This window comes from Macrotis lagotis, chromosome 2 (genome assembly GCF_037893015.1).
Source record: "Macrotis lagotis isolate mMagLag1 chromosome 2, bilby.v1.9.chrom.fasta, whole genome shotgun sequence".
Taxonomy (NCBI): domain Eukaryota; kingdom Metazoa; phylum Chordata; class Mammalia; order Peramelemorphia; family Peramelidae; genus Macrotis; species Macrotis lagotis.
In genome coordinates, this window is record NC_133659.1 from 207,871,541 (window position 1) to 207,943,629 (window position 72,089).

Here is a 72,089-nt window from a genome sequence, read left to right on the forward strand (position 1 = left end):
GGAAGTCAGGAGATGGAGTTGAGGAGGAGGAGAGCTCTGGGCATAGAAGAATAGCCACTGAAAACACTCTGAGAGAAGATTTATTCCTATCCTTTAAGCCACTTATCTACTAAGGAATGGCTTTTGGTCTCACATCTTTCTGTTGCCTATATAGCTTGACTATGAGACCTTTAAACATTTGATAAACAGTTTGTCTTTCAAAGTCCATTGTGTCTTTTCTTCTCAGTCTAGTTTTGTTAATTTTGTTAGTGCAATAACTTTCTATTTCATGAAATCAAAACTGTCTGTTTTAACTTTTATAATCATCTCTAACTATGAAAAAATGTTTTTTATCTAATTCTTTAAGTTTATTGTACAGGGTTAAAGAGTTCTGTTATTTCTTATTCTTATTTGTCTGTTTCATTTATCTGTAGTTCTATTTTTTAAATAGTACCAAAGAGTTTTGATGATTACTACTTTATAATATAGTTTTATATAATAGAAGTTTTAAGTATGGAAGTACATTCCTTCTTTGATTAATTTTTAATTCCTGACATTTTTACCTATAGTTCTACCATCAACAAAAAAAAATGATATGTTTAAATTCCATTTTTTAAACATTCTCTTTTGCCATTTCCCCCCTTAGCTCAGTAATACTTATTGGAATGGAGCCATAGAATCTGAAAGAAAACAAATAGGATTCCTTGAAATCAGACTATGAGTAAGGATTGAACTGAAATGGACATCTCAGCAACAATGCTCTCTCCCTTAGGTATGCTCCCACTGAGAGACAAGACACTGTTAAGGACATCGCAGTACTTCACAGTCTGGAAATTGTTTTGTGGGCAGGTAAATTTCTGCAAGCCAACAGAGACAAATATGGAACAAGATTTCCAATTTAGTTTTTTACATGTCAGAAAGTAAAAAGAAATATATATATAATTAAAAGAAATAGCAAGATGTACATAATAGATTTGTAATTCATATGTAATTTTTTATCATACTGTACTATAGAAATGCTTGTTTTATTCCATAAATTAAAAATAAAATAATTTTTTTTAAAAAAGAAAGTATATGTGGTTATATTACTTTGCATTCTTAGATAACATTTATTACTATCTTTCATTCTATGCGGTTTTCTAAAGATGAGTATCTGGGGAGGGGAATTTAAGGGGACTGGAGTCTGGACCTAAGGTTTTCATTAGCATAGAGAATTCATGGTATAAAAACTCCCTCTAGAGATTCCAGTCAACATGTATTTAGTATACAAATTTCACTCCTTGTCCTATTCTCTTCTGCTTAGTCACTCTAGGATGATTTATTGAATCATTTTTTTATGATTTCACAAATGAATACATTTCTATTTTCCCAAACCAAACTAATAAGGAGAAAGTTTTCTTTTTCTTTTCAACCTAAAGTTTTCTAAGTAATCAAAAAGATACAAAGACAAAGCACTGAAGCATCATAGAAAACATAAGCACTGTTTTACATGAACATTAAACATGTAAAGATAAAACTTTCATAAATACATCAGGAAGAGTAACTAAGTTCAAATCTCAATAATAATTTATAATTTTGAAGTCCAATTCTTTGCCATCTCTTCTTTGCATATTGAAATAACTCAAATGCTTTTGCAACTGGAACATTTAAAGTGAAAAACTTCCTTTTAGTCAGGTTAAAGGGGAAAGAAAGACCCATCAAGGCTTTAAAGAGACTAATGGAAGGAAGATCCCTCAAAGAATATCTTCATTATTTTCTTTTATTTGAAACTTCAGCACCACTCAAAGAAAAGGACTTAGGTGAAATTCAATATAGGTGTATGTATGTAAACAGGACATTCAGTCTTCTTTGAGAGTGACTGATCTGTGCTTTGTAGAAACCTGGGGGTATTTAATGGTAGAGGTGACATTAGAAGAGTGATGGATTCATGGCTTAGCAATGAAATACAGACATTAGAAAAAGCCAGAGCCACACTAATAGATATACTGTAGTGTTTGCTCTTTTCTAGTCAATCTAAGCCAATATATAAAAATTGCTTACTATGAGTTTAGGCACTGGAGATTAAAAAGGTTTAAATGAAAAATAATTTGTTTTCAAGGAGTTTACGTTCTTCTAGGAATAGCATGAGTGAAATAATTGTTTCTTTCATATGTAAATAGGTAATTATTGAATTTGGACCAAAGTTTTTCCCCTTTTCTATTCCTCATTCAGAAATCAATCATTGTGAGAAATCTCTGACAAAGACTTAGCAAGGCTAAGTTCTAATCAAAGACAGTAAAGAAATTCTAAGTTTAGATGAATGGATGAATTCCTTTTCGTTGTTTACTCAGACAGGTCTAGGAAAATATGGATTCACCCTTTTGTCAGGCAGGTGATATGGAAATTGAAGTCTCTGAAAAAAATTAGGGGGCTCAGTGTCATATACCTCATGACCCTCATTGGAATAAGACCTCCTCTCATTATAATAATCATTATTCCATTACTTAATAATCAATCAGAGTTGATTAAGCTAGCTCTTTAAGGTATGCAAAGCACTTCACATGTTATGTCATTTGATCCTCTTAACAACACAATGTGATGAGTGCTATTATCTGCTAAGGAAACTGAGACTGAGAGAGGTTAAGTAATTTGCCCAGAGTTGCGCAGACATGTAAATATATGAGGCTGGATTTGAACTGTCTTCTTTATTTTAAATCTAGCATTCTATTGACTGTACCACCCATCTGCTAATATAAACAGATAAGTATATATGTGATAAATTACTGTGGGAGAGAATACTACTAACTAAAGCAATCAATCTAGACTTCTGAGAGAGGGAGAGATATGAGCTAAGCCTTGAAACAAGCTGTTTTTGTTCAGTCATTTCTGACTCTTTGTGACACCATTTGGGATTTTTCTTAAAAAAGATACTGGAGTGGTTTACCATTTTCTCCAATTCATTTTACAAATAAGGAACTGATGAAGAAAGCTAGGGATTCCCAAAGGCATAGGGGTTCTTAATGTATTGATTAGAGAAATGACTTTTTAAAAAAGGAATTCCTTATGATAAAGATTGACAAATCACTCTCTGAACTTATTTCCTTTTTTTAGAATGATATTACAGATATTAATCATTGCTTTGGCAACAGAATAGAGGGAAACTCAGAGTTAGATTATTATCTAATCTTAACTATACCTTAACTATACCTAAGATGCTGATTATCAATGCTAATTTCAAACAAACCATTAGTCTGGGTGTTTGCAATACTAATAATTGTTTTCCCCTGCCCATCTTCTCTCTTATTTAAGTATGAATAATCAATGACATGGTCAGGAGAAATCAGGCTAGAAGAGAATATCATGGCGAACTTATTCAAATATCAAGTTAACCACTCTCAGTCTCCCGCCTGATCCAATTTTATGAAAGCTCAAGATAATTTCCAATTTGCTGAGGACACTATGAAAATTTTAAAACAAAAAAAAGTTGAATTCATTTAGGTCTTTAAAGTAGATGCCAAGGAATATTTTAGAAGACAGATTGGGGACATTCTGAAATCACACAACAGTAAACTTCATTTCTAGAGTTGAAATAGAACTTAATGAAACTTTCTCATTTTACAGATGAGGAAACTGAGATCTGGAGGGATGAAGTGTTTTCCCAAAGGTTGGCAGAACCAAGGATTGGAACCCAGAGCTTCCACCTCCCAATCAGGTGTCTCTTTATCATATACCATATCACTCCCAAAAGTCTGGGAGCTACTTCTTTAAAGGAATTTCCATAAAAGTACAATCCCTAATTTGTTGGGCCTAGATTAGAAGTCTTTGGTTTGCTATGACCATAAGAATTGTATTGTTGTGGAACAGAGCCAAGATGGTGGCATGAAGGCAGCATTTCTCGGGAACTCCTTCCCCAGGGAACTCCAAAAGCCATCAAATTATGACTCTAGCCCAAATTTAGAGGGGCAGAACCCATAGAAAGACTGAGCGATACATTTTCCCAGTCCAAGATAACTTAGAAGTTCCACAGGAAAGTTGTGTCTCATCAGTACGGGGTGTTGGGAAAAGCCCCAATCCCAGCACAGCCCAGGAACAGCTTGAAGGGGTGGGGAGAAAATTTGGCTAGACCAGAATGAATGCGGAATGAAGAGCACTGACAGAACCTGCAGTAAGAATCAGGAGAAACCAGCCTACACCTCCAGAGCACAGCCCAAAGACGGTAAAGAGACCAGGAAAGAAGGCAAAAATATCTCTGCTCTCCCTGGGGGCAGGACTCTACTGTTTGTCCACACTCAGATCCAGGTTGCAGTTTGGACTTCCATACTAAGATAGACCAGCAGGGCTCCTCCTTACAGCTCCAGGGAAGAGGGTAGCGTTGGAGTCATCTTCATATCAAAGCACAGGCAAGAGAGCATAAGACCTTGAAGGAATAAAGGTCTCAGTGGGGTGTCCCCTCCCCCCCCAAAAAAAGCCCCAAAGCCTTGGAAGTGCTGTAAATTAGTCTTGGGCAGAAGAAATGAGTAAACAACAGAAAAAGAAGAATCTGATCATAAAGAATTACTTTAGTCCCATGGAAGATCAAAACATATACTCAGATGATGACAAAATCAAAGCTTCCATATCCAAAACTTCCAAGAGAAATAGAAAATGGGCTCAGACTATGGATGAGCTCAAAAAAAAACTTTGAAAAGCAATTAAGGGAGGTGAGGAAAAATTGGGAGGAGAAATGAGAGTGATGTAGAAAAATCATGAAAACCAAATCAACAGCTTGGTGAAAGAAATATTAAAAAATACTGAAGAAAATAATATGTTAAAAACCAGTTTAGGTCAAATGGAAAAAAGCAAAACAAAAGGCAAATGGGGAGAAGAGTGCCTTAAAAAGCAGAATTGGCCAGCTGGAAAAGGAGATAAAAAGCTCTCTGAAGAAAATAATTCCTTCAAATGCAGAATGAAACTAAAGGAAGCTGATGACTTTGCAAGAAATCAGGAAGAAATAAAAAGCCAAAATTTAGAAGAAAATATGAAATATCTCATTGGAAAAACATCCAACCTCGAAAACAGATCCAGAAGAAATAATTTAAAAATTATTGGGCTACCTGAAAGCCACGACCAGAAAAAGAACCTAGACTTCATTTTTCAAGAAATAATACAGCAAAATTTCCCTGAGATCCTAGAAGCAGCGGGTAAAATAGAAATTGAGGGAATTTACCAGTCACCTCCTGAAAGAGATCCCAAAAGAAAAACTTCTAGCAATACTGTAGCCAAATTCCAAAATTCCCAAATCAAAGAGAAAATTCTAAAAGCTGCCAGAAACAAACAATTCAACTACTGAGGCTCCATAGTTAGGATTACACAGGATCTGGCAGCATCTACATTAAGGGCTCATAGGGATTGGACTATGATATTACAGAAGGCAAAAAAATCTTGGTATACAACTGAGAATCAACTACCCAGGAAAACTGAATATCCTCTTTCAAGGGAAAAGATGGACTTCCAATGAAATAGGGGACTTTCAAACTTTCCTATTGAAACAACCAGAGCTGAACAGAAAGTTTGATCTCCAAGTACAGGACTCTGGTGAACCATAGAGGGGGTGGATGAGAAGGACTAACTATGAGGAACTTAATGACATTGAACTGTTTTTATTCCTGCATGGGAAGAAGACATTGATAACTCATATGAACCTTCTCATTTCTAAGAGCTGTTAGAAGGAGCATATATAGACAGGACATGGGAAGGAGCAGAATATAATGGTATAATATAGTAAAAAGATGGAGTCAATGGGTGATAAAGGAAAGTACTGGGAGGAAGGAAAAGGAGATGAAGAAGCTAATAAATTTCACATAAGAGTCAAGAAAAATCTTTTTCAATGGAGTGGAAAGGGGGAAGGCAAGGGGGGGGAATGAGTGAGCCTTCATTCTCATCAGAAATAGCTCAGAGAGGAAATAACATACACACTTAACAGGGTATAGAAATCTATCTTACCCTAGAAAAAAATGAGAAGAAAGGGATGGGATAAGGGGGAATGGGGGAGGGAAGGGGGGGGAATAGGCAATAGAAGAGAGGGAAGATTGTGGGAGAGGGTACTCAGATACAACACACTTTTGGATAGGGCTAGGATGAAAGGAGAGAGAGAGAGAATAGAATAAATGAGAGTAGGGAGGAATAAAGTGGAGGGAAATACAACCAGTAATAGCAACTGTGGAAAAAATATTGAAGACTTCTCTGGTGGACTTATGATAGAGAAAGGAACTCACCCCAGAGATAGAGCCATTGGAATCTGAACACAGTCTGAAGTACATATTTTTCTCTCTCACTATTCTTGAGATTTCTCATCTTCTTGGGGGAAGGGGGGTTTATGTTTACTCTTATAGGAAAATTATTGTAATCATGTAAAATGAATCATGAACAAAGGTCTAGAAATGCAAAATAAATAAAAGAAAGAAAGAAAAAGAAAAGGGGACAGCAGAGATTGTCTGAAAGAACTGAGATCCTATGGTAAAGGGCCTCAACTCATATCTTGGCTGTCACTTAGCAGTAGGGTAGCTTTTGTCAAAAGACCTTGCTCCTCTGGATTTCAATTTTCTTGTCTAAAAAGAAAGTTAGACCTGATCAACTAGATTAATTTTTTTAGATTAATTTTTAAGAGCAAAATCTTTGATCTTTACATTGTGCCCCTTCAAAGTCAGCATTTCCTGACATCAAATATTCCCATTAAAATAATATCTGGGTTAAAAAAAAGAATTGTATTGTTTTATATGGAGATAATACCTAAGGAAAGTGTCTGAAATATGCTTCCAGTAACTTTTTAATTCAGAAGAGATTTACAATTTTTGTGCAACACAAAGTAACCTAAAGGGTAGTAGAATGATGGTCAACGGCTATCATTAAACCTAGACCCTGATCCCCTCCCCTCCAACTGTAAGGGTGATTGAGGGGGAAGCAGAACTGGACTGAGTTACATTGGGCTACAGAGGAGTTTACCTGGGTCTCAGTCAAACCAGGAACTGCCAGGGTGGAAGAAGGAAGTTTAACTTTCAGCTTTAATTAATCCTTCTTGTCAATTAGGTGCTATACTGTTTTTCTTCCACAAAAAGCCTATTAGTGTTTTCAGAATCCTAGGGCAAAGCCTTAGTTGACCTATTCTAGCTATGCTATGAATCTCTCATGGTAGAGGAGAGGTTCTCAGTACTACATATGTCTCTAGGCTAGCTTACTTGTCTGGTACAATCACCTTCCTAAGGAGACTCTAGACTTTGTCTTTGCATAGCTGGACCAGAAATAGTTTAATTTAAAGTCAGAGTTGGTGTTTCCTTTGCTGTAGAGACAATTCCTCAGCTTGGGCTACTTGCACTGTTGCCATGGTTACAGATTTTTCTGCCATTGATCTAAAGAGAGAGAGAGAAAGAGAAGTGGGGGTGACTGGCCTTAAGTTCCCACTCTCCTACATGAGGAAGATACAGAACAGAGAAATAAGACAGCTGTAGTCTGCTATACCCAGAAAAACTAAAGTAATTAACAACCCCCGCCTATGGAAGAGTTTGAAGAAATTAAAGAGAATTTGCCCTGTAAAAAAACATTCAAAGGGAATATAAACAAATTAAGACACCTTTCAGTATTAGTCCTTAGTTCCTTGAAGCTCAAGGCAATCCAGGTGACTGCAGGGAAGAATCATGCTTTAATTAAAATCTGCAGAGAGGACCCTGCAGATCAGGTTTCTGTAACATTAAAGGAAGAAGAAATTACAATGCTGCATTCTCTCTTCACCTTTAATTACTTTTTCCACTGAAAGACAAACAGAAACAGAGAGACAAACAGACAGAGAAATTAATTTTTTTTTTAGGTTTTTGCAAGGCAAATGGGGTTAAGTAGCTTGCCCAAGGCCACACAGCTAGGTAATTATTAAGTGTCTGAGACTGGATTTGAACCCAGGTACTCCTGACTCCAAGGCTGGTGCTTTATCTACTATGCCACCTAGCCGCCCCAGACAGAGAAATTAATTAGACATATCTGCGTGGGAAGGGAGAGGGGTTGGTGGAGAAATGGTTTCTTTTATAGTTAATATAATCCAAGGAGATTCCTGTTTGTATTTTATGCACACATGTAGGAAGAAAACTGTAATTAGCCTTTAGGGTCAATCAATTACTATGTCATAGATTCCAAAAGAAAAAAATACAACCTCAGTTTTAGATCATGAGAGGAAAGTAGAAAATAATTTTTAGTTAAAACTCTACCTCTGGTGAGAACTATTCCCCTTTCCATTATATTCTATGAAATGTAAAGTTTTGGTTTCTAGTGAGCTTTGATATAAGAATATTCTCTATAAAAAGAGATTACATTTTTTCCATTTGTAAACCCTAGGAAGTTCCTTTAGGTACATAGAGGTTAAGAGACTTCCCTGTGGTCACATAAAAAATAGATATTACAGACCATATTTGAATTCATGTTTTCCTACTTCTAGGTCTAGTGCACAATTTCTTTAAAATCATGCTGCCTCTTCAATTATATAGCATCTTTCCTAATGCAAAGAGCATCCTATTAATAAGACATGTTTTGAGCTCATTTTCCAATAGGGAGCATTGTTTGTACTCAGCCATCCAAATTCTTTTATCTGATTGGTTTGATTATGCATTTGCATTTATAAGGCATCTGGCTAGGAATAGGTGTGCAGTCTGTATATGTGGCACAATTATACTCTGTGTGAGGCTAACCTATCCCTGTTGGGTTTCCATCCTGGGGGGAAAATGACAGTTACCTTCCACCTATGATTTCTTGACTTTATTACAGCACTAATTATGTTAATAGCCCTTGAATGAATTGTTTGAAGAGTTTCAATAGTGGAGGCATGGACCAAAAAATGTCTCTGTTGGGGGTAGAGTGAGAGAGAAGAAAGGAGGTGTCTCCTAGTCTCATAATGCCAGAAGAGATTATATGTAGTCAAACTCCCTTATTTTACAGAGGAAGAAAAACATGAGACCTAAAGAAACTAAGTAAATTTGCCCAAAGTCACATAGTTAATTTGCAGTAGGCCTGGGATGAGAACCTAGATGACTTTTTCCAGATTTATTCACTCAGTCCTACACGTTTTCTACTTTATCTATAGAACTGTGAAACTGTTAGAAATGAAAACTTTCTTCTTTTTTAATTCTTTGCAAACTGTTCTATATTTGATATCATGCCTCAGAATCTTATAAGACTATTGCTTGTGCATTCTGGGATGTGGGTTTCAATCTGTGCCATATTTTAGAAAAATAACAAGTTTTAGGAACAGTGTTTAAAAATGACCTCTGAAGAGAAAGTTCGACAAAGCAATTGATCTTGGCTTCTGTCTTCAACAAAATGCTTGTAAAGTAGAGAAACAACTATAAGACGCTTTAGAGATCTCTCATTTTACAGAACAGGAAACTGAGATAGAGCAACTTGCCCCATGTCACATAGATCTTCTGACATCTGTTGAGTATGAAGAAAGTTGCTTTAGTAAACCATAACAAGGTCCTTCCTTGTATTTCCCTTTTGGCATTCCTCCCATTGGTCTTTTGTCAGCACCTTTTCTGAGCAGATTTAAGGTTTGAATATAAATATCTGGCAGATACCAGCTGGCTACCTTGTGGTTGTGTTTAGACTTGGCCTTTCTTTTTGTCCTTCCTTACTTTTAACCCTACCACAAATTGTCCACTACCCTCTGTGTACAGGATATCTGGAACCATCCTGGGTTGGATTAATGGTCAAAGATGCCATCCTAACATCTTTTCAGGACAATCTGGTACTCTTTCATTTTGAAATGAAATGTTATATCGGGCATTTCCCACTTTAGTTCTCTCCTTACACTTAAAGCAGGTGATCCCTGGAATATTAAGCAATCAATAAATGATTGTTGAATTGAATTGATGGAGCAAGAACTTAAGGTTAGCCAGTTTCCACACAGAATCACTTACTGGTTTCTAAGCAGAAGGGATCCTGATCTCTCATATCCTCAGCCAAATGAAGAATTTTTAAAAAAGTTATAACAATCATGTTCTAAAAGGCAAAATATTAAAATGAAATTAACTTCTGGGCAATGCCAGATCTCTTTGATTAAAATTTTTTTTAAATTAAAAAATAACCTTTATTACATCTTCCCTCCTTTCTCCCAATTCCCCAGTTATCTAAAGTCCAGCAGATGCAATATCAGCTTTCTTTTTAAAAATATTTTAAATTTAAAAATAATCTTTACTACATCTCTACCCCCTCCCCTTTCTCCCAACTCTTCCAGTCTTAAGTTCATTAGATACAGTTATCAGCTCTCTTCTGTTGAAAATATTTTCCAATGGAAGACATTGCTACTGGAGCAATGATCAAGATGCAATATTCCATTTTAATGCTATTATCCTCATTTTTAATCCCAGAGCTATCAATAATTTTTTTTATTCTCCTGTCACTAAGCCTTGGTTAATATTTACCTATGCTTCTTAAGCATAGCCCAGATACATAACATCTGAGATAACCTCGTTTTTTACCTTGGATATCTGCCATCTTTCAGTCACTGAGAGATTTAGGGGAAGGGTAAATAGGGGAGCAGGGAAATCTGTGTTCCTTGAAATGTTGTTCCAGGCTCCTCTATTGAACTGCAGAAAAAATAATAAAGACCACACTTTAAAAATAATACTGAAAAAGAAAGAAAATGTAAGCTCCTTGAAGGCAGGTTCTGTTTTCATTTTTTATCATTGTATCCACAAGTGTAATGGGCTCTTAATAAATAATTGTTGAATTAACAAGTATGGTCTAGGGGGTGGCTAGGTGGCTAGGTGGCGTAGTGGTTAAAGCATCAGCCCTGGAGTCAGGAGTACCTGGGTTCAAATCCTGTCTCAGACACTTAATAATTACCTAGCTGTGTGGCCTTGGGCAAGCCACTTAACCCCGTTTGCCTTACAAAAAAAAAAAAACAAACCTAAAAAAAAACAAGTATGGTCTACCTTCTGACTGAACTAATGCAAAAAAAGCTTTCAAGTCACAACTAAGTGGAGTTTGATTTCAGTTTCCCTTTGGTGGCAATAAAATCTCTGTCAAACCTCTAGCCTAGATTTGTCCCCAAAGTTGGCCTCCTATAGGGGTTTTTATTGTGAATCTTGATAATTTGGTGTTTTGATGAAAAATATATTTAAACCAAGATGCCAGTTACATGCTAGGACATAGATATTGAATTTTCCAGGTATTGACCTCAAGGGGGCATTTTCTTTCTATTACAAAAATTGCTTATATTCTGCTCCTGTTTCACATTGGTTTATTTTTTCTTTTGTTGTAGCCCAGGAGAATATCACTAGAGGACATGAAAAATCTGGAAAAAAATTTAAATTGTTTCATTATGATTAAAACACACAGAAGGAATTCATACCTCCTGGAATCTCAAAAACATTTTGATTTCCAAAGCCTGGTTTAGGCCAAAGTTGTAATTAGGTCAACCCTGTTTAGGATCAAGTGGACATATTCCAAATTAGCTCTGATTTTCTGTTCCTTCTTGTTCCTCCTCATAATAGTAATAATTCATATTTCTGTAACACTTTTAAAAAGATGACTAGAAATATCCCTATGAGATAGATAGCACAGGTGTTTCAATGGATTGAATACTAGACTTATAACCAAGAATATCTGAGTTCAAATTTGACCTCAGATAAATACTAGCTGACTTTAAGGAAGTTATGTAATCTACCTCAATTTGCTCATTTATAAAATTGGAACTATAATAAGAGTACCTACCTCCTAGCATTGTAAGGATCAAGTGAGCTATTTATAAAGGACTTTGCAAACTTTAAAGTACTATTTATCTACTATTATCTATGTTTTACAGATTAGGAAAATACTAGAGAGGTTAAGGGATCTATCTGTCCATGATTACTCTGATTCAAAGTATCCCAAGAATCTTTATCTTCCTTATAGAATAGAACTGCTTCAGAAGTTACAGCTTCTTCAGAACTCGTTAGGCAAAAACTGTCTATTGACACTATTGATGCCTCCTTTCATGCAACAAAATCACCTTTTTTAGTAATACATTATTGATTGAAGGGAGATAAGTGGACCTATTTGAGGACATATAAGTTGACAGCAGCTTACTACTTGGTCCACCTGCCAAAAGACTGTTAATGTTCCTTATTGGGTTGTACAGGATAACAAACTTCAAAGAAAACAATCATTCCATTCTGCCAGCATTGCAGACAGTACTGCAGTCTAGGTTGTTCATCTTCCTCTGTGTGCATGCTCTAGTCTCCCAGATACATTCTTAGGATGTTTTGGGAATAGTTCAAATTGATGATGTGAACTCTATGGCAATTTCAACACTGACCCCTATATTTACTACCTTCTGGACTTCTGAATCACAGAATAGCTCCTATCCAAGATAGGCTATAAAATAGTGGAAGTCTAATTTTTAGTGAAAATAATATCTAGTCCCCATTCAAGTACATGTATAGTTGATGTACATGATAAATTTATGAATAATAGTGGTCCCCTTAGGAGTCTGTATGCATTTATTTTTGTTTTTTGCAAGGCAATGGGGTTAAATGATTTGCCCAAGATCACACAGCTAGGTAATTATTAAGTGTCCGAGGTTGGATTTGAACCCAGGTCCTCCTGACTCTATCCACAACTCTTAACTTTTTAATGTTATTAGGTATAAGTTATCTCTAAATAACTATCTTTTTTTATCATACAGTTTTTTTAGGTTTTTTTCTTTTTTTAAAGTATAAATTTATTTTTTTATTCTCATTTTGTACAAATGTTTTCTTCACATTAATAAAATATTCTTGTTTACAAGTAAACAAAATACCCCTCCTTCCCCATGAATATAGATAGACTTGCTTGGGTGAAAAAAAGTAAAGGGGAGAGAAAAAAATTAAAATAAAAAAAAATAATAGTAATAATTGTAGGTATGGCCAGGTGGAGCAATGGACGAAGCACCAGCCCCAGAGCCACAAGCACCTGAATCCATATCCAGCCTCGTAAACCCAACAATCACCCAGCCATGTGACATGCAAGCCACCCAATCCCCACTGCCCTGCAAAAAACAAAAAAAAAAAAAAAAGAAAAAAAGACCCCAAATAAAATAAAATAGTAATAATAGTAGGGGTGGCTGGGTAGCAGACAGAGCATTGGCCCTTGAGCCAGGAGCACCTGGGTCCGAATCCGGCCCCAGACACCCAAAGATCACCCTGCTATGTGTCCCCAGGCAGGCCATCCAGCCCCACTTGCCCTGCACCCTCCCCCAAATAATAATAACAAAAAATGTGCTTGAGTCTTTGTTCCAACACCAACAACTCTGTCATGGGTGGATCTCATTCTGTATGATAAGTCCATCACAAAAGTTACTTCCATATTTTTCCAACGTTGCCATTGCTGATCACAACTCCCTCCTTTCTTATTTCTCCACTACCAAGTACTCTATTTTCTCTCTCCTTTCACTCTGACTCTGCTGTAGGATCATTGACTGGCTCAGCATACAGATCCCTGGTCCTGGGGCCAAGAAGCCCTGAGCCCCCATACCACCCCTTTAGCCCAGCATCCACCTGGCCTCATGATCCTTGGGCAGGCCTTCCAATCCCAGCCCCTTGCAAGAAGAAATAAAATGTGTTATATCTGACCAGTCTCCCCCCATGGTCCATCCTCTCCTCCTTTATTCACATCCCCACCTCTTCCCCCTGCTCCCCCCTCCTTCTTACTCCAGATGTCTATACCCCATTGAGTATATATGCTGTTTCCTCTCCTAGCCATCTCTGATGAGAGCAAAGGTTCCCTCATTCCCCCTTGCCTCCCCACTTTCATATCATTGCAATAGCTCATTGTAATAAAAAAAAATCTTATGTGAAATATCTTGGACTATTCCCCCTCTCCTTTTTCTTTCTCCCATTCCATTTCCCCTTTTTTCTATTGACTCCATTTTTACACCATATTTTATCTTCGAATTCAGCTTTCTCCTGTGCTTCAACTATAAAAGCTCCCTCTACCTGCTCTATTAACTGAGAAGGTTCATATGACTATTATCAGTGTCATTTTTCTATGCAGGAATACATACAGTTCATCTTCATTAAGTCCCTCATATTTCCCCCCTCTCCTCCAATCTCCGTGCTTCACCTGAGTCCTGTATCTGAAGATCAAACCTTCTGTTCAGCTCTGGCCATTCCAAAAGGAACCTTTGAAATTCCCCTGGTTCATTGAAAGTCCATCTTTTTCCCTGGAAGAGGACATTCAGCCTTGCTGGGTAGTTCATTCTTGGCTGCATTCTAAGCTCTCTTGCCTTTCGGTATATTGTATTCCAAGCCCTACGAGCTTCCAATGTAGCTGCTGCTAAGTCCTGTGTGATCCTGACTGCAGCTCCACGATATTTGAACTGTGTCCTTCTGGCTGCTTGTAATATTTTCTCTTTCACTTGGGAGTTCTGGAACTTGGCTATAATATTCCTAGGGGTTGGTTTTTTGGGATCTCTTTCTCAGGGGGATCAGTGGATTCTCTCCATTTCTATTTTGCCCTCTGCTTCTAGAATATCAGGGCAATTTTCCTGTAGTAATTCTTTGAAAATGATGTCAAGGCTCTTTTCCTGATCATGATTTTCAGGTATTCCAATAATTTTTAAATTATCTTTCCTAAGTCTGTTTTCCATATCAGTTGTTTTTTCAATGAGATATTTCACATTTTCTTCTAATTTTTCATTTTTTTGGTTTTGAAGTATTGATTCCTGATTTCTGGCAAATTCATCAATCTCCCTGAATTCTATTCTTTGTCTGAAGGATTTGTTCTCCTCAGAGAGTTTTCTTATCTCTTTTTCCATCTGGCCAATTTTGCTTTTTAAAGCATTCTTCTCCTCAATAACTTTTTGAACTGTTTTATCCATTTGACCTAAGCTGGTTTTTAGCATGCTATTTTCTTCAGCATTTTTTTGGATTTCCTTGACTAAGCTGCTGACTTCATTTTCATGTTTTTCCTGCATCTTCTTTCTTTTTCCAGTTTTTCTTTCAACTCCCTCATTTGATTTTCAAAGTCTTTTTTGAGCTCTATCATAGCCTGAGCCCAATTTCCATTTTTCTTGGAGTCTTTAGATGCAGGAGCTTGTGCTTCCTAATCTTCAGACTGAGTATTTTGATCCTTCTTGGGCTCATTTGCAAAATATTTCTCAATAGTCTTCTTTTTGTTTCTCTGATTGCTCATTTTCCCAGCCTGGGCCTGGTTTGAGGGTGCTTCCTGAGCTTTTGGGGCACTCCCACAAGGGTCTCAGTGTGTGAGGCTCTGTCCTCCCTCCTGGTCTGTGAATGACCATAAGCACCTCCCTCTGCCATGGGGCTGAGGTGGGGGGGGGGCTCTGCTGTTCTATGGGGGGGCCTAGACTTCGATCAGGATCTGAATGTGGTCAGAGCCCCAGAGTCCTGTTCCAGGGGCAGAGGACAGAGCTCTGCAGTCTCTCTTCACTCCCCTCCCTCAGCTCAATGGGCTCATGCCCTGGGGGCTCTTGCTTACCGGCTCTGCCTGCTTCTGTTTCAGGCTCTGGGCTGCACAAAGACCAAGCTGCTCCCTGTGTGCCCCGAGGGCTGGGCTCCATGTGCTCTCTCTGGCAGAGGTCCCCCGCTGTTCCCTTACTTTGTGCCCGGTGCTCCTCGGGGTGTAGCTCAGGAGACTCCCCCACTGCTGTGAGCCATGGCTCTCAGCGCCCTGGGGCTGCCTCTGGGAGGCTGAATTTCTTTGGCTCTGGTGGGCCACCCCTCTGGCGGGCAGCCCCTCTGACCCCAGGGAGCAGACCCTTTCTGCTCTTTTCCAGGTTACCTTGAGTAGGAGAACTGCCTCACTGGGTCCCTTTGTGGGTTCTGTCTCTCAAAAGTTTAGTTAGAGTCCTTAGCTGATGAGTTTTATCAGAGAGCTCCTAAGACTGGATCCCTTCTTGTCGCCATCTTGGCTCTGCCCCCCAATAAATATCTTTAAATGAATAAATCAACCATCCATTTTTCAAAATTTTTTTGAGACTAGGTTCTCTCTATTTTGCCTAGAGTGGAAGTAGAGGGGCCATTCATAGACCTGATTCCACTGCTGATTTCGCATAGAAGCTTTCACCTGTTGTGTTTCTGACTTGGATTGTTTCACCACCCAGATAGTGTCCTCTATCTCCTGGAGGTTTGTCTTGTAATAGATGCTAAGTTTAGTGCAGAGAACAGATCAGCTTTAGTCCTATTGTAGCTCAGAACTCCAGAACTCAACCAATCTACCACTTCCAGTCTCATCACCATGCCTGGTTCATCTATATATCTGGAAGAGACTTAATGGGTCCTGTGTAAACAAACACAGAATGCAAAAAAAATCATTTATATTTCGCTTTAGTATACACTGTAATTTTTAAAAGGCAAGTATAGTTTCCTAATTTTGTTAAGATTAATATTTAGATTAATTACATTTCTAATGATGGATGGTGAAACAGCCAGGAAGCATACTGAGTCATAGTGCAGAGTCCTGCATTAAAATTATGTCATAAATCATCCACAAAGCGGATTATTCACTTTGAAATGAGAAAAGGATGATTGTGTGGTGTTTGGGAAGCCAAAGAATCAATCTGAAGATACCTAATTTTTGAGACAGTTGATAGTTCAATAGATAGAGAACTGGGTCTAGAATCAGGAAGGCCTGAGTCTCAATCCAGTCTCAGATACTTCCTAGTTGTATGATCCTGAGATAGTCATTTAACTTCTGGTTGCATGACAAAAGGGTTCATTGGAAAATGAAATGGCAAGCCTCTCTGGTATCTTTGCCAAAAAAACCCCATGGCCATTTCTCTCCATGAGGTCATGAAGAGTCAAACAATTAACTGAACAACAATGTCTTCTTTTTAAAATGACAAAATATGAGAAATATTTATCAGATAGGGGCAACTCAAGGCCTAGGGGCACAGAGTGTCTTTGAGAGTTCTTGTCCAATATACTCTACAATCAATGTGCTTCTATTTGGTAGGGTTCATATATACATAGAAGACACCTAGAAAATGCTTATTGAATAATTCCCAGAAATGACAATATATACCGAGAAGTATATTTCTTAACATCCAGAAAAATGTTCTATGAAGTGTGCATTGTCTATTCTTATTATCTTTCATAGAGGAGAGGATCAGATATAATTTTCAGGGCACAAAATACCACTGATAATATCAGAGATTAGCATTTTTTATAGGATTGATTAAATGGTCTTTATATTTCTTATCGGAAAGATGCTGGCGGAAGTGCTATCTTGCCTTTATAAATACACACACATATAGAGTAAATTCAGCTTTATTAGCTGCTGAGCCCTCAGCATATAATAAAAGAATCATTTTCTTTTCATGATGTGCTTTAAAAAACTCCTTTGATGAGACCTTTGATTCTATTTCCATTTCTTTTCATTAAGAAGTCAAACCACTTTCCAGACATCAACTCCAAACCATGTTGACTATAACTCTGGTCATCATACCCATAGGGATCAGAATGAATCCTTGTAACTACCAATATGTGAGATTTCAAAATATCTTGTCTGGAACCAGTCAGGTTTCTCATTTCCAGCCATCAGCTCCAAACCATGTCATTGTATCCATAGTCTTTCTCCCATCTCCATCCTTTCTTTTATATATTGTTTTTCCTCATTCGAATGTGAGATCTTTGACAGGGACTGTTTTGCTTGTTTGTATTTTAATCTCATATGTTTAACACAGTGATTGGCCCATAGCACTTAGGTATCTGTTTATTAATTTAACTACCATCTCTGCTTGTGGTGACAATTTCATTGTTTCTAATGTTTTTTTACTCCATTTTTAATTTTTTCCACTATAGGGACCATAAAAGTGATATACATAATAATCATGATCCAATTTAAAATTTTCTTTATAATATCCACCCCCCCATCCCACCCTCACTCCCAGTCCCCTAAATTAAAGTGACTTAAAATGGAGACATACAGTACTCTAGCAAAGATGGGTTTGTCTTAATACAATAATCAACCACTACTGCTTCAATTCATTTGAATAAATAAATAATCCTTGGAGTATGTCAGACAGAACATGTGAACATATTCTTTAAGATGTTTTTGCTTTTTCATTTCTCAGGCTTAAAATTATTTGCCTGAACTCAGTAAAGTATTACATATCTGTGTACATATCTGTACTTGATACCCATCTATACTATATATATTTACATATACACTTGTTTATGGGAGACATGTATACATAAACACAAGGAATATAGGCAATAACTATAAAGGGAATAGCTGTGAATATTATAAGTATAAATTTGTAGGATGCAAATGCTTATATAATAACACATGGTCACATAACATTTGAAAGACAAACACAGATACAGAGCTCTATTCTTGATGAATCTTGGCATTCCTGGAAATCATATCCAAGTAATATCCTTTTCTCTCCATCCACACTTTGAACAGCCTTTCTGCATTCTAATTGTTCACTTTAAGTGGGGCAGTAATCAGTTTAGTGTATGTATTACCACATATTTGGTCAAGCAGGTTCAAATACTGTTCTGTCATTAGGATTCACTCAGAGTAATTGTTTTTTTCTCCATATCAAGGCTTTAGCAGATAGGAAGAAAAGAATATAGCAAATGGGTAGAAACATAGAAGAAATTTCTTAGAGAAGGTTCAGATGCTGGTCTGGAGGTCTCCATTGAGAAGAGTTCTCTGGGTCTCCGTGGTCTCATTCAGTCGGGACTTGTCTTGCTTGCTGTCACTCCTTTCCCCATCATCTGTACCACTTGCCTTAACCAGGCAGAGGACATTCTGAAAGCTCTTCTTGAAGTTGTCAGACAAAAAAGCATATAGAATGGGATTGGCACAGCTATTGGCATATGTAAGTACCACCACAAAGTCAAACATACCCTTGAGGACTGGGGTGGGCATGATGGCAACAGAGACTGAAGAAACATTAAATATGTAGAAGGGGAGCCAGCAGAAGATAAAGACAGCTACTACTATGGATACCATGCGGGTGACCTTCTTCTCTGACTTTTTCCTCTTAGAAGAACCTACTCGGATTCCAGAAGACTTGACCTTGATAATTATAAATAGATAGCAAAGGCAAATGATTGTGAGGGGAACTAGGAATCCTAAGATGAAGGTGTAGATGATGAACCCTGTGTACCATGCCCCAGATTCACCTGGCCAATTGATGGTACAGCTGCTTCTCCCACCTTGATTGTTCCTGATACCAGCATAAATCATGATTGGCAAGATGACCAGAAGGGAGAGTCCCCATACAGCCACATTAATCATCTTTGCTGTCTGGGGTCTCCTCCACTTGGCTGATTTAATAGGATGGACCACAGCTAGGTAACGATCAATGCTCATGACAGTCAAGCAGAAAATGCTGGTGAATTGGTTGATGCCATCCACAGTCATAACCACACGGCATATGGCCTTGCCAAAGGGCCAATGGACTAAGGCAACTTGCATAGCCAGGAAGGGCAGACCCAGCATGAAGAGTTCATCAGCAATGGCCAGGTTCAGAATGTAGATGTTGGTGATGGTCTTCATCTTGGCATAACGGAGGATAACATAAATGACCAGTGTGTTACCACACAACCCAACAATACAGACCAAAAAGTAGATGAAGGTGAGAATGGCATTGCTAGTCTGGTCATAGGGTGACTCTGTTTTGTTTGAGTTATTTGCAGATGCCATTGACCCATTAGAGTCAAAGAGAGGGAGTGACCAAATTCGACTTCCATTGGGTAGCTCAAACTCCAGATCCATGGCACTTTATAGCAATGGAATGCCCCTAATCAGTTCAAAGAACTTGAAGTGAACCAGTTTTCACCTTAGAGGATCCTGGAGGCAAAAGACAAATCGTGGCATCTGAAAAGAAAAAGGGAAACTGAGCCTTCAGCTAATGACTATATATTTCAGACACAGTGGATAAATTGCTGGTCATGGCATCAACTTAATAATAATAGCTAATATTTCTGAGGCATTCACAATATGGTAGGTCCTGTGTTAATTGCTTTACAAATTTATTTTCATTGGATCCTCACAATTATCCCCATTTTTAAATGAAGAAACTGAGGCAAATAGATTAATTTACTTGCTTAAGGTCATACAACTATTAGTATTTGAGGTTGGATTTAAATTCAGGTCTTCTTGACTTCAGACCTAGGTACTCTTTCCACTCTACCTGTCCCCTCCTTTAGAGTGATGAAGTAATAATGAAGTAGAAAGGGGCAGTTAGGTGGCACCATGGATAGAGCACCAACTCTGGAGTCAGGAAGACTTGAGTTCAAATCTGTCCTCAGACAAAAGTGCTAGCTGTGTGACCTTGGACAAGTTACTCTTAACCCCATTGCCTTAAATACATTTTTTTTAAAAAAATGAAATGGAAATCATAAGACATGAATCTCTTGCCTTCATGCTGAAGATAGTGTGATATGGTCTAGAGCTCTGAGATCTGGACTTGAATTGTGCCTATAACCATGGACAAGTCATAGTCCACAGAGTAATATAATAGATTGAGTCTCTCCTCAATGAAAAAGAGTAATAGGAGCTATTACTAATGAGAAGTGGAGCAGCTAAGAGGCTCAATGAATAGGGGACATCTTCCAGAGTTAAAGTGTGGCTTCGGGGCAGCTAGGTGGCAGTGGATAAAGCACCGGCCCTGGAGTCAGGAGTACCTGGGTTCAAATCTGGTCCTAGACACTTAATAATTACCTAGCTATGTGGCCTTGGGCAAGCCACTTAACCCCATTTGCCTTGGAAAAAACCTAAAAAGAATAAATAAATAAAATAAAGTGTGGCCTCAGATACTTCCTAGTTGGATGATCCTGGGCAAGTCACTTAATCCTGTTTGTCTTACTTTTCACATCTGTCAAATGAACTGGAGAAGGAAATGGTGAACCAATCAAGTATTTTTGCCCAGAAAAATCCCAAATGGGGTCACATGAAAAATAAAATGATTGAACAACAAGAGATGCAATCAGTCAAAAATTAAAACCAGTGGGCTGACAAATTAGGTATTTGAGCACAGATTCTGATTGGGATTAAATAACTTTTTTTTTAGGGTTTTTTTTTTTTGCAAGGCAAATGGGGTTAAGTGGCTTGCTCGAGGCCACACACATAGGTAATTATTAAGTGTCTGAGACCAGATTTGAACCCAGGTACTCCTGACTCCAGGGCTGGTGATCTATCCACTGCGCCACCTAGCTGCCCTAGTTTTAAATAACTTTTGATGTGAGTTGCTTTCATGCCTAGAAGACTTGTCGTAAGTGAAATTTCACCTGGTGAGCGGTTTTTCTAAGACTTGAGCTTTTAGGAAATGATAAAATCTATTCATGAATAAAAAGGAAAGTTTAGATAGGGAAATAGGATTGAAAAGAATCTAGAAACCAATGACCTGAATTCTCTTTTCCCCTTTACAACAACTTTACTGCACACCTTCTCTACACATTCATTGCCACAGCAATGACAGTGTGAATTTCCAGTGTGCCTTTTTTGCAAAATGCTTATAAGAGTCTTAATTTTTTCAAAGTTGTATCAAATTCAGAAGAGGATGTAGAACTGTTTTTTAGGCAAAAGAAATTAGAAGGAAATGGTTTTTTTTGTTTCTCTGGGTTATTGCACTTTAGTATTAGTTTTTATTCCCCTCTCTATTCTCAAACAACCAATATTCTCTACAGGCTCCAACTTATTTTTCAGAGTATGTACATAAATGGTTCCATTTTAATGTCTTAATGAGACAACTGTGGCAGTGGTTAAGAGCAATGGGAAGGTCTGAGGTGCACACTCCTCTCTCAGCTATGGTATAGCTCATAAAGAAATTAATTGTATGAGATCCTTAGTCATTTCTTTCTGGAATGATCTGAAAAAACACTGGAGAAAGGCTGCAGTGGTAAGGGAGGGGTTAGAATTGTTTCTGATATCTAGGGGTGAGGGAGCAGAGGGATGGGAAATCCAATTCTTGAATCCCTCATAGAAGAAATGAGCTTGCATTGGGCTATATTAATCTTTTTCAAGAAGGGTTCGATGTCTTCTCTCTCATTTACCTCCCACAATATCCAGCATGGATCTGGACATGAGGTAAATGACTGAATCAATTCTTATTTTTTTAAGTTGAATTGAAATTAAATATGAAAGATTTTTTTTTGTGTGTAAGGTTTTTTTAGGCACAAGAATTGTTGACCGGTAGCTCCCTCTAGGTTCTGCGGCAAGAATTGTACGGAGGGTAAAGGGATTGTGTTCTGACCATTCTACCTCCAACCGCCCCACCCTGGCAGCGTCAAAGTAAATCAATTCTCTTTCTAGGTGCAAGAGAGACTGCATGGGAGGTGGGAAAAGAAAATGGAGATGAAAAGCTAAGGAACCTTTAGAGTTGCTTTCCCTAGAAAGTGTCGAAAATGTAGGACTAGTACAGATTAGAAGAGGGCGAAGGGGAGGAGGGGTTGGGAAGAGTTTAATTAAGATGAGCCTCGTCCTTTCTTCCTTCTCTTCACCCTTGGGTTGCTTCGAAATTGTCTAGCCCCAGTTACTTTCCTGAGGAGTGCAGGGGTGTTAAGGAGAGGAAGAGAAAGAATGAAGGAGGAATTTTATCTTACGTGTGCACTCAAACTCCCTAAGAAGGGTGGTGAGAAACTAAGACAAGCCGAGCCAAAAAGGAGGCAAAGGAGTTGTGCGATTCGGGCAAAAACTACGTGAGGATATGAGATATGGCCAGGGGAGAAGGATATAACATGCACGAATCCCCCTTTTGATTTCTGCTTCTCCCCCCCCCCCCCCCCCCCCCCACATCTCCGTTCCTTCCAGTTTCCAGAATCTCCAAACTAGACAGGGATGGCCCCGATCAGGGGTCTGAATAACTGCAAGGGATCCAGTGTGTGTGTGTGTGTGTGTGTGTGTGTGTGTGTGTGTCTATGTGTGTGTTTCTGTGTGTGTGTGTGTCTCTGTATGTCTGTGGGTTCCCATAGGGTTGGAGCTCAGATTACCTTCCTTGCCTCTGCTGCACCTAAGCTACTCGAGCCCAGGGGCGACTCGGAGAGAAGTTTTCACCTGTAGCATATCCCACAGGAATACTTATCTGGAGGAGGTCACGGGGGTTAGTGTGGGGGTCGGGGGAGGAGGTCTTCTCTGGTGTAAACACTCTCCTCATACCGAGGCAACTTGGCCACACGTAGCTGCAGCACACGGACTCAAGCCCCGCGTCTCACACCGGAACCCACGACCAAACAAATATACGCCCCAGAGCATTAAACAGAAGCCCCTATAAAGACAAATTGACACACATCACCCCCCACACACACACACACAAGCAAATGCAGAGCAACACATTCAGACACTCCGATGCACTCAAACAACCACAGATCGAGCACAACAAATGGACGCACACAGACATACAAACGTATGTCAACCAACAGCCCAGATACAGCATTCTCCTCCCACCCCCGAACCTGCATACACACAGATACAAACCGTATGTCAAGCAACACACTGAGACACTCTTCCACAACCACAGATCCTGCGCGCACACAGAGATATACAAAGGTATGTGAGGCAACATCGTGTCCAAACACTTTAAAGCGCTCCCACAACTACGACTCGGCACACACACGCACTCGCGCAAACACACTTTGCTGGGTTTTCACCTTCGCGTGGCCAGCTCCACTGGTGCAGTCAGTCCTCTTGCCCCGCTCCTCCGGTCCCTTCTTCCTCCTGGCAGGGACCCCGGGAGTTCAGCGGAGCGGAGGATTCCTTCTCTGCGCTGCCGTCTTCTGGCTCCGGGGGCCGCAGCCTACCTGCTCTACCCCCCCTCACATCTCCGGCCAGCCGGTCACCGGCTGCAAGGACTCAGACAGCTGCGATCTGCAGCCCTGCAAACAGATGGGGTGGAGCGAAACCCCGGGAGCTGGTGCTCTCCGTGTCAGTGTGCGCTCTTCGGTCTGTGCGCCTGTCTCTCCATCGCTTTCTCTCACCCACCCCCTCCCCACATTTCTCCTCCCTCTCCCCTAACAGCTGCGTCACACCAGCCTGCGCTCCGCCCACCTCTCCCAGTCCTTAGGGAGAACCTGCAGGGAGAGGGTCAGAGAGGCAGGGAAACCAAGCTAAAGCTGCTCGGGAAGCCCCCCAAACAGCTGGACAGTGTCCGAAAGGGAGGACTTGTATCCTGGAAGGTGAAGAGTCAATATATTTCTGGATTTCCTAATAGCACTTGTCAGGGTACCACTTTAGAGTTTCCCAAGACTAGAAGTAACCTACTTGGTTTGGGGGGGGGAGGTGTTTCCAAATCAATACATTTCTAACTGATTCGGGTTAGGAGAAACAGATCGTGAGGGTTGACCTCATTAGCCAAAAAATGTTGTATTATTTGGTGATGTGCTGTTCTGGGCTACTTGGCTACTTCCATCTTCCTGAATTGCCAAATGTAAGCACTGTGATCGAACCTAAATATGCCTTCTATAAAACGATACAGCTCCTGGATCTTTCCTTTATTCATAATATCAAGATATCGCTACTAAACCACTTCACTCACTTCGGCTTGGGACTATAAAGGAAAAAGAAAGCTGTTCTTAGATGACTTACAAAAAAACTGTTTCCTTATTTTTTTAGTTTCAACTCTTAAATATTTGACTTTCTGTATATTTTCTCTGAACCCTTTTCTTTTATTGGAGAAAAGTCCAGTAGAATGTTGAAAGGTAAGAGATATTTAGCATCTAATTTTTGTGAACTTAAAAAAAGAAAAACCCTGATAATTTCTCCAAGTTCTTGAAGTAAATAGCAAGAAACTCTCCCCTAGAATACCTATAACTGGTGAGGTAGCGAACTGATTCTTTAGAGCAATTTGAAACTATTCCCAAAGGACTATAAAACCGAGTCATACTCTTTGACCTAGCAGTGCCATTATTAGGTCTATATCTAAAAAGAGATAAATAAATGAATGAATGAATAAATAAACAAATGAATGAATGAATGAATGAATAAAGGGAAAAGGCCTGTATATACAGAAATATTTATAGCAGCTATTTTCTGGTTGGCAGGGAATTGGAAATTGGGAAGATGGGAAACTTAAACTGGAAATTGGGGGATGGTTGGACAAATTATGCTATGTGATTTTGATAGAATACAATTGTTCTATAAGAAATGATTGGCAAAATAGTCTCAGAAAACCAAGAAAAACTTATGAGTTGATGCAGAGTAAAATGCACTATGTAACAAAGGAACAACAATATTGTGGGAAGATCAGCTGTGAATGACTTACTGATTCTCAACAATGCAGTGATCTAAGAGGACCCTGAAAGAATTAAGAAAAAAGGACTAACAATATCTGAATACAGATTGAAGCATGCTTTTAAAACTTTCTTTTTTCTTCTTTGCAAAGCAATGGGGTTAAGTGACTTACCCAAGGTCACACAGCTAGGTAATTAATTATTAAGTGTTTGAGTTTAAATTTGAACTCAAGTTCACCCGACTCCAGGACCTGTGCTCTATCCACTGCACCACCTTAACTGCCTCTATTTTATTTTCATATTTTTGAGCTTTTCTTTTCTAGTCTGTATTTTCTTTCACAGCATGACTAAATGGAAAGTTTTGCATATGCATATGTATAACCTATATCAAATTACTTGCTTTCTCAAAGAGACCAGAAGGGAGAGAATTTGGAAAGCAAAGTTGTTTTTTTTTAATGAATGTTAAAAGTTGTTTCTACATGTAATTGGAGAAAAATAAAATTTTAAATAAAAATTTAATAACTTCCATTACACAAAACTTTAAAGCTTGCAAAGCACTTTAAATACATTGTTTCATTTGATCCTCATAACAATCCTATAAATTAAGGACCTCAAGAATGAAGATTAGGGGGTGTCAGACTAGATTTCAACCTATGTCTTCCTAATTACATTGCTTTCATTATAGACTCGATTTACAATCTGTAGCATCCTTGCCTGCTGTGCTATGGTTCAATCTAAATGGAAACTGATTGAATGAGCCCTAAAGATGGTCACTGAGGAGAGATAATGAATTGTCATTATAGTTGCAGAGCAACTAAGTGTCAAATTGGATTGAGCACTGAGCTGCATGCAGGATGACTAAGCACTGTAGAGAATTAAGCATTTAGCTGCAGGTTAAATGCAATCAGCACTGGGCTACAATCATCTTCATGAGTTCAAATTTGACCTCAGACACTTACTAGCTCTATGACCCTGGGCAAGTAACTTACTCCTATTTGCCTCAGTTTCCTCATCTCTAAAATAAACTGAAGAAGAAAATGACTAACCACTCCAGTATCTTTGCCTGAAGAGTCAGGAACAACTAAAAAAATGATTCAACAAAAATGAACTATCAGTCAGAGAAATAGCTATATACATACATATATATGTGTATGTATATATATATATATATATATATATATATATATATATATATCAGATTGATACTTAGATTGGAGAAGGGCAGACTTTGTGTTGTCATTATGAGACTTGATTGGATATTCCAGAACTTTGAGTGTATACCTCAGACCTTCCCATTGCTCTTTACCATTGCCACAGTTGTCTCATTAAGACATTAAAATGGAACCATTTATGTACATATTCTGAAAAATAAGTTGGAGCCTGTAGAGAATATTGGTTGCTTGAGAATATAGAGGAAAAAAATTAATATTAAAGTGGCAATAACCCAGAGAAACAAAAAAAAACATTTCCTTCTAATTTCTTTTGCCTAAAAAACAGTTCTACATCCTCTTCTGAATTTGATACAACTTTGAAAAAAATTAAGACTCTCATAAGCACTTTGCAAAAAGGCACACTAGAAATTCACACTGTCATTCATAGGACAATGCTGTGGCAATGAATGCCTAGAGAAGGTGTGCAGTAAAGTTGTTGTAAAGGGGAAAAGAGAATTCAGGTCATTGGTTTCTAGATTCTTTTCAATCTTATTTCCCTATCTAAACTTTCCTTTTTATTCATGAATAGATTTTATCATTTCCTAAAAGCTCAAGTCTTAGAAAAACTGCTCACCAGGTGAAATTTCACTTACGACAAGTCTTCTAGGCATGAAAGCAACTCACATCAAAAGTTATTTAATCTCAGGGCAGCTAGGTGGCACAGTGGATAGACCACCAGCCCTGGAGTCAGGAGTACCTGGGTTCAAATCCAGCCTCAGACACTTAATAATTACCTAGCTGTGTGGCCTTGGGTAAGCCACTTAACCTCATTGCCTAGCAAAAACCTAAGAAAATGAAATGGAAATCATAAGACATGAATCTCTTGCCTTCATGCTGAAGATAGTGTGATATAGTCTAGAGCTCTGAGATCTGGATTTGAATTGTGCCTATAACCCTGAACAAGTCATAGTCCACAGAGTAATATAATAGATTGAGTCTCTCCTCAATGAAAAAAGAGTAATAGGAGCTATTACTAATGAGAAGTGGAGCAGCTAAGAGGCTCAATGAATAGGGGACATCTTCCAGAGTTAAAGTGTGGCTTCGGGGCAGCTAGGTGGCAGTGGATAAAGCACCGGCCCTGGAGTCAGGAGTACCTGGGTTCAAATCTGGTCTCAGACACTTAATAATTACCTAGCTGTGTGGCCTTGGGCAAGCCACTTAACCCCATTTGCCTTGCAAAAATCCTGAATAAATAAATAAATAAAATAAAGTGTGGCCTCAGATATTTCCTAGTTGGATGATCCTGGGCAAGTCACTTAATTACTATTTGTCTTACTTTTCACATCTGTCAGATGAACTGGAGAAGGAAATGGTGAACCAATCAAGTATTTTTGCCCAGAAAAATCCCAAATGGGGTCACATGAAAAATGACTGAACAACAAGAGATGCGATCAGTCAAAAATCAAAACCAGTGGGCTGACAAATTAGGTATTTGAGCACAGATTCTGATTGGGATTAAATAACTTTTTTTTTAGGGTTTTTTTTTTTTGCAAGGCAAATGGGGTTAAGTGGCTTGCCCAAGGCCACACAGCTAGGTTCTCTGTCCTGCTACTCAGGGTAAATAACCTAGTCAATCAGGCAATCAGTTTGAGGAGAGCTGAAAAAGGGAAAATGTTCCAACTTTTCAAACAGAATCAGTAGCAAGTATTCATTCAGTACTTTTCACTTAAGGAGCTCTGCCCTGGATGTTGGAGATTGTGTAAAGTAAAAAAAAAATGTGATCTTTGTCCTTGAAGTGAAATGTGCTCATAATAACATTCTTATAGAATTTCAGAACAGGGAAGGGACCTAGAAATTGTATTATTATTACTATTATTATAAGTTTTACCTATCAATAGATGGATGGATGATGGATGGATGGATGGACAGATTGTCTCATCTGATCCTTGCAATACCAGTGTGAGATGGAGAATATGGAGATTATTTTTAGAGATTACATTTTACAGATGAAGAAACAGAGGTCTAGAGGTGGAGGATTTGCTCAAAGTCATTCAGTTAATAACTAGCAGAGCTAATCTTTTGATTCCATAGCTTTTTCCATCCTGTCCTGCTACTTTTGAAGTACGAATAAAGCTGATTTGAGAAGGATGACTTTGCACATATCCTAGAGTCCAGTTGTAACTGGTATAAGGATTCTTAGCTTTTTTTGCATGAGTCTCTTGCCATGGGATTCTAGTGAATCCCATGAATGCCTTCTCAGAATAATGCTATTAAATGAATAAAATAGATAAGATTATAAAAGAAGCCAATTCTATTGAAATAAAGCTACCAATTTTTTAAGTTCATGGACAAAAAAAAACTCCTACACTAGAGAGACTACTATCCAAATGACTATTTAGATTGATTTCTAGTATAAGTGGGAGCAAATAAAGTTTAGGGATCTGCCACTGTCCTCTTGATTTCCTTTCCCTATCTGTAGCTTTAGACTTATTTTCAAAAATCTTCAATCATGGTGAAATTAAGGAAGAAGTTAAGTGACTTCACCAAGGACACAGATCTGGGATTTGAACTTTGATCCTCTGACCTAAATCCAGTGTTCAGTGCACTATATGCCACTCTGGTTCTAAATAATTTAGTAAATAACTGCCAAGAGTTGCTTTATTTATCCACTTCCACTTGTTATGACCCTGAAGGCAAAAATGAATAAAACTGATATTATTTTCTGGCCTATTAGAAAAAATATGCCTCTTTATGGAAGACTGGGTAAATGGTTCTCCCTAAAATTGAGTTATTAAGATGAGTGAAGAGGGGTTAGACTTGTTTTATATAGTTCTAGAGAGAAAAACTAGCACAGTACTTGTAGAAATTAGAGTGACTTTGGAGGGAAAAGCTGGCTACAGTCCCCTGTCCACTTTCTCTCTGGCAATTTAATCAGGATTATCCAGTTAGAATAATAGGATTTTTAGCCTGGGGGTAATATAATAGCTCAGAAATCCATATAGTTCCTTTCTTTATTTAATGGAGTTTATGTCCATGGAAGAAAATTGCAATAGCTCAGAGCTCCTGGTTAGGGAAAATTCCTAACATTCAAATAGAGTACTTTCTACCCTAATTTTAATTTTTATTTATCTCTAGTTAATATATTTTCTCTTTACATTTAAGTCCTCCCAAAACTTAGGAACTATGCAATGTTTAGGTAAAATAAGCGAGCTGAGTAAATTATAGCATAGATTACTGAACAGGTATAGGGAGGTGAAATTATTACCATAAGGGAGTAGTTTTCTTTTGGGTATATCACTCAATTCTTTTTTGAGGGGGGAGGGTCTTTTTAATCTTTTTCCAATTATGTGTAAAAACAACTTTTAACATTCATTTTTTAAAAATCTGAGTTACAAATTTGATCCCTCATTCCTCCCCTCATTAAGATGGCCACAAACTTGATATGGGTTCTACAATCATATATTACATATTAGTCTTGTTGCGAAAGAAACACAGACCCCTTCCCTCTCAAAAAAAAAAATCCAATAAGAAATATAAAGTTTTAAAAAAATATGTTTCAATCTGCCTTCAGACCTTATCACTTCTTTCTTTGGAGGTAGATGGCATTTTTCATCCTAAATCCTTTGGAATTGTCTTAGAGTATTGTATTATTGACAATAATTAAGTCATTCAAGGTTGATCATCATACAATATTATTGTTATTATGTACATCATTTCCTGTTCTGCTCTTTTAGTATTACTTTATTTAAATATTTATTTTTAGTTTTTGCAAGGCAATGGGGTTAAGTGGCTTGGCCGAGGCCACATGGCTAGGTAATTATTAAGTGTTTGAGGTCAGATTTGAACTCAGGTACTCCTGATTCCAGGGCCGGTGCTCTATCCACTGTGCAACCTAGCCACCCCTTTGTATCACTTTATATGTCTTGTCAAAAGCATCCTGCTCATCATATCTTTTTAGTACAATAATATTCCATCACAAATTTTATGCCACAATTTGTTCAACTATTTCCCAATTAATGATCATCTCCTTAATTTCCAATTCTTTACCATGAAAAAAATATACTATAAATATTTTGGTACAAATCGGTCCTTGTCCTTTTTTAAAAAAATCTCTTTGAGATATAGATAGATAGAGTAGTGATATTGTTGGATCAAAGGGCATGCTTTTAGGCAGAGTTCCAAATTTCTCTGCAAAATAGTTGAATCAATTTACAATTCTTTAATGTATCAGTTTTCTCACATCTCCAATAGTTATCATTTTCCTTTTCTGTCACATTAGCCAATTTGATAGGTCTGAGGTGGCATCTGAAAATTGTTTTCATTTGCATTTCTCTAAACAATAATGATTTAGAACATTTTCTTATGACTCTAGATAGCTGACAATTGCTACTTCATATCTTTTGACCACTTATCAATTTTGGAACAACTTATATTCTTATAAATTTGATTCAGTTCTCTATATGTTTGAGAAATGAGATCTTTATCAGAAACTAGCTGTAAAATTTTTCACAGTAATTATTACTGTGTATTTCCTGAAGAACTATTTTTCTGTTTATCCTTCTTTCTGCTTTTATTCATCCTGTCCCTCAAAAGTGTTTCTAACCATTGCCTCATCCAAACTGTTCTCCCTTCTAACAAAGTCCTCCTCTTATTCCTTTCTCCTTCTACTTCCCTATAGGGCAAGATATTACCTCTTTGAGCCTAATCAATTTGAGAATAATTGTAAAAAACCCTTTTGTTCCTCTTTTGTGTGAAATAATTTATATGACTCTACCTCTTTTCTTCTTCCTTCTCAGTGATCCCTCACCCCTTATGGCATTTTTTTAGCTATCTTCCCATCATAATCAAGTTGCCCTTGTGCCCTCTGTCTATGGTTACTGCTCCTAATTGCCTTAATAATGATAAAGCTCTCAAAAGTTACAAATATCATCTTCCCATGTAGGAATGTAAACATTTTAACCTTATTGAATCTCTTCTAATTTCAGTTTCAGTAAAATTTCAGCTTTGCTTTTTTATACTTCTCTTGAGTCTTATAAATGAAAATCAAATGTTCTATTCAACTCTGCTCCTTTCATTAGGAATACTTAAAAGACCTCTGTTTCATTGAATATCCATTTTTTCTCCTTAAAGATTATATTTAGTTTTGCTGGGTAGATGATTATTGCTAGTAATCCTAACTCCTTTGCTTTCCAAAATATCATATTCCAATCTTTCCAATCCTTTAATGTAGAAGCTATCAAAACTTGAGTGATTTTGACTGTTTGAATTGTTTCATTCTGAATTCTTTCAATATTTTCTCCTTAACCTCAGAGTTATGGAATTTGGCTATAATATTTCTTGTAGTGTCATTAATTTTGCTTGCTCAATTCTAATTTTTAAGGAATTATTTTCTTCAATAAGCTTTTGTATTTTTTCCCATGTGACCAATTCTACTTTTTTAAGGAGTTACTTTCTTCAGTGAATTTTATCTTTTCCCCCACTTGACCTATTTTGTTGATTAAGATGTTATTTTCTTTAGTATTTTTTGTGTCTTCTTTACCAAGCTGTTGAATCTTTTTTCCTGATTTTCTTGCATCACTCTCATTTCTTTTCCTAATTTTTCCTTTGTCTCTTTTATTTGATTTTTAAAATTCTTTTTTAGTTCTTCCAAGAATTCTTTTTGGGACTTAGAACAATTTTTTTTTGAGGTTTTGGATATCATTATTTTGTCTTTGTTGTCTTCTGAATTTTCTTTTGATTTTCCCCTGTTCCACAGACCATCTTTCTATGGTTGATTCTTTTTGTTGTTGTTGTTTTTGTTTGCTCATTTCCCAGTTTATTTTTTGACTTTTAAAGTCAAGCTCTACTCCCAGGGTACAGCATGCATTGTCACTAATTTTAGACTTTTTCATGCTGCTATTTTTCATGTCAGTTCTGGAGCTTTCTAAGTTGTCAGTTCCTCTAACATGTTACTATTTTTTTTTTAGGTTTTTGCAAGACAAATGGGGTTAAGTGGCTTGCCCAAGGCCACACAACTAGGTAATTATTAAGTGTCTGAGACCGGATTTGAACCCAGGTACTCCTGACTCCAGGGCAGTGCTTTATCTACTGCACCACCTAGCCACCCCTAACATGCTACTATTTAAGAAGATATGTGGTCACAGCTCTCTTGGCCTTTGCTCTGGTTTGTGATTGATCACAAACACTATTTTCTGTCCAGGAACTCTGACCAGGGTCCCCAATCTGCTTTGGCCACAAATTCTAGAATGCCAATACTCCTTCTTGCACTGGGACTGCAACCCAGATTCTCATATGGGCAAATGAAATGGAATCCTGAACCCTCCCATCTCCTTCTGACCAATTGGCCAACCAACTTACTGTGTGGACTGAGAGTTCTAGAAGCCACCACTCTTTCAGTCACTCCTAAATCCTTTTGCTGATTGGCTGGAATGCAGCCTGCACTGGTCTGTATTCCACTCTCACCCTAGAGAGGCAAAATTTTCCAGTCAACCTTCTAAGTAGTTTTGGGTTAGAAAATTCTTACACCAAAAAGTGCAAAAGAAAGTGGCTTAGCCTTACCAGATATAAAATAATATTACAAAGTATCAGTCATCAAGACTATCTGACACTAAGAAACAGAGTGGAATGGATTAGGTGCAAAAGAGACAGTAGGAAACGATTATAGTAATCTGCTGTTGATTAACCCAAGAGTTCAGCTTCTGGGATAAGAACTCTATCTTTGATAAAAACTGTTGGGAAAACTGGAAGTTAGTATGGCAGAAACTTAGATTAGACCAGCATCTTACACCCTAAACCAAGATAAAATCAAAATGGGTACAAGATTTAGGCATAAAAGACAATACTATAAGCAAATTAGGAGATCAAGGAATAGTTTACCTGTCAGATCTATGGAAAGGGAAGCAGTTTATGACTAAGGAAGAGATGGAGAACATCATTAAAAATGAATCAGATAATTTTGATTACATTCAACTAAAAAGCTTTTGCACAAACAAAACCACTGTAACCAAGATCAAAAGAAATGTAGTTAACTGGTAAACAATTTTTACAACGAGTATTTCTGATAAAGGACTCATTTCTAAAATATATAGAGAACTGGATCAAATACATACATACATACATACATATATATATATATATATATATATATATATATATATATATATATATATAAACCAATCCATTCCCCAATTGACAAATGGTCAAAGGATATGAAAAGGCAATTTACAGATGAGGAGATCAAAGCAATCCATAGCCATATGAAAAATTGCTCTAAATCACTAATTATTAGAGAAATGCAAATTAAAACATCTCTGAGGTACCACCTCACACTTCTCAGACTGGCCAATATGACCAGCAGGGACAATGTACAATGCTGGAAGGATGTGGAAAATCTGTTGGTAGAACTGTGAACTCATCCAAACTTTCTGGAGAGTAATCTGAAATTATGCTCAAAGGGCAATTAAAATGTGCATACCCTTTGATCCAACAATACCACTACTGGGTTTATACCCTGAAGATATCATGAGAAAAGGGTAAAAACATCACTTATACAAAAATATTCATAGGAGCTCTCTCTGTGGTAGCAAAGAATTGGAAATTGAGTGAATGTCCAGCAATTGGGGAATGGTTGAACAAATTGTGGTATATGAACATTATGGAACACTATTGTTCTATTAGAAACTAAGAGGGATGGGATTTCAGAGAAGCCTGGAAAGACTTGCATGAACTAATATTGAGTGAAATGAGCAGAACCAGAAGAACATTGTACACCCTAACAAAAACATGGGGGTGGTGACGATCAAACTTAATGGACTTGTTCATTCTGTCAATGCAATAATCAGGGAAAATTTTAGAGTAATTGTAATGGAGAAAACCATCTGTATCTAGAGAAAGAATTAGAGTTTAAACAAAAACTGAAGTCTGTTACCTTCAATTTAAAAAAAAACATGTCTTGGGGCAGCTAGGTTGCACAGTGGATAGAGCACTGGCCCTGGAGTCAGGAGTACCTGAGTTCAAATCCGGCATCAGATACTTAATAATTATCTAGCTATGTGGACTTGGGCAAGCCACTTAACCCCACTGCCTTGCAAAAACCTAAAAAAAATGTCTTTTGTACTATAAAATTATATTTTCTCCTCAAGGATATGATATCTCTCTCAACACATTCAATTTCTTTTTTTTTTTTTGCAAGGCAATGGGGTTAAGTGACTTGCCCGAGGCCACACAGCTTAAGTGTATGAGGTCGGATTTGGACTCAGGTACTCCTGACTCCAGAGCCAGTGCTCTATCCACTGCACCACCTAGCTGCCCCCAATTTCTTTTTTGAAAATTTATTTGTTTATTTAAGGCAATGAGGGCAAGTGACTTGCCTAAGGTCACAAAGTTAGCAAATTATTAAGTGTTTGATGCCACATTCGAACTCAGGTCCTCCTGACTCCAGGGCTGTTACTCTTATCTACTGCACCATCTAGCTGCCCCTCAGCACATTCAATTTTGATCAATGTATAGCATGAAAACAATGTAAAGATTATCAGGGGGCAGCTAGGTGGTGCAGTGGATAGAGCACTGGCTCTGGAGTCAGGAGTACCTGAGTTCAAATCTGGCCTCAGACACTTAATAATTACCTAGCTGTGTGGCCTTGGGCAAGCCACTTAACCCCATTGGCTTGCAAAAACTAAAAAAAAAAAACTAAAAAAAATTATCAGACTGCCTTCTTGTGGGGGGTTGGGGGAGGGACATTACTAAAAATGATAGGTAGAAACTACTATTATATATATATAATTGGACAACAAATCAAATATTGATTTAAAAATTATTATACCCCATCATTTGGTTGGTTCTGCTACTCCAGAATGTGTTTTGAGGCATGATTTTAAAGTTGTTTGGGCAGGAGTTTGGGAGTCCTTAGGTAAGTCTCTGTCTTTACTCTGCCATCTTAACTCTACCTCCTTCCTCAGTTCTCTGGTGACTTCAGCTTGTGTTTTCTCCACCAAGATGATGACCCTTATTCATTGGCTCTCTACTTTCTCAGACAGAACACAGACCTTCTTTCATTTTCTTTTTTCAGTCTCTTCTTTTATCTGTCCTCTATTTTGTCTGATCAGAGATGGGGATGTTATCTCTTGACAGTCTCTCAGCTTTTTAAGTCCTACCCCTTCCACATATCCTCATAGACTGTGTTTATTCCTTTAAGAATTCTCAGGTGACACTTAAGAATACCTACTCATATGAAGATCATACTGATCCCAAACCAACCACAGGGTCTAAAGGGAAATACTTATACCTATTCCACAAATCCCAGTGTGCCAGACATATTCAAATTCCTATTACATTAGATCTAATGGGTTAAAATTAAACAAACCTGCCTAAGATGCAGGCCAATCACCTATCAATAGAATAGTCTCATGAGACAGCTAGGTGGCACAGTGGGTAAAGCACCGGCCCTGGAGTCAGAAGTACCTGGGTTCAAATCTGGTCTCAGACACTTAATAATTACCTAACTGTGTGGCCTCAGGCAAGCCACTTAACCCCATTGCCTAGCAAAAACCTAAAAAAAAAAAGAATAGTCTGCTCATGCCTCAGTAGGTAAGGATTGTCTATCATTCAAAGTGTTTCAAGAAAAAGTTGGAGAATCAGCCACTTAAGAAATCATAACAGGAATTCCTGCAAAGGAAGGGGAAAATGACCTATTTAACTCTTAAATTCTATAATTTTCCCAAAAAAGATGCTTTATTTATATATGGTTGCTTACTGTTCTTCTCCAATTAGTAATTATACAAAAATCCTCCTAGTCCCTGCTCCTTCTTCCTTTTTCTTGGCCTCTGTTTTATTTAAAAGATGATCAATGAAAGGAGGCTGTCACTCAGACCTCTTGTATAGACAACTCTCAGGTCCACAACAGGAACTTGATTTTGTCATTCAATACAGAGTGATAATACATTCAGATTAAACAGACCAGAGGGTGAATGATGGAAAATAATGCCAAATTATGTATTTTATATGTGACCATCTGCCCTGCTGAAGCATTCCTCTTTCCACCTGAAGCAATCCTGGAAATTAGACTTCTATAGCCCATGTCTGGAAAGAGTTAATTCACTCATCTTTGCAATTTTACCCTGGGTCTAAATTGTTATGACTGAGGAATGAGTGAGTATAAACTCACCTAACTCACTATAAGTAACTGGCCTCCAGATCAGGCAGACTTCATATATATATATATATATATATATATATATATATATATATATATATATATATATATATATATCTCCAGCCTGGACCTCTTATTATCCATCTTAACTGCTGTTTGTATCTACCACTCCTCATTTCCCTTCCCTGCTTTCCACATCATCATGCTCTGGAAACAGTAATCAAATCATTGCTTCCAGAAAGAATGTGACAATGAACTGTTCAGTGACTGTCCTCACCATTCCTGTAATTCCTAAGACTAAAAACCCTTCCCTAACCACCATTCCCCTATATATGTTCTCTCCCCTTTATTAAAATATGTCTTTGAAGGTAGGGGACTATTTTCCTTTTGAATTTTATCCCTAGACCCTAGCACAGTGCCTGAGACATAAAAGGCACTTAAGAAATTTTGTTTTCATCTATTCATTCATTGTGATAGAGATAATACTTAGTACAATTGAGATCAGTCATCTGAAAAGGCTACTCCCTCCCAATAGATAAGTTCACTTTGGAGACAAAATTAGAAAAGAAATGAAAGGTTGCATGGTGAATATGAAATTAGAAGAAACATAGTTGGATGCTTTTAAGGGAAATTTCCATCAAGTTTAGGTAGATTAATGAATTGTCCTTTTCCACTCTAAGAATTCTTTTTTCTAGAAAACTAGTTTTCTGATGGGAGAGAATTGTCTCCTTCTTGACAATAGTGAATAAATCTTGACAAATTCTTGCTCTTTGGTATTTCTTGACATTAGAAGTCAGTTCATTTACATAAATGCAGAACTGCAAGGGACTTTAGAGGTCATCTAGCCCAACTCCTATCTGAGAAAGAATCCCCTCTAGAGATGCCCAACAATTGGGAAATGACTGAACAAGTTATGGTATGTAATTGTAAAGGTATACTATTGTTCTATAAGATATGATGAGCAGACTGGTTTTAAAAAAACCTAGAAAGACTTGCATGAACTGTTGCAAAGTGAAATGAACAGAATCATAACATTGTAAACACTAACAATAATATTATATGATGATCATCTGTGAAGAATTTAGCTACTTTCAATAAAACAATGATCCATGATAATTTCAAAGAACTTTATGGTTTAAAATTACTATGCATCTCCGCATCAGGAACTGATGGAATCTGAGTGCAAATTGAATTCTTCATGACTTCTCCCCCTTTAGATCTGTCTTCCTTCACAATACGATTAATATGTTTTTTAATGATTGCACACACATATCAACCTATATCAAATTGCTTACCTTCTTGGGGAGAAAATAATTGAGAAAGACAGAAAATTAGAACCTTAAAAGAATCTTTAAAATTATCTTTGCATATAATTGTAAAAAAATAAAATATTATATAAAATTTAAAAAAATTCCTTCTAAAACATCCTTTATTGAACATTGCTAATAGTGAAAAACTCTACCTCCTAGGACAACACATTTCATATCTGTACAATTCTGCTGGCTAGGAATTTTTCCTTTATATCAAACCAAAAATCTGCCCCTACAACTGCTTGCTCATTATTCCTAATTTTGATCTCTGGGGTTGTGAAAAATAAGTTGTTCAGTCATTTTCAACTCTGTAAATGGTTTGTGACCTCTTTTGGGGGGGTTCTTTTGGCATAGATACTGAATGGTTTCCTTCTCCAACCCATTTTACAGATAAATAACAGAGGCAAATAAAGTTAAGGGTCATACAGTTAGAGTCTGAGGTTGATTTGAACTCATGAAGATAAGTCTTCTTGATTCCAAGTCCAGTACTTTCTCCTCTGAGCCATACAGTTGCCCTCCTCATCTGTAAAATGGGACCAATGTTAGTTGCAGTACCAGTTTCACAAAAGGCTGCTGTCAGATCAACTGAGATACTCATAATATTCACCCAGATCTCTAATCTCATTGATTGCAGAATTCCCTCCAATGATGTATTTTGTAACCTATCTATACTTGCCTATCATGAATGACTCTTGTTATGTCCAAAAATTCATGCCAGAACTTCTATCCAATACATTAAATACTTCTTCACTTTCTCCTGGTAGTAAGAAGGCTCCACTGGAGCATTCTGACTGTCCATTTGTCATCCCTTAGTCTCACTGTGTGATTAGTCTAACTTTTTTTCCCTCTCATACAATTCTTTGATGGCAATCTTTTCTTTTTTTTTTTTTTTTTTTTTTGCAACATGATGGGGTTAAGTGCCTTGCCCATGGTTACACAGCTAGATAATTATTAAGTGTCTGAGGCTGAATTTGAACTTAGGTCCTCCTGACTCCAGGGCTGGTCCTCTATCTACTGCACCACCTAGCTGTCCCTTCTGTTGTTCTTTTGAGCTCCTCATTGGTTATATGTTATGGCCTGCCCACACTCACCATGCACATTTCCATTGCCCTCGATGTGAAATTCATCTTTAGGTCTTCAGAGGCAGCAGGACTCCATGCTTCAGTCTAATAAAATGTTTGTATTGAAAAGATTGACCTTTGCTGTTATGGCACTCTTGGAGTAGATAAAAATACTCTAAATACTCTCTGAAAACAAACCATCCTACTCTACTCTTTTTCATTTCTGTCTCCAGCTCATTGTCCATCTTTCTTTTCTGTCTCACTGATATATACAATCACTCAACCTCCTCATCTGTAAAATGGGGCTAATGATACCTATATAAACTGGTGTATATATATGTTTGCAATCAAAATATATATATATATATATATATATTTATTAGTGTGTGTGCATATATATGCATATATGTATGTATGTACATATACCCTCTCTACATATTTGTGTGTATGTGTGTGTGTACTCTGTAGAATATCTATTAAGATTAATATTGAAATCTGGGCAATAGAAGGTCTTCATCCATTTGGTTTTTCCTGTGTGAATAGACAAAGTCCTATAAGTGTTTAAAAATCCCTTCCAGGAAGCTCTGTAATGTTTGTAGAATTCATGTGATCAGCACAATGACATATGCAAACAAGACCATCTGGAGGACCACATTATCATCAGGGAATCCCCTTCTCAACAGATACTGGATCCCCATCACAATGCTGAATGCTTTTGTTAAGTACACATCACCCTGTTTTATGTCTCACCTGATCTTTATTATCAGAGAGTAATTGAATGGGGTTATTCCTATTGTTATGTCTTCCAAGGAATCTTGAATACCTTGATAAATGAATATGAGACATTTTATTGTTAAAGAGTCTTGTCAGTTGGTTTTACCAAATTGAATGATGTTTTTGTAATTAGTAAATAATAAGCACAATAGGATCTTAGAATCCTTACATCTTTTAGTCTTTTGTGAGATGGTAAACATATGATCAGTTGTTGAATATCAAGACACTCACAGATATTTTAGATAGATCAGAGATTAGACTTATGGGTTGGTAGATATTGGTGTTTGTTTGGTCATGTTTTTAGAATCTATAAAGTCCAAGAATTTTTTTCCAAACTTCTGGTATCTTCTCTTCTTTCGGTTATCTTGTAAATTAACCTGGCATCCTTATAATTGCTTTGTTTTCAGCAAACATCTCTATATATTCTTGATCCAATCTGGTTGCTTTGCACTGTCTTGTCTTTAGCACAATTTCAACTTTGGACCTAAGGAACAAAGATAGTAGGGCCCAAGATCATGGTTCCACTATCCTTGATGAAGAAAACGCTTTGTTGAAATAATTTTTGCAAATCTATTCCATTTTCCTTCTGTTTGTAGACCTCTTCCCATTTTCATCTTCGAATGCCTTTGGGACGACTTTGCTTAGTTGGGGACTCTGTCAAATCTTCATTAGACTGGTTTTATCTCTTCCTCACCTCCCCTTTACCCAAACTGCTTCTTTCTGTTTTATAAGACAATATTGTCCCAGAGCAGCAATCATCCTTCTTTGTAAAACTTAAAAATAAGATTATGTCATAATCCAGTATTGCTTTTGGCAGCCATCTCTGTTTGGTAGCTAATTCAAATGTTGTTTAACTAAACTGCTTTATGGGCTCTTTGATTTTCCTTATTGTAGTGATTCATTGACATTCTGGATGAAATTGTTATGGTTGATGTTGTTATCACTTCTTTTCCAGTTCTCATTTTTTATTTTCAATTACACATTTAATTAATTCAGGGCTAATCATATGCCATATCCTTTTCTCATTCCTATTCTTTCTTCTTATCTATTACAAAATTCTGAAAATTAGATGGTCTGATTCAGTCCTGACAGCTGCCTCAGGGGTAACTACCACAACCCTGATGAGTCTTTCCCTCTCTGTTAACACATAGTCAATTTTTTTCTTTGTGGTATGAATCGGTGCTTCCCATGTCTAGCACCTATGAATTCTTTATTTTGAAGTATATTCATTATATAGAAGTATGGGAATTTTGTATAGTCTATAAGTCTTTGACCTTTCACATATTTTTTATATGTCATATATACACTTATTTTTTCCTACCTTTGCTTTTCAGTCACCAAGTATCATAGCATATATTAATTTCATTTGTAGGGTCTTAGCAGTTCTTCATAAGATTGCTCTACAAATTCACTCAGCAACTGATAGTGGTGCAAAAAATGCAATCATTTTCATTATGCCTTTTTTCAAATACATATTATTAATATTTATATATGTGATGACCAAATGTCCTGTGAAATAATGTTTCTTGAAGCTTTTGGTCATATGATAAAACTTAACTCTCCTGATTCCTTTCTTTGCCTAAAGAGTACCTGTTAACCATCCTTCTTTTTTCTAGTTCCATTTGAAAAGTGTCAAGATTAGTATAATTTGATCCTTTGACTCTTTACTAGGCTTATACTTTATAAAGATCAAAGAAAGAGGAAAAGGTCCTATATGTACAAAAAAAAATTATAGTCCCTTTTTGTGATAAGAAAAATTTGGAAACTTCCAGGGGATTGGGGAATAACTGGAGAATAATTTAAACAACAATTTTAATAGCTATATAAAGATAATCTTGAAAGACTTAAAAATTCTTATCAGTGAAATAAGAATTCTACCACTTCCTGACAGAGAAGTGATCAATTATAATGTACAGAAAGACACATTTTTGAACATAGTCAATGCAGAAATTTACTTTCCTTATTTCTGCTTATTTGTCACAAGTATTTTCTTTTTCTTTGTCATTGGTGGTGATGGTGGTGGTGATGGTGGTGGTGTTGGTGAGTGGAAAGCTGTGAGGAGAGAAAATAGATACTTGTTAATTTTTAAAAATCAATTTAGCTTCCACTTCCAGTGAACACCAAATGGTGACACCATTGCTGCAGGAGGAGTGGGAGGCCCCGGGGCCCAGGAGTCAGAGCTCGAGGTGACTTCCCCAGTGGCTTCTGCAGCGGCTGTGGCTGCTGGGCCCGGGGAGGAAAGGCCGAAGACAAGGAATGGGTTCCTGTCACTAAGCTGGGCCGCCTTGTCAAGGACATGATGATCAAGTCTTTGGAAGAGATTTATCTTTTCTCCCTTCCTATCAAGGAGTCTGAGATCATAGATTTCTTCCTGGCATCTTCATTGAAAGATGAGGTTCTGAAGATCATGCCTGTTCAGAAACAAACTACCACTGGACAATGTACCAGGGCGGCTAGGTGGCACAGTGGATAGAGCACCGGCCCTGGAGTCAGGAGTATCTGAGTTCAAATCCGGCCTCAGACACTTAATCATTACCTAGCTGTGTGGCCTTGGGCAAGCCACTTAACCCCATTGTCTTGCAAAAAAAAAAAAGACAATCATGTGAAACAACAATAAGCAAAATCTCAAAGAAAAATGGTAATTGAAAAAAAAAAGAAAAGAAATCAAAAGAAAATGAAAATGAAAAAAAAAAACCAAAAAGAAAAAGAAAAGAAAAAGAAAAATGATAATTGGACACAAACCCAAAAAAAATTCTTGGAAGAATTAAAGAAAGAGATGAGTGGTAGAGGAAAAAATGGGAAAGAAATGAGAGTGATGCTTAAAAAATTATGAAGAGAAAATAAATAGCTTGGTAAAAGAGGCACAAAAATTCATTGAGGAACTCCTTTAGGGTTTTTTTTTTTGCAAGGCAATGGGGTTAAGTGGCTTGCCCAAGGTCACACAGCTAGGTAATGATTAAGTGTCTGAGGTCCGATTTGAACTCCAGGGCTGGTACTCTTTCCACTGAGCCACCTAGCTGCCCCTGAGGAACTCCTTTAAAAGAATTTATTGTTTAGAATGTTAAAGAAGCATAGAGTTTGGGATAAGATATTTCAGGAGACAAAGGAGCTAGGTTTACAACCAAAAATAACTTACCCAGTAAAACTGAGTATAATCTTTCATGGGAAAAATAAATATTTCATGAAATAAAGGATTTTTAAGCATTTCTGAAGAAAAGACCAGAGCTAAGTAGAAAATTTAATGTTCAAGCATAAGTCTGAAGAGAAGCATAAAAAGGTAAAAATGAAAGAGTAACCTATAAGGAATCCAATAAATTTAAACCTTTACATTCATGTGTGGGAAGATTACATGTAACTTTTAAGAACTCTATAGTTATTAAAATAGTTAGAAGAAATTTGCTTTCCATACAAACTATACAAATTAAAGCAATTCTGAGGAGCTACAATGCATAACTACTTCCAGATTGTTGTTTCAGTTTAGATAGGCATATTTATGATCAATCAAAAGAGAAGAGTTCTTTCTGGGTACAGATCACAGGTCAGGAGCTGAGTGACCACACCTCTGGGTCTGAATTGATTATGTTGGAATGATCTCCAAAAAAATGAAGGGGGAACAAAGGGATGCACTGGGAGAAGGGGTAAGGAAGCAGTAAAGGGTAAAAAAATTCTCACATAAAGGAGGCATGCAAGGAAGAACTTTTACAAGAAAAAAATGGGGCAGGGTGTAGGTAGTGTGCAATGCTTGACCCTCCCTCTCATTGGAATTGGTTCAAAGAAGGAAGAATATCTAGTTGTGTGTAGAAATCTATTTTGCCCATTAGGGAAATTGAGGGAGGGAAGGAGATAAGGGAAAAGGGAGAATGATAAACAGGAGAACAGATTAAGGGAGACTGTAGTTATAAGCAGCCTGGACTTTTGAGAAGCAACAGGGTTAAAAAAAGAGAGAAGAAACAGAAGAAAATAGAATAGAGGGAAAATATAATTTTAATCACAACTATGAATAGAATAAGTTGACCTAGTGGATAGCAGATTGGATTAGAAACCAGAATCCAATATGTTGTAGACAGGAGACATACTTGAAACAAAAAGACTCACACAGAAGTTAAAAAACTAGAGCAGAATCTAATAGACTTAGTTGAACTAAAGAAAGTAAAGGGTAGTAAAAAAAAATTCAGACAAAGCAATATCAAAAATAGACCTAATTAAATGAGATAGAAACTACATTTTGTCTATAGACAAGTAATACCAAAAAAATTTTGGAGCAAGTTTCTATGATAAAGGTCTTATTTCTCAAATATTTAGTGAGTATAGAATTCAGTCAAATTTATTTTAAAAAAAGTCATTTCCCCAATTGAAAAATGGTCAAGGGATAAACAAGCAGTTTTCTGAAGAAGAAATCAGATCTATTTATAATTATATGAAAAAATACTTGAAACCACTATTGATTAGAGAAATGCAAATTAAAATAATTCTTGATGAACCACCTCACAACTTTCAGAAATGACAAATGCTAGAAGAAATGAGAGAAAATAGGTAGACTAATGAATGGAGAATAGAGTAGTGAACTATTCCAATCATTTTGAAGAACAATTTGAAATTTGTGACATATGACTGTTATGGAGTACTGTTTTGCTATAAGAAATGATGTGGTAGGTGGTTACAGAACAACATGGCAAGACCTATATGAACTAATGCAAAGTGAAGTCAGAATAATTATGAGATCATTGTCCATAATAACAGCAATGTTGTAATGATGATCAATTATGAAAGACTTGATCATTCTGATCAATACAATGAACCAAGAAGAAATCAAAGTACTAATGTTGAAAAAAAAATGTTCACTTCGAGGGAAAGAACTGATGAACTCTGAGTGCAAATTGAAGCATAATTTTCTCACTTTCTTTTTTCTCTTGCTTTTTTCTTTTTTGTGTGTGATATGGCTATTATGGACATATGTTTTACATGATTTCATATGTATAATTGATAACATAGAACTGACCTTATCAGTGACTGGGGAAGACTGTTAAGAAGAGAGAAAATTTGGAACTCAAAATTAAAAAAAGAAAAAATTGTTAAAAAAATAAAGTGCTTAATAAATTTATTTATAATTCATTTATATGTATTCACAAATTTATATTATATTTGTTTTATAAATTGAAAGAACTTTATACATGCCTGCTATTTTTATTATCTTTTGGGTGGGTTATATAGCCAAATTACCATTCTTATTCATTTTAGTATAAATTTAATTTCCTGTAGCCGCCTATTCATTGATGATAGTTCCTACCCTCTGTTAAATCAGATTGATCAAGACAAGTCTAGAAAGACTATGGGATCAATTGCATTCGATTAGATACCAAACTACATTTCACCTGAATTTATTAATAAATCAATTGTTCATTATTAATATTATTGTTAATAAATTGATTTTTATTAATAAATAAACATTTATTAAAAACTTACCATGTGCCAGACATTGTGCTAAGGCTTCCAGATATTATTTCATTTGATCCTCATGACCTTGTGAGTAGGTTCTATTGTGATCCTCTTTTTTACAGTTGAGGAAACTGAGGAAGACAGCTTTTAAGTGACTTGATCAAGGTCACACAGTTAGTAAATGTCTGAGACTAGATTTGAACTGTTTTATCCATTGTGCCGCCTAGCACCTCTGACAAATATGGCAACAGAAATAATTTAATCCCAGAAGCAGACACCAGATAAATTAGAAAAGTAAGTAGGTTTGGGTGGACAAATACACAATTAGTCCAGGTAATGGAGTTGTAGCTATTTCACTTGGTCAGACACTTTCACTGATTGGTGACCCTAAAGCACCTGTCACCTGTTTGACCTTCTATTGGTTATTCTTATTACTCCCCTCTCTACCTCCTGAACAATCTGTCCTGAGGAAAGTGGGGCTGCTCCTCTCCTCTCTAAAGCTAGGTTAGTAACCAAGTAACAAAAACCCGAGTCAGTAAAATAAAGGGGTTGGAGAGGAGATAACCCAGGCACTGGCTTGTTTGATATTGTTAAAGCAATTAAATAAAGCCCTTTCTTCTTTTATCACTTATCAAAGAAACAATAGAAAACAGGAAATTAAGAACAGCAGCAGGACAAAGGGGGCAAAACAGCTGTTCAGGGTATTAATGGGAGAAGGTGGGTCTGAGTTCTCTTTGGTGGTGAGAAATTTGCCAACCAGAAAAGGTCTGTAGTCATTGAGCTTCAAAATATGGCATCCTAGTTCATTAGCAATTTAATGAATCATATGGTGATGATCATTAATCTGGAATCAATTTACTGGAAGTAAGTGTTGCAATTAGGCCCAGAGTAGAACTAGATGATGCCCAGGGAAGAAAAGAACATCTAGCTTTGAGGACTGGAACTGTCTGGAAGGCGGTGCTGTTGGTTGAGAATGGATGATGACAATCTGGCATTGGCTGTAGTTTTTCAGTATGTCTCCAGAGGAATTCTAAGGGGATATTAAATTATTCTCTTGGTGTGAAAAGAGATGATTCACTGTTTTAGAAAACATAGATATGTACCCAGAGTACAATATGTGGTATTATGGCAGCAATTTTGTTTAGTTGGTCATTTGGTTTGATTTTAGTCTTTTCATATCTAAGAAAGGATGAAACAAGTAAGTGTGAACCTCTTTTTTGTTTCCATTTGTGTATCTGAGTATTAGAAGTCTTTCCACTAACTCTTGAACATGAATGGTCATAAGCTGAAGCATCATTTGCTAGACAGTTTCAAGTCTTTGGAGCAGAAGTGAACAAGAGAGAAAATATATACAGATCATTAGAGGTGAAAAGAACTTTTGGAATTAGATAATCCAATCTCTTCACTTTATACACTATGAAATGAGAACTGAGAGAGTTAAGAGACTAGTAGAGCAGAAGGGAAGGAAGACTGATAGTACCACTTCTACAATTACATACTACTTCCGTCTCTTGTACATAGAAGACGATTAATAAATCCTTGTTTAAATGATTTGAACTAAGGAGGGAAAATTTACAACTTTCTTCATTGTTTATTCTAGCATTTAACAATCATCAGGAAAACATTCAAAGGTTTAGGTCAAATTCTTTCTGCTTTAAGACCAGCCCATGTCTCTCCTCCTTTGTATATAATATATGGATTATTCAGTGAATCCATGATCTCAATGAAGTACCTCCAAAGGTACAAATCATAATCCATCCATGTTTTCTGATCCTGAATTATGCTAGTCTGTCACTTCCAGGAGTGTATTGTAGTCAGCTCAAACTGGCTGTAACAAAATTGTTACATTTTTCAGAGTGAGTTTTTATACCTTGGAAGTCAGAAAATGCCACAAATCAGAGTTGGATTTCTTGTTTTGTTGACTGTCTAAACTTAAGTGAGAGAGAAAATGTTAATAATGCAAGTGAAATTTTAAATTCTATTGTACTTAGATTTTCTCTCGAAAGAGCCAGTTATTAAACATCTACCAGCAATACCACTGGGTCTATCCATTATGCTGAGTCTTTTTCAATTATATCTGTAGACATATAGATTCTAGTGAAGCAAGTTCAGTTATCCCTCTCTAATAGTCAATCAATCAACAAATACTTATTGAAAGTAGGGACTTGGAGTACTTTATATTTGTATCTCTGAGACTTCACACAGTACTTTGCACATAGAAATCATTTAATAAAAATTTCCCCCATTCATTCATTTATTCATCCCTCCATTTTTTCATTCATTCATTCACTTCTGGGCCTTACAATTATTTTAAAAATGAAACAATTCCTACTCTCAATGAGTTTATACTCTACATGACTAACCTGCTTCCTTTTCTGATTATACAATTTCTCTAATGATATTAATAAAACCAGGAATTCCCATGTGTAAATTATACTAAGAGAGAACCTTCAACTCCCTCTTGTGTGCTATTGTGTATCAATACTAGTTATGAATAATTTAATATTAATATATTGCTTTTATCCCCTCCTTCTAAATAGCCAGGGGAATGATTGTTTAGGTTTATATGCTATTTTTCTCTTGTGGACAACCAGGAGCCTCCAGAAACTGGCATCAATTCATACAGAACAGGAATATCTCTTGCTTCTTTAAAGGAGCTCCCTTTCTCAAACTCTTCCTGCTTGCCACCTTTAACTACAAAAAGGATTCACAACTGGAAATTTTTAATTTATGGATACAGACTCATAAATAATACAAATACCTACCCAAAGTAGAAGAAATTGCACAACAATTTTGTGGAGATATGAGTTTAAAACTAAGTCCCCTTTAACAGTAAAGAGTGAGGAAGGGAGGCAGCTAGGTGGTGCAGTGGATTGAGCACTGGCCCTGGAGTCAGGAGGACCTGAGTTCAAATGTGATCTCAAACACTTCATAATTACCTGGCTGTGTGACCTCAGGCAAGTCATATAATCCCATTGCTTTACCCCCCCCCCCAAAAAAAAAAAGAACAGGGAAGGGGCTTTGCATTCCCTGGGCTTCTGTGAAGTAAAAATTGTAGTCTGCTTTCAGTGGGGCAGAAAGAGCTATCAGTTTTTTTTATCACCGACTTGCAATTATGATTCAAGATCATAAAAAAAAAAGGAAAGTAGAATAGGTTCCCAGGTATCATCTGCCTTGCCTGCTTTGTTGACCCTGCCTACCATCTTTCTCCATTGTGAGTCAGCAAAATGAATGCTCTTCTACTCCATCTGCCTTATAATGAACTCTTCCAGTGAAAAGTTCAGATGTCCTCATTCTTTAAAGCTCAGGGATGGGGGGTGAAGGTGAATTTTGTTCAACTGTCTAAGGAACTTTCAGTTTCCTTAATCTCTTTGGCAGCTCTCACTGGCTGGTTGCCACAGGGCAGTTATTTCCTTTACATTTCCTTCCTATAACAATTCTTAAAAAATGACCATGTATTCAAGGTGTCCCAGAAATTATAGTGCAGTTTTAAGTTATTAAACTAGTAAACTTAAGACTATGCTAAGACTTTTAGGATTCCCTGGATGTCTACATATATTCCTTTCTCTGGTTATATCTTCGTGATTTTTGGATTCTTCACAGTATAAGATCATTGATTCAACCATTCATTATTTAAAATTTTCTTCCTGCTCAACTTCCATAGCTCAACCAAAGATTTATCTTTGTTGCTGCCCTGTAGATCAGTTCCAAACTCTCTGAAACCCTCTTAAGCTATGCTGTCTTTGTAAGTCTATGCCATTTAGTTCTTATTATCTTCTGAGTTTGGCTGATGGAAGAAAAATCTTGTCTCCATGAATCTAGGAATTTTTAAGACTTGTTACCCCTGGATATCAGATCTCTTTTCTCATCACACATATCAAGCCTGGGACAGTTGCCTGAAGGAAATCCCATCATGTAAGGGGAATAAGATCACCTTCAACAATAATCACTCTGAACAAAGGAGACATTGAGTTCATGTACAAGGCTGACAATGAGAACTAAGAGATGAAATATTTTCCAAGAACCTGCTTGAGTCTTATTGCTTCAACATGAATTCCACAGTGGAAGATGAGAGAGACCTATGAAACAGTAAATGAGGATAAACAGAAGATTCTTAACAAATGCATTGAAATAATCAGCTGGCTAGATAAGAATGACCAAGAAACAAAGAGCAATAAAACTGATCATACAATCATAATTGACCAAGCAATACTAATAGTAAGTCAATATCCCAAAGATATAAAAAAAATAGGAAAGTCTCACATGTTCAAAAATATTTACAGGAGCTCTTTTTTTGTAGAAGCAAAGAATAGGAAATTGAGGGGATGTCCATCAATTGGAAAGTGACTGAACAAATTATGGTATATGAATGTTATGGAGTACTATAAGAAATCATGAGTGGTCTAACTTTAGAGAAGCATGGAAAGAATTATATAAATTGATGCTGAGTGAAGTGGGTAGAATCAAGAGAACAGTATAAACATTAACAACAATATTGTCAAGTATGATGGATGCAGCTCCTTTCAGCAGGGCAGGCAGACAGCCCTCCTATGGATAATGCTACCCACATCCAGAGGGAAAAAAATGATAGAGTTTGAATGCATACTATGTTCATTTTTTAAAAACTTCTTTTTTCCTTTTTCCTTCCTTTCTCATGATTTTTTCTTTCCCTTTAGTTCTAATTCCTCTTTCACAACATGACTAATAGCTAAATTTGTTAAACATGAATGTACATGTACAACTTTTACCAGACTGTTCACCACCATGGGGAGGGGGGAGGGAAGGAAGGGTGATAGAAAAATGCGAAACTCATCAATTTGTAAGTGGATGAATGTTGAAAAATTTCAATGAATGTAATTGGAAAAATAAAATAAAATTTCATTTTAAAAAAAGAATGTCTAAGAAGGAAGAATTTGAACAGGAGCAGTGAAAGAATTGGAGATTTGCAGCCCCATAATTACTAAATTGATTCAGAATTCAGAGCACAATCAAGAGGACATAGACTCCAGAGAATGAAACTACCCCATTCAAGAGATTAAATATATGAGCAGAGAGAACTTTACGCAGAGCTTATCACAAAGTCAGAGGACCAAATTTGTAGCCAAGGCTGGGAACAATTGCTATTTACATTTGAGTTGCATAAATCTTGGACATCTGAATTGTTGAAAGTGTGCACAGGGAAAGAAGTAGACAACAATAAATTTTATCAGTATTATGAACAAGTAGAGATGAATTTTTGTCCTAAAGAATAAAATTCTCTTTAAAATTGGCACCATTAAAAAAACACTACCCTGGAAATCAGGAAGCAAACTAAGGAAAAATTAAGTAGATTCTGCATCTTCCTTCTTCCCTTCCAAATTTCTGTGTTTTTTTTTTTTTTTGCTGACTAAATTTGCAGGCAATCTCCAGGGTTGCCTGAAAGGGATTATAGGAAGAGATGAGGGAGTCTTCGAGACAATACTTATAATCTAAGATGAATGCATTTTGTGAGGCTTAGTATACCAAATCTGGGTTATTGTTTTTTTCTTTAACTGGATATTTCAAAAGAAGTATTAAGGGAAAGAGGATGAGTTTTTTCTCTATTTGGCCAGTAAGATTTTATTTATATAAAGACTTTGAAAATAATATACAGATTCCAGCAGGGGGCGATCATTTCAGCCTGTTAATAGTCTGGTCATAGATATTTGGACATTTCAATGAGATGGTTAAAAGGAATTGGTGTCTTTCTTTTGAGGAGACTTAGGGAGAGTTGAGCTGTTTGCTTGGTTTCATAGGCTGACTGCCAGGCCCTGTGTCTCACAGCTGTGGGTGAGAAGCCCTAGGCATGAGAACAGATGGGATGACTGAAGAGTGGGTGGAAGGGAGGGAGGGTTCCCTCCCTTCCCCCAAACCTTCATAAATCTCATCCTCGACCTAACTCTCCCTTTCCTTCCCACCTTGTTACCACACACACACACACACACACACACACACACACACACACACACACACAAACACAGACAACACATGCACGCACTCTCTCTCTCTCTCTCTCTCTCTCTCTCTCAATCTCTCTCTCTCTTTCTTCCTGCAGTCCAAAAACCTTCGCTGACAAATTGTCCTTTTGCTCACAACCAAAATTATCTGTGGTTTAAGATGTTCAATTTCTCTCTCTCAACTCTTTTTATTCAATGTTTCAGACCAGAGTATAGTAAAACCTGCACTTTATTTTTAAACCTACTGGAACATTTAAATCTTGTATAAACTGGAGGTTCATCATACAGATGTAGCCTACTTTAAGAACTCTAGATATACAAAAATCTAAATTTGCTAAATAGATGGACTGGGAGCTATTACTTATCCTTTTATTTGCTTTGACAGATTGATGCTCTCTCTTTCCTTATGCAAATAGTGACCCATTCATTCTTTCTTATCTTGTATGATTCTTGTTGATGAGATGAGGGTTCTATCATGCTGCACTAAAATAACCTTGTATCAGGCTAATGTTTTGTTTGGGAAGTAGATGGAATAAACCTTTCCCTTTGGTTCTAAAATCCCCAGAACCACAACAATATAAATGACTTTCTTGCTCAATATATTGGAAAGTCAAACAAAATTATTATGATACAGAATCTTTCTTCAGTTTTTCTTACAAATTTATGAGTTTCCCAATTATACAATCTTGTGAGATAGTTTGAAGTTTTAGATTATCTTTTCAATCAAACAGCAAAACAAAAAATTTATTAAATGTTGATTATGTGTGATAGTCTGCAAAAATTGTTTCTTTTCATTGGTGACCTCAAGGAATAAGGGCAGACTGAAATTCCAGCTTTAGAAAAACCCATTCATCTTAATGTTCTAGCATTTAAATCATTTAGTTCTGTAATAGCCTGCTGGTGGAAATGCCTGCCTCAAGTCTCTCCTGACTCCAATCCATCCTCCATTCAGCCATTAAAATGGTTTTCCTAAAGTGCAGGTCTAACCACATCATTTTCCTATTAAATAAACTCCAGTAGCTCCAACTGCCTCCATGATAAAATACACAATACTTCATAATCTAGCTCATTCCTAACATCCCAATCTTTTTAGACTCAGGGATCTAAAGGGGCTCAGCAACCAAAGGGGTTCAGTGCTTCAAACTGGGGTTTAGAAATCAAATACTTTAGGGGAAGCTAGATAATGCTGTGGATAGAGCACTGACCCTGGAGTCAGGAGGCCTGAATTCAAGTCTGTCCTCAGACACTTGATACTTATTAGTTATGTGACCTTGGGGAAATCATTTAACCCCATTTCATTGTTAAAAAATAAAATACTTTCTAAACTTTTATTGATTTCTAAATCCCAACTCGAGGGATTGAACCACTTTTAAATTGTAGGTTACTGAGGTCTCTTAGATCCCTGAGTTAGAAAATCTTTTATGCCCAGGGTTGTGTAGGAGTGTACTTGGAACTAGCTTGTGAGAACCCATTGTTGAATTTATATATCAATATCTAAATATCTATATACATATATATGGTTATTAAATATGTACCAGCATGCCTTTGATAATACCTAATCCCCATTACCTTTCTCCATTCTTTTGCATATATGAATATATATCTATAGCTAGTTAGCTAAGTATCCATATCTCCTGGCCACATCTAAGGTATCATGGATTTGAGCAAGGATGCTTGTTGTCCAAGGAAAAGATGTTATCAGTTCAGATGTAGCATCTGAGATTACCCCTTACTGTACCTCAGACATCCTCTTTCCCATATGTGTATCACTTAGAAAAGATACCCCAGATTCAAGGTACTATGTGTGGATTCACATCTACTAAAAAATTATTGTTTGAGTTCCTAATAATGAATTTATTTTTTCAAGTTATCCAGAAGACACAATTAATTTAAAGACATTTACCTTTATTTTTAAAAGCATGAGAATAGAAATAATAATAATGAGATGGCATAGCAAGAAAAGTATTAATAGAATTTTTTTCAGTAAAACTGGGGTATACTTTCCCACAAAATACATACCATAAATGAGATGTACTTAAGGAATGCATATGGAAGAATACACTTGAAAGAAATACATATGTTCAGGGTATAGAAAAGCATAAACAGAGTTAAGAAGCATTTTTATTTTATTTGTGTTTTTGCAAAGTAATGGGGTTATAAGTGGCTTGCCCAAGGCCACACAGCTAGGTAATTATTAAGTGTCTGAGGCCGGATTTGAACTCAGGTACTCCTGACTCCAGTGCTCTATCCACTGCACCACCTAACTGCCCACCAAGAAGCATTTTTAAGAACTGTGTACTGAGTATTATGCTAACTGCAGAGAACTGGAAGGCAGTTCTGGCTCTCAAGGAATTTACATTCAAATTGGGAGATAAAATTTAAGCACCTATCAACAAACTGGGCAACTAGATGGCTCAGTGGATAGAACACCATATCTGAAGTCAGAGAGTTCAAATCCAGTCTCAGATAGCTATTTACTAACTATTTGACCCTGGGCAAGTCGCCTCACCATTTGCCTCAGTTTCTTTATCTTTAAAATCAGCTGGAGAAGGAATTGGCAAACTACTCTAGTATCTTTACCTAGAAAACTCCACATAGGATCATGTAGAGTTGGATACTACTGAAATAACTGAAAGACAACAGCAACATATAAAAACAAGAGATATTCATGATAAAGTGGAGTTAAATCTCAGGGGGAAGGTCCCTAGGAGGATCAGGAAAGTTATCTTTCAAAAGTGATTATGAATGACCATTATATAAATGTGGAAGGGTAATTCATATCTAATGTTTTCTGGGGATGTCATCATGTTGCTCCTAATGGGCCTTCTCTCTGGTGTGACTTGTGAGATTCCTGTACAGGATATGCATAATGGTTGCTGCTAACTATTATTCTGCACATGATAGTGGTGCTCTTTGGAGTCACTGGGATCCTCAGCTGATATAGGGTCACTTTCCTGTAAAGGGAAGAATGAGTGGTGCTATTTCTCTATTAATCTCCAGCTCTCTTAATGAAGGAGACAAGTCCTTCAGTACCCTCCTCCAGACTCAGGAAAAACCCTTAACTATTTTACAAAAGGTGAAGAAACTTTTAATTCCTGAAGTTTAGCTGTTTTTCTCTACAGAAGGAGAGTCTTGCCCTACTGATGAACCAATCACCAAGTATGGTCCATAGCTTTTAACCTCTCCCTCCTTGTTTATTAGTGATACTTTCTTTGTCCCAAGCCTCCATCTGATGTAGTATTAGAAATTCCATGTAATTTTCATTTGACTCCATAAAGCTCCTTTGCTGTCACAATTATTTTTTGTTGTTATTTCTGGGGGTATCTGCTAAAGAAACCCCATAACACCTGTGTAGGCAGAAGCACCTTGGTGTTCCCTCAGTCCAAGATTCTCTGAGGTTCCCCATGTAAATAAATAAGACCTAAGACAAGAGCAACAACAAAAATATCAAATCAAGTGGAACTTCTACTGAACATTTTCCTCCACCTCAATACTTTGTTCCAAATTCCTGCCATTATTATCTACATACAGCTATCTCAAATCTTCCAGGAATGAAACCTTCCTATATAGAAATATAGTTAATTAGAAAGTAAGGTAAGCAAACACAGTAAATTAAGACCTTCCTCAAACCTTGACTTGTTTTCAGATGATAATTTTACCCTCTAAAGACTTCTGATAAGAGGAAATCTACTCTCCCTCAAAACTGCCTCTTCTACTTTTAGACAATTCTAATGACTTTTCCTAACATCAAACTTAAATTTTCTTTCTTTTTTCTTTTTTTTTTAATTTCCATTTTTTTGCTTCTTTCCTCCAGTCCCAAACTGAATGTCTAATCCTCTTTTCAAATAACAACCCTTCAAGAATTTGAACATAGTTATCACTTTCTCCATGAGTCTTCTCTGGGCTAGCCATCTTTACTTCCTTTACTTGATTCTAACATGAGGCCTTGGACTAGTCATGATGATTTAACTCAAGACTCAAGGCCATTTACTTTCTGACCAGCCTTCTCTGGGTACTCTCAAATTTATTAATACTTTTCTAAACTGTGGCACCCAGCACTGATAACTGCCTTCTATATATAGACTGAGTAGGGCAGAGTAAACTTGTTCTATCTGCCCTATATACCTGAAAACTATGGCTTTCTTTCTTTTTTAATTTATTTTATGGCTTTCTTTTTTTTAAATGTCTTTTAAACTGAAACACAAAAGAAAAAAGAAAAAAAATTTCCATGAACATAGCAAACAATAGAGAGGATTTACTAAAAAAGCAAGGCCTTTCCTATTTCAAGAAAATCTAGGGCAGCTAGGTGGTGCAGTGGATAGAGCACTGGCCCTGGAGTCAGGAGAACCTGAGTTCAAATCCAACCTCAGACACTTAATAATTACCTAGCTGTGTGGCCTTGGGCAAGCCACTTAACCTCATTTGCCTTGCAAAATTCTAAAAAAAAAAAAAAATCTATATAATAAATACCAGAATGTATTCAAAGCTGTCCATTGTTTCTGTGTGGATTTTCTTTTGTTATCTGTTGTGCACTTTTCATTTTCCCCCTCTTCACCCCTACCCCCCCAGAAGACTTCAATTAAGCAGAAATAAATATGTATAAATATATATAAATATACATATGCACATTCAGATATAGATATATACATGCATATACATAGATATCTATAATCATACATATATGCTCATATTCATTCATACACATATATGTAAGATCATATTATGCTTATTTCCATTTGTCTTTTGTTTCTTTGAAGGTAGATAGCATCTTTCTTCATATGTCTAAGTCTTTCCATAATTTTCTAAATTCACCAGCTCAACACTTCCTTTAACACAGCAGTATTCCAACATCATAGTGTCTAGTTATTTTAAATAGTCTAAAATAATATTGATTAATATGGTTGACATATACTTTAGTTATGACTTTCTTAATGCAGGCCAAAAGCTCATAAATATTTTTATCTCCCTCATTACAGCGCTGACTCATGTTGGGCTTGTAGCCCATCAAAACATTCAGATATTTTTTCAGACAAACGGCTGTCTAAACATACCTCTCCCAAATTACACTTATAAAATGGACTTTTTGAACTCATTTTAAAATCTTACCTCTATCACTATTGAATTTCATCTTACCGGATTTAGTTCAATGTTCTAGCATTTAAGGGTCAAGAGGCAGCTAGGTGGAACAGTGGTTAGTGTGCTGAGTCTGTAGTAAAGGTGACTTGTATTCAAATCCAGTGTTGTCTACTTCCTAGATGTATAGGCAAATCACTTAATATCTATCTTCTTCAGATGGGGTAGTAAAATGCTTATAAAAGAGGAATATTAATAACCCTTCCTTCCCAGGTTTGTTAAGAGAATAAAATGGGATAATATTTTGAAAGGCATTTTGCAAACTTAAAGAGCTCTATAAATCCTATTATCATGATATCCTGGAGTTTGCAAAAGGAATGGAGCTGATTCACAGATGTCAAATTAAGGTTCATGTCTTCAGCAATGACATTCTCCCAAAGTCTGTTCTGGTTTCCACCTCCGGAGAAAGAATTGATGGAGTTTAAATGAAGATTTGAATGCAAAGGAATCATTATTTTTTTCATGATTTTTTGGGGAGGTCTGTGTTTTCTCTCACAACATGATTAATGTAGAAATAAGTTTTGCATTATTGCACATATATAACCTATATCAAATTGTATACTATCTCAGAAAGGGGAGGAAAAGGAAGAAAAAAGGGAGGAAGAACATTTGAAACTCAAAAATTTTTAAATGAATATTAAAATTTGTTTTTATATGCAAATATGAAAAATAAAATATTATTTTTTAAAAGATTTTTTAAAATGAACTTACAAGGAGAAGAAAAAAATCCTCTGGGAACTTTGTCCTAGAGAGTCCCAGGAGAGCAAAAGGTAATGTCTGAACAACTCAGAGAGCAGTGCTAGGATTATGAGAATAGTAAAAGAGTCAGTTGCATGGTGGATAGAGCTTTAGGTATGGAATTAGGAAGACTCATCTTCCTGAGTTCAAATACAGCCTCAGACATTTCTTGACTGGGTGACCCTGGGCAAATCACTTAACCTTGTTTCTTTCAGTTTTCTCATTTGTAAATTGAGCTGGAGAAGAAAATTGCAAACCACTCTGCCAACAAAACCCCAAAGAATCATGTGCCATTCATTGGCTAGGTGGTGCAGTGGATAGAGCACTGGTCCTAGAGTCAGGAGTACCTGAGTTCAAATCCGGCCTCAGACACTTAATAATTACATAGCTGTATGACCTTGGATAAGCCACTTAACCCCATTGCCTTGCAAAAACCTATAAAGAAAGAATATCATTTACTTGAAACTAAGCTGAAATGGAGGTAGTATCTTTTAAGATCTCTAAATGTTAAAACTGCCTCTAAATTCTGAGGCTGAGACTGTGGAGTCAACTATAAGGGAGATAGGTAAGTGCTACTTTGTGGAGAGATGGCAAATAGATGGTTCACATTAAATTTCTACTTCAAATCTGGCCTCTCAGAAATCTCAGAAAAAGCAGTTCTAGACTGATATGGGAGACAGAGCAGAACAATCTATTTTTCTATTTATTTGTTTGTTTATTTAGCCATCAAAGTTTCCATAGGGATGCAGCAAGCAAGCACTTTCCAAAATCAGCTACATGTTGGCTTCTAAGTCTATTAAAAAAAATCCTTCTGTCCCTAGTAAATGATTCATTTACTTGTTTTTTGGCTTGTTTGTCTCCAAACTGTTTCTTGCTATGTCATCACCCCTAAGGCCCATAAGAGCTGGCCTGCTATTGACACATGCTAGGCCTGTGCAGGTCTCTGTCAGCAAGTGAATGCAATGTCAAGAGAATGCAGCTGCCAAGACCTTAGATCCTGGAGAATGGTCAAACAGATTCTTGGTAGATCAGGTTTTGAAGGTAAAGCTAAATAAAAAGATCCCTCTTTCTGCCAGGTCAGCCAAAAGATCTTACTTTTCTTCCTCCAGATCACAAAGTTAGGAGATTTTCATTAATTGTCAGAGTCTAATGGGATTTCCAAAGGAATAGAAAACACAGCCTCTCTCTTTTTTTTATGTTTCATACTGTAATCTATATTTTCTTATTTATTCACAGGATAATGAAAAGACTGGTCATATTTTCTTTAAAAGAAAGTAGCAAGCATGTTATTTTAGGTCAACCAACTACTCATTCCTTTGCAATTTCAGGAAGAGGGTCAGCTCAGGTCATACATCATTTTAGCAAAACACCTGGGAAAGGTGAAAGATCAAGCTATTTACATATGAAACATCTTGTTTAATGAGCATAGTCCAATTAAAGTTCATGCTTGTTTCTGGCTAGTAGAGGCAAAGAAATCCATGTGCTGTTTTTTAAAGATGCAGCCATTAGAAAACATTTGACTTATGCTCATTTAAAATCTCTTTAATAGCCCCTCCTCACTTTCTCTTTTTTTAGGTAGCTTCAGTACTACAATAAAATTGTGTTTATCTTAGCCCCATTTTAATATATTAACAAATTGAAAAAGACATTTCTCTTATTAAAGCAAAAGAACATCTATACTTTATGATACAGGGCCTCCATTTTCATTGTAAAGTTATAATTACCACAAATCTTTCCAATTATTTTTCATAAGTTAGGCTATGGTCTTCAAAAACCAAGTTTCAGCATTTTTATTTTTTAACAGAGGGGAAAAACCCCTGTGCTCTTAGTTGAGCAGTAATAAACTAATTCTTTTATAAACAAAATTTAAACTGAAAAGCCCCAATAGATGGAAAAAGAGAAACAAAAAAGATATTATGTGGCAAAATATAGTGAAATCTACAGTAGTTTTACAGCACATTTAAGCCCCCCTAGGATTTTACATCTCCACCTAACTTCCATTTAAAAGTTTTTCCTTATGAAAATGTCAGATAAATAAGAATGGTTCTAGTCTAAGGCAATACAGTCCTTAACTGTAATGAATTTTGAAGGGGAGGGGACACACCTTTCTCACCAATCTGGTGAGAAAAATTTATCAATAATTGATAAAGTTGTTCAAAAAATACAATTACCACTTAAATGGCAACAGTCAACTTAACATTGGATTACTTACATCCATTACAAAGGAGGGTTGTGGAATACCAACTGGAATGTAACTGCCCTTTTAGTCTCCGTAATAATGAAACTAATTTATACTGGCACTACAAAAGGAACAGTCCTGTAGGAAATGTGTGCCACTTATACCACACTTAGCTTTAATGGAATGTGGGAAAACAGCCTCTCTTAACTTGCAAAATGGATAATGCTCTCCTTAGGCTGTGGGGTTCTCTGATTTTAACTGTATCCTTTTTAGTTATAAATCATTTGGGGATGAGGTGAAAATGAACCCTCTGGTTTAGAGCAAGGAACCTAGAACTCTAGAAAACTAGTTCAAACAAATTTTAAATGATGAATGGGTTGATTAAAGTTGGCTTGGTAGTTGGTGGTAGAGAAGGTCTAGTGATACACCACCGGTCTTTTTTTTTGTTTGTTTTTGTTTTTAGTTTTTTTTGTAAGGCAATGGGGTTAAGTGGCTTGCCCAAGGCCACACAGCTAGGTAATTATTAAGTGTCTGAGGTCACATTTGAACTCAGGTACTCCTGACTTTAGGGCCAGTGCTCTGTCCACCACCTGTCTTTCAAGGTAAAATTCAAGTCCTTTTAATCTATTAATTCTATTAAGACTAGCTTTACAATTATATGATCATATCAATAGATGCTGAAAAAGCTTTTGACAAAATACAGCATCCATTCCTACTAAAAACACTAGAGTCTAGGAATAAATGGACTCTTCCTTAGAATAATTAGCAGTATCTATCTGAAACCATCAACAAACTTTATATTCAATGGGGAGAGGCTAGAGGCATTCCCAATAAGATCAGGGGTGAAACAAGGATGCCCATTATCACCACTACTATTCAATATGGTATTAGAAATGTTAGTTTCAGCAATTAGAAAAGAAAAAGAAATTGAAGGAATTATAATTGGGAAGGAAGAGATAAAACTCTCACTCTTCGCAGATGACATGATGGTCTACCTAAAGAATCTCAAGAAATCATCCAAAAAAATACTGGAAACAATTAGCAATTTTAGCAAAGTTGCAAGTTATAAAATAAACCCTCATAAACCCTCAACTTTTCTATATATGTCTAGCAAGATACAGCAGGAAGAGCTAGAAAGAGAAATCCCATTCAAAGTAACCTCAGACAATATAAAATATCTGGTAGTCTATTTGCCAAGACAGACTCAGAAGCTTTTTGAAAACAATTATAAAACACTTCTCATACAAATTAAATCATATTTAAATAACTAGGCAGATATCAACTGCTCATGGATAGGTAGAACTAATATAATAAAAATGACAATTCTACCAAAACTAAACTACCTGTTTAGTGCTCTACCAATCAAAATTCCCAAAAAATACTTTAATGAGTTAAAAAAAATTGTAAGTAAATTCATATGGAGAAATAAAAAGTCAAGAATTGGGGGCAGCTAGGTGGCTCAGTGGATAGAGCACTGGCCCTGGAGTCAGGAGTACCTGGGTTCAAATCTGGTCTCAGACACTAAATAATTACCTAACTGTGTGGCCTTGGGCAAGCCACTTAACCCCACTGCCTATTTCCAGGAGCTTAATGAAAAAAAGTTCAAAAGAAGGGGGCTTAGCCCTACCTGATTGAAAATTATATTATAAAGCATCAGTCATCAAAACTGTTTGGTATTGGCTAAGAAATAGAGTGGTGGACCAGTGGAATAGACTAGGTGCAAAAGCAGGAGGTGATTATAGTAATCTGCTGGTTGATAAACCCAAAGAGTCCAGCTATTGGGATGGGATAAAAACTCCCTCTTTGATAAAAACTGCTGAGATAATTGGAAGTTAGTATGGAAGAAACTTAGATTAGACCAACACCTCACACCCTTTACCAAGATAAGATCCAAATGGTTACAGGACTTAGACATAAAAACAATACTATAAGCAAACTGGAAGATCAAGGACTAGTTTACCTGTCAGATCTATGGAAAGGGGAGCAGTTTATGACTAAGGAAGAGTTGGAGAACATCACCAAAAACCAACTAGATGATTTCAATTACATTAAATTAAAAAGCTTTTGCACAGATAAAACCACTGTAACAAGATCAAAAGAAATGTAGTAAATTAGGAAACAGTCTTTACAACTAATGATTCTGATAAAGGACTCATTTCTAAAATATACAGAGAACTGAGTCAAATTTTTAAAACAAAAAGCCATTCCCCAATTGACAAATGGTCAAAGGATATGCAAAGGCAATTTACAGATGAGGAGATAAAAGTAATCCATAGCCATATGAAAAATTGCTCTAAATCATTAATTATTAGAGAAATGCAAATTAAACCTTCTCTGAGGTAACACCTCACACCTCTCAGACTGGCCAATATGACCAGAAAGGATAATGGTCATTGCTGGAAGGGTTGTGGGAAATCTGGGACACTATTATACTGTTGGTAGAGCTGTGAACTCATCCAACCTTGCTGGAGAGAAATTTGGAACTATGTCCAAAGGATAACAAAAATATGCATACCCTTTGATCCAGCAATACCACTACTGGGTCTATACCTTGAAGAGATGATGAAAAAGGATAAAAACATTACTTGTACAAAAATATTCATAGCAGCCCTGTTTGTGGTGGCAATTGGGGAATGGCTTAGCAAACTGTGGTATACGTAAGTCATGGAACAATAGCGTTCTATTAGAAATCAGGAAGGATGGGAATTCAGGGAAGCCTGGAGGGATTTACATGAGCTGATGTTGAGTGAGATGAGCAGAACCAGAAAAACACTAGACACCCTAACAGCAACATGGGGGTGATGATCAACCTTGATGGACTCGCTCATTCCATCGGTGCAACAATCAGGGACAATTTGGGGCTCTCTGCAATGAAGAATACCATCTGTATCTAGATAAAGAACCATGGAGTTTGAACAAAGTTCAGGGACTATTTCCTTTAATTTAGAAAAAAAAACTGATATTGTCTGATCTTGTTATCTCTTATATACTTTATGTTTCTTCCTTAAGGATATAATTTCTCTCTCATCACACTGAATTTGGATCTATGTACAACATGGAAACAAAGTAAAGACTGACAGATTGCTTTCTGTGGGGAGGGAAGGAAGTAAGATTGGGGGGAAAATTGTGCAACTCAAATAATATCCTTAATAAAAAATAAACAAATTTAAAAAAAGACTACCTTTACTCATAATAATTTTTCTCTCCTCTGACATTTTACTTATTAATACCATGAATTATATATGACCTAATGACCCTAAATAATAGTGAGATTACTAGATTAAAGATTGTGAGCTTGGGGCAGCTAGGTGGTTCAGTGGATAAAGCACCAGCCCTGGAGTCAGGAGTACCTGGGTTCAAATCTGGTCTCAGACACTTAATAATTACCTAGCTGTGTGGACTTAGGCAAGCCACTTAACCCCATTTGTCTCAGACACTTAATAATTACCTAAAAAAGAAAAAAGATTGTGAGCTCTTTGAGGGCTGACTTGTCCTTTGCCACTTTTTTGCATTCCCAGAGCTTGTTACAATCCTTGGCATGTTGTTGTTGTTGTTGTTGCTGTTCGGCTGTGAACCATAGTATGCCAATACTGTTCAGGAGGCTTTCTTGGCAAAGAATGGTTTTCCATTTCCTTCTCCAGTGAAATAAGGCAAACAGAGGTTAAGTGATTCATCCAGGGACACACAACTATTGAATGTCTGTGATCAGATTAGAACTCGTCTTCTTGTCTTTAGGCCTAGTTCTCTATGTAAAGCCATGTAACTGCCCCTTGGCACATAGTAGGTGCTTAATAAAAGTTAAATAATAAAAATTAAATTTTTTTTAATGGCAGTGGGGTTAAGTGACTTGCCCAAGGTCACACAGCTAAGCCATTATTTAGTGTCTGAGGTCAAATTTGAACTCAGGTCCTCCAAACTCCAGGACTAGTGCTCTGATCAGTGCACCACCTAGCTGCCCCTTAATAAAAGCTTTTTGATTAATTGATAATCAGAGTTGTCTCACTCATTATATAATTCTATTTTTCTTTCCTCAAAAAACTGTGCCAATTCACTTGATCAGAAAAGTATATTTCTTCATGGCCCTGACAGCATTCAATTTTATAATTTTTAACTCTAGTTCTCCACTATTCCAAAAGATCTATAATTTTAATGATCTGGATAGTACTTCAGGTGATGCAGTTAGCAACCCATAAATTCTTACCCATCTTGAGGGACAATTACCTCTGGGAATCTAGTCAACAAATGGGGAGATTTCTTAAAGTATTCTTGACATATAAAAGATATCATTGCAGCTGTATAGTGGATAGTGCACTGAAGTTGGGAAGACCTGAGTTCTAATCCAGCCTAAGACATTTAATGAATGTGTGATCCTGAGCAAGACATTTAAATTCTATTTGCCTCAGTTTTCTCAATTAAAAAATGGGGATAATAGTATCCTTTACCTCACAAGATGATTGTGAGGATCAAATGACATATTTGTGAAAATTACTTAGCACAAAGGGAAAAAGGTCCACATGTACAAAAATATTTATAGCAGCAATTTTTGCAAAAAATTGGAATTTGCATCACTAAATGTAATTTGCAAAGAATTTTGCAAAGAATTGGAAATAGAGGGGATGCTCATCAACTGAGAAATGACTGAACAAATTATAGTGTAAGGATGTAATGGAATACTATTATTCTATAAGAAATCATGGGCAGATGGGTTTTAGAAAAATTTGGACTTATGTGAACTGAGAAGTGAGCAGAAGTAGGAGAACATTATACACATTAATGGCAACATTGTGCGATAATCAATTATGATAGATTTAGCTCCTCTCAGTAGTTCAATGAGCAAAGATAATTCTAAAAAGACTTGGAATGGAAAATGCCATCCACATTTAGAGAAAAAAATATGGAGTCCAAATGCAGATCAAAGCATAATATTTCCACTTTTTAAAGTTGATTTTATGTTTTTTTCTTTCACATGGTTCCCCTCCTTTGTTCGGATTCTTCTTTTACAATATAAGTAATATGGAAATGGGTTAAATATGATTGTACATATATAAAGTATATCAGATTATGCTCTCTTATAGGAAAGAGGAAACTCAAAAATCTTCAAAAAAATCAATGTTGAAAACTATCTTTACATATATTAGAAAAAAACAAAAAACTTTAAGAATGAATAAAAAAAGAGACACTTAGCACAGTATACCTTAACATAGTACTATAAAGCACATAATCCTTCTCCAGTGGAATACTATTGTTTATTCCTTATTATTGTCCTGTAAGTAGCCCATCTTTTTCAATCATTTTGTTTATATGAATACTGTCAAGACTGAAACAGTTTAGTTCTTCCAAGAATATATCTACACATTGGTCACTTGACAAAACTAACAGTAATAATGATGATGTTGATGATGATTATTTATAGCACATACAATATATTAAGGCTTACAAATTATTTTTCAAATCTAATTTCATTTTATAATATATAGAGAGCACCTACAGTTGCTAATGTTTAAGATGATGTGAAGCTGCATAATTCTGAGCTTTCTCTGCATAACTTTTCTACCAGTTGTGACTAGGGATTGCTAATGTATTTTTCTTTGTTTCATGAGTTGTGATGGTAGGAATATTCTTTATCAAGTTGTTAACCTAGTGTTCATCCTCTCTACACTTAATTAAGTTGATCCATGGAAAGAAGACTTAGACTGTTGATGGAATTATACTTGAAACTTTTTTCCTCTGTATCTTTCTGTCTGCTTCTGTCTCTGTTTTATAGTTTTATTATAATAATAAAGTTCAATTTTATTTTCATTATCTTTGACTTTCTATAATCTTTTAAAATAATAAAACATAATGAATATATTCAGTTTACTTGGTAAATCTTAATTATCATTTAATTTTCTGAATAAATGTGTCCAGATATATCATAGAACACTTCCTATGCCCTTTCTCTAACAAGTTTTATTAGGTCTGAAACTCCTCTCTCTCACATGGGTAATTTGTTATCTTTCCTTTCGAAGAAAGTTCCTTAACTTGAGTTTCAAGGACCCCTTTGGGTCTGTGTTTAGATTCTGGTGGGGAGGAGGAGGTATCTATGACCTTGGGTGGAGAAAAAATATTGCATCTTTATTTTCACTAACTTTTCTTTGCAATTCTCTATATTTTGTTTTATGCATTTAAAAGCACTCTTCTGAGAAGAGGTTCATGGGCTTCATAAGACTGTCCCAAGGGTGTCAGGAACCCTAAAGGTCTAAAACCTTTGCAGTATGGCTTGTGGATTATGCTTTTCAAAGTCTACTGCATGGATCTATTTTTGAATGTTGATAATCTCTTTTCCAGTCACCATCTTGTATACTTCACTTTGTAGGAACCCAAATCAAAGTTGGAAAGGAAGATTGTCTCAGAGTTTTGAAAAATCATTCAACAATCATTTCTGCCCATCATCTCTCCCTTCCCTCCCTTCACTCTCAGTATTCTCAAGAGGCAGCATGGCATGATGGGCAAGGGGAAAAAGAAAGGAATAAGCATTTATATAATACCTACTATTTGCCAGACACTGTGTTAAGCATATTACAAATATTATCTCGTTTGATCCTTACAACTGCCCCGCAAAGTGGGTGCTATTATTATGCCCATTTTACAATTAGGAGACTGAGGCAAGTGGCTAGAGAAAGTGAAGTAGGAGCAGCTAGGTGAGTCAAGGAGGCAGCTAGGTGGTACAGTGGATAGAGAACTGACCCTAGAATCAAGAGGATCTGTGTTCAAATGTGACCTCAGACACTTAATAGTAGCAGTGTGACCTTGGGCAAGTCACTTAATCCCATTTCCCCATAAAAAGAAAAGAAACTGAGATAGTGGTGAATGGAGTTGGCCAGAAAGACCTAGTCAAGTCCTGACTGTTACATGCTGGTGGATACATACTGATACATACTGACTCAGGGCAAATCTCAGAGACTAGGATTGATAAGAATTATATTGTATATAATTTTCAGTCTACTTTGATAGAGGAGAATTTCTTCATCTGGTTGTTCCTTATACAAATAAAATCATAGATCCAGTCTTTATCCTAGGATATAGATCTTTTATGCCATGGACACTTGAACTAATTAAAGACAATTAAGGACTTTAACAACTTTCCTATCTGACTTAAGAGCTTCTAATGAGATAGCCTCCCAGGACAGAGCACTACATATGGAATCAGAAAGATGAGTTCAAATTTTGCCTTTGATTCTTATCAATTATCAGACTCTGGACAAATCACTTTAAACTGGGTGAGATTCACTAGTGGATAGAGTGCTGGACTTGGAGTCAGGAAGTCATTTTCCTACATTCGAATCTGGCTTCAGATATGTAATAATCATGTAATATTGGACAAGTCACTTAATCCTTCTCACTTCAGTTTGCTCATCTATAAAATGAGCTGGAGGAGGAAAAGGCAAACCATTCTAGTATCTTTGCTAAGAAAACCCCAAACTGGGGGTTAGAGACAACCAAAATAACTGAATAGCAATAACAATAGCACATACCTTACAGGAATGTTGTGAGGATCAAATTAGATATCTATAAAATAGTTCATAAACTTTAAAGAGCTATGTAAATGCTAATTTTTTTAATGCTGTTGCTATTGTTGTTTTAGCATTGGCTGATTTTGTTCTGCACTTCCCAATTCAGAGCTCATTTTTCTTAAATTAGAGTTGAGTGGTTCTGTCTTCTCTCCCTCACCTTGTTATCATCATCCTATCTGCTCCAAGTAATTATTTTCTTTCCTTTTAAATTTCTTTTTTTTTTATTGTGAACTTAACAACCATTAACACAGATATTTCAAAGATAAAAAGGAGCACTGTAGAAACTGAATTTCTTTTATGTACAAAATGCATATGTAGAGTTTAATAAAAATGATATAAAGTTACATACAAAGTTTAATGAGGCAGTAACATTAATTGCTCTATTTGTCTCACCTGTGATTCATTTTTCTTTTGTGTATATAAAAAAGTTACATTGCTGCTCTTTTTCTCGTGTTTATCACTGCCCATAATTCATACATTTATACCACTTTCCCTTGTAACAAATAGGTATAGTCAAGCAAAACAAACTGTCACATGGCCCACATATGGGAAATCATATGTCATCCAAAACACATGGCCCATTACCTTTCTGACATGATGTTGGAGGTATGTTTCATTGTCAGGTTATTGAAGTTATTATTGGTCACTGCTCTGATTAGAGTTATGAAATCTTGTGAAGTTGCTTTCCTTTACATCATTATTGTTGTCATGTAAATAATTACCTAATTCAGTCCATTTCATTCTGCAATACAAGTCTTTCTGAGTTTCCTTGGATCAATATTTTTGGTGCAATAAAATTCTATTATATTCACATAGAGCATCCATTTCTCTTTAGATGGGCTGCTATTTTTTTACTGATTAATTTTATAATACAAAATGCTGCTAAAAATTATCTTGCACATATTTATACTTTCTTTCTGTCTTTGACCTCCTTGGACACATGACTAAAAGTAATAATGCTGTGTCAAAGAGTAATGTTGTTGACATTTCAGTTGTGTCTGACTCTTCATGGTCCATTAGGTGTTTTCTTGGTAAAGCTACTGGAGTGATTTGCCATTTTCTTCTCCTATCATTCTACAGATGAAGAAACTGAGGCAAACAGGGTTAAACGAATTGTCCAGGGTCACAGCTCTAGTAAATTTCTGAGGTAAACTTTGAACTCAAGTGGATAAAGATCTACTGTGCCGATTAGCTTTCCTGAGGTGAGGGAGGGCAAGGGGTGGGTATAGCATTACCACATCTCAAACCATAATCATCAAAAATAATTTGGCACTATTTAAAATTGTTTTTTTAATTATTCAAAGGAACAAATTAGATAACTTATGAGAACCAGAAGTAGTTAAACATAGTAGCAGAGCAATCAATAAACCCAAGAATATCAACTAATGAGTAAAGACTTTTTAAAATAAAAATTGCTAGGAAAATCTGAAAATAGTCTGGCAGAAATGAATCTCAAATCAATATCATATAATATTCCACAATGAACTCCAAATGGATACATAATTAAATACAAAAGTTATCTCACTTAAAAAATAGAGAAGAGAGATACTTTTCACAACAATGACAGGGTAGGGGTGGGAGTTGTGGGGGTGATGGTAACTTTTATTTAAACAAAGGATAGAGATAATCATAAAAAATAAAATAGACAATTTCAATTACAAAAATGAAACACTTTGGTATTAAAAATGCATCTAAATGCATTTTAGACTCAAATCAGAAATGATTAATTGGGGGAAAAGTTTTGTAGCAAATTTCTCTGATAAAGACCTAATATCCTAAGCATATAAATAATTGATAGAAACATATAAGAATGAATCATTCTCTTAATAGATAAATGGTCAAAGGATATGAATAGGAAATTCTCAAATGAAGAAATGCAACCTATTAATAATCATATGAAAAGATGCTACTTATCCCTAATCATGAGATATGCAAATTAAAACAAGTCTGAGATTACATTTTATACTACTCAGTTAAACAAAGATGATAAAAGCAGAAAATCGTAATTGTTGAGATAACAGGAAGACAGATGCATTAAATGCACTGTTGATGGTATATTAATTCTGCAAAATCATTTGAAACTATATCCCCAAATTAAACTGCATACTCTTTGATAAGGAGGCAATTGGTGAAGTATAGGGTGGGGGGAACAAAGTTAGGAGTCAGGAAGATTTCAAAAGCAGCCTCATATTCACTGGTTGCTGTCCACCTGGGTAAATTACTTAAACTTTGTTTGCCTCAGTTTCTTTGGTTGCAAAATGGAGATAATAGCAGTGATTCCTTGTTAAGGTTGTTGTAACAGTCAACTGATATAATAACATCTGTAAAATGCTTATTGTAAGTGCTTGGTATATATAGTAGGCTTAGGTGTAGGGGAATGGAACTCTATGCTAGAAGGGAAGGGACCCAGGAGGTCATAGTCTAACTATGAGGCAGATAAGTGACATAGTGAATAGAGCACCTGTCTAAAGTCAGGAGGACTCATCTTCCTGAATTCAAATCTGATCTCAGATACTTATTAGTTTTACGACCCTGGGCAAGTCACTTAACCCTGTTTACCTCTTTCTGGAAAGTTTCCTTCTGTAAGTTTCCTCTTCTGTAAAATGAGTTGAAGAAAAAAATGGCAAACCACTCCAGTATCTTTGCCAAGAAAACTCCAAATGAGGTCTTGAAGTGTCAGACACAACAGAAATGACTGCTATTTTGTTACGGTTCTTATTATTTTCCTTGAGTTTCCTGACTTTTTTATTATTATTCTGTTTAGTTTTAAAAAATACTCTTAGTGGTTTGAATGGCACTATGCAAATTAATTTAAATAGCATCATTATCTTTTAATGGTACTCATGGCATAACTATGAGCAATTGTCCTTCAATTATTGGTCATCCTTGATTTCTGTGAAAAAAATGGCTTATATTCATATAAATTCTGAGTTGGTTCTTGAGAGATAAGTGTGAAATATACTATATAGTTATGCATTCTTTAGTTATTTTGAATGGAATTTCTCTTTATATTTCTTCCTGCTACATTTTATTAGTATGACATAGAAAGGGTAATAATTTTGGTGGATTTATTTTCTATTGTTACTTTATTGTTTGGACAGCTAGGTGATAATTAGATAGAGCACCAGACCTAGAGTCAGGAAGACTTATCTTCCTGAGTTCAAATTGGACCTCAGATACTTAACCAGTTGTATGACTGGGCAAGTCACTTAACCCTGGATGTTTATGTTTCTTCATCTGTAAAATGAACTAAGAAGAAAATGACAAACTACTCTAATATCTTTGCCAAGAAAACTCCAAATAAGATCACAAAATATCAGATATACCTGAATATAACTGAACAACAGCAACAACTTTATTATTTAGATAAGCTTTTTAGTTGAATTTCTAGGATTCTTTGAACTATATTATCTTCAAATAGTCATAATTGTGCTTCTTCTTTGCCTAGGCCTCAATTTCTTTTTCTTGTATTATTTTTATAGTTAGTATTTCTAGAATTATATAAAAAAGCACTAGTGATAATAATATGTATCTTTGCTTTACCCATGAGGTCACTGGGACAGTCTCAAGTATTTCTCCATTACAGAAAATGCCAGCTTATAGCTTTTAAATAGCTACGGTTGATCCATTTATTTATTTATTTTATTTAGGTTTTTGCAAGGCAATGGGGTTAAGTGGCTTGCTCAAGGTCACACAGCTAGGTAATTATTAAGTGTCTGAGACCGGATTTGAACTCAGGTACTCCTGATCCCAGGTCCAGTGCTTTATCCACTGTGCCACCTAGCTGCCCCAAATATCTTCTAATGGTCCTATTAGGCTATAACTTTTATAAGGAAAGGGAGATATGATACAATAAACACTTTTTTTAAGAGTCAGCCTCAGCAAGTGTAGAGGATATATATATATATATATATATATATATATATATATATATATATATATATATAAAATAAAGAGTCCCTACCCTTCAGGAATTTACAATATAATGAAGGAAGACAATACACAAAAGGAAGTTGAAAGGGGAAATTGAGAGAATGCCATAGGATGGCTAGCATGGTGGAATGATGAAAATAATAGTGGAGTCAAAATTAAGCAGAATAGCCAATGGAAAATGAAGACATGGCTGGTATTTTGAGCCTTCTATAACATGAATAGATGGTAGGAGTTTTTTTGCTCTGCCCTACAATTCTCCAGTCAAAGAGTCAGAAGCACCCAGAAGTATAGAGGGGAGAGATTTTTCTTGGTTCTTCTTTTAAAGTGTTAATCAGGAAGGGGCAGCTAGGTGGAGCAGTGGATAAAAGCACTGGCTCTGGAGTCAGGAGTACCTGGGTTCAAATCCGGTCTCAGACACTTAATAATTACCTAGCTGTGTGGTCTTGGGCAAGCCACTTAACTCCATTTGCCTTGCAAAAACCTTAAAAAAAAGTGTTAATCAGGAGAGTCCCTCATTAATCTGAATTCTATAAAGCACTTGATAAGATTACAGAATGCCATGCAGAGATGGGTCATTAAAATGGATATACTGATTAACCCTTAACTGAGAAACAGGAATCTAAAAAGCATGTCAGGGAGATCTCTGATGGTTAGGGCACCCATCAAAGATGATTAATAAGTTATTGTCAGGAGACATTAACTCTTTTTTTTCTGTAGTCTAAAGGAATTAGATTACATGTCTTTGGACCCTTCTAACTTAAAACGTTTCCCTTATACTTTCAGCAATGAAAAGAAGAAGGGATTTCTTTCCCCACCATATCAAGGCAGAGGGGGAGAAGTGGATTTTTGAAGTGAATCCTAAGAATGAATCTTGAGTCCTTGACTATCTTCTTTTGCTTATCTATTTCTTTTATTGAAAGGAGGATGGCCTTTCCCAGACCCAAAACATAAGAGAAATTGGAAAACCAAGCATTCTTCTTTAGGTTAAATTTAAATAATTTATGTATGTATGTATATATTTATGCATGTATATATTTATTTATTACCCAAAGGTAGCTTTCAGCATTCATTTTTTGTAAGGTTTTGAGTTCCAGGTTTTTTCTTTCCTCCTTTCTCTCCCCCTCCCCTTCACAGTGAGTAATATGATAGATTTTATATGTATAAAACTATGTTAAACAAATTTCCATATTTGTCATGTTGTGAAAGGTAAATCAGAACAAAAGGTAACAAAAACAGTTAAAAAACAAATCATAAAACAAATTTTTAAAATGGAAAATAGTATGCTTTAGTCTACATTCAGACTCATTTCTTTCTTTCTTTCTTTTTTTTTTTTTTAGATTTTGGCAAGGCAAATGGGGTTAAGTGGCTTGCCCAAGGCCACACAGCTAGGTAATTATTAAGTGTATGAGACCGGATTTGAACCCAGGTACTCCTGACTCCAGGGCCGGTGCTCTATCCGCTGCGCCACCTAGCTGCCCCTCATTTCTTTTTCTAGATAAAGCCAAGCATTCTTAATTTTGAGTCCTTGAACCTGGAAAGAATTCATGGGTATATGAACTC

The 72,089-nt window shown here is 36.4% G+C and overlaps 1 protein-coding gene across 1 annotated transcript; it reads right to left on the minus strand.

Moving 5' to 3' along the window:
• Positions 1 to 17,878: 17,878 nt before the first annotated feature.
• On the minus strand, positions 17,879 to 23,879 carry SSTR2 (somatostatin receptor 2). The gene is made up of 2 exons (XM_074220618.1): positions 23,559 to 23,879; positions 17,879 to 19,788 (listed from the first exon to the last, which is right to left on the minus strand). The coding sequence occupies exon 2, from the start codon at positions 19,684 to 19,686 to the stop codon at positions 18,577 to 18,579; it is 1,110 nt and encodes a 369-aa protein (XP_074076719.1). The 5' UTR covers positions 19,687 to 19,788; positions 23,559 to 23,879; the 3' UTR covers positions 17,879 to 18,576.
• Positions 23,880 to 72,089: the final 48,210 nt, after the last annotated feature.

Coding starts and splice junctions, on each gene's coding strand:
- SSTR2 (XM_074220618.1), bottom strand. CDS start 19,686: ATGGATCTGGAGTTTGAGCTACCCAATGGAAGTCGAATTTGGTCACTC.